This window comes from Sphaerodactylus townsendi, linkage group LG06 (genome assembly GCF_021028975.2).
Source record: "Sphaerodactylus townsendi isolate TG3544 linkage group LG06, MPM_Stown_v2.3, whole genome shotgun sequence".
Classification (NCBI taxonomy): domain Eukaryota; kingdom Metazoa; phylum Chordata; class Lepidosauria; order Squamata; family Sphaerodactylidae; genus Sphaerodactylus; species Sphaerodactylus townsendi.
The window spans coordinates 1143269-1213594 of record NC_059430.1 but is presented as its reverse complement, the minus strand read 5'-3'; the positions used below and the strand labels follow the sequence as shown (position 1 = coordinate 1213594).

At 62.5% G+C, this 70326-nt stretch overlaps 1 protein-coding gene across 1 annotated transcript; it reads right to left on the bottom strand.

The window, feature by feature from the left end:
• Positions 1–48793: 48793 nt before the first annotated feature.
• LOC125435216 (F-box DNA helicase 1-like) lies at positions 48794–54265 on the bottom strand. Its single transcript, XM_048501367.1, has 3 exons — positions 54121–54265; positions 50825–50956; positions 48794–49474 (listed from the first exon to the last, which is right to left on the bottom strand). Exons 1-3 carry the CDS (start codon positions 54157–54159, stop codon positions 49304–49306), a joined length of 342 nt encoding a protein of 113 aa, XP_048357324.1. The 5' UTR covers positions 54160–54265; the 3' UTR covers positions 48794–49303.
• Between the last annotated feature and the right edge of the window lie 16061 nt (positions 54266–70326).

The window sequence follows — 70326 nt, the reverse complement described above, 5'->3', positions numbered from 1 at the left end:
CCCACCCCCCCCCCCCCCCACCCCCCCCCCCCCCCACCCCCCCCCCCCCCCACCCCCCCCCCCCCCCACCCCCCCCCCCCCCCACCCCCCCCCCCCCCCACCCCCCCCCCCCCCCACCCCCCCCCCCCCCCACCCCCCCCCCCCCCCACCCCCCCCCCCCCCCACCCCCCCCCCCCCCCACCCCCCCCCCCCCCCACCCCCCCCCCCCCCCACCCCCCCCCCCCCCCACCCCCCCCCCCCCCCACCCCCCCCCCCCCCCACCCCCCCCCCCCCCCACCCCCCCCCCCCCCCACCCCCCCCCCCCCCCACCCCCCCCCCCCCCCACCCCCCCCCCCCCCCACCCCCCCCCCCCCCCACCCCCCCCCCCCCCCACCCCCCCCCCCCCCCACCCCCCCCCCCCCCCACCCCCCCCCCCCCCCACCCCCCCCCCCCCCCACCCCCCCCCCCCCCCACCCCCCCCCCCCCCCACCCCCCCCCCCCCCCACCCCCCCCCCCCCCCACCCCCCCCCCCCCCCACCCCCCCCCCCCCCCACCCCCCCCCCCCCCCACCCCCCCCCCCCCCCACCCCCCCCCCCCCCCACCCCCCCCCCCCCCCACCCCCCCCCCCCCCCACCCCCCCCCCCCCCCACCCCCCCCCCCCCCCACCCCCCCCCCCCCCCACCCCCCCCCCCCCCCACCCCCCCCCCCCCCCACCCCCCCCCCCCCCCACCCCCCCCCCCCCCCACCCCCCCCCCCCCCCACCCCCCCCCCCCCCCACCCCCCCCCCCCCCCACCCCCCCCCCCCCCCACCCCCCCCCCCCCCCACCCCCCCCCCCCCCCACCCCCCCCCCCCCCCACCCCCCCCCCCCCCCACCCCCCCCCCCCCCCACCCCCCCCCCCCCCCACCCCCCCCCCCCCCCACCCCCCCCCCCCCCCACCCCCCCCCCCCCCCACCCCCCCCCCCCCCCACCCCCCCCCCCCCCCACCCCCCCCCCCCCCCACCCCCCCCCCCCCCCACCCCCCCCCCCCCCCACCCCCCCCCCCCCCCACCCCCCCCCCCCCCCACCCCCCCCCCCCCCCACCCCCCCCCCCCCCCACCCCCCCCCCCCCCCACCCCCCCCCCCCCCCACCCCCCCCCCCCCCCACCCCCCCCCCCCCCCACCCCCCCCCCCCCCCACCCCCCCCCCCCCCCACCCCCCCCCCCCCCCACCCCCCCCCCCCCCCACCCCCCCCCCCCCCCACCCCCCCCCCCCCCCACCCCCCCCCCCCCCCACCCCCCCCCCCCCCCACCCCCCCCCCCCCCCACCCCCCCCCCCCCCCACCCCCCCCCCCCCCCACCCCCCCCCCCCCCCACCCCCCCCCCCCCCCACCCCCCCCCCCCCCCACCCCCCCCCCCCCCCACCCCCCCCCCCCCCCACCCCCCCCCCCCCCCACCCCCCCCCCCCCCCACCCCCCCCCCCCCCCACCCCCCCCCCCCCCCACCCCCCCCCCCCCCCACCCCCCCCCCCCCCCACCCCCCCCCCCCCCCACCCCCCCCCCCCCCCACCCCCCCCCCCCCCCACCCCCCCCCCCCCCCACCCCCCCCCCCCCCCACCCCCCCCCCCCCCCACCCCCCCCCCCCCCCACCCCCCCCCCCCCCCACCCCCCCCCCCCCCCACCCCCCCCCCCCCCCACCCCCCCCCCCCCCCACCCCCCCCCCCCCCCACCCCCCCCCCCCCCCACCCCCCCCCCCCCCCACCCCCCCCCCCCCCCACCCCCCCCCCCCCCCACCCCCCCCCCCCCCCACCCCCCCCCCCCCCCACCCCCCCCCCCCCCCACCCCCCCCCCCCCCCACCCCCCCCCCCCCCCACCCCCCCCCCCCCCCACCCCCCCCCCCCCCCACCCCCCCCCCCCCCCACCCCCCCCCCCCCCCACCCCCCCCCCCCCCCACCCCCCCCCCCCCCCACCCCCCCCCCCCCCCACCCCCCCCCCCCCCCACCCCCCCCCCCCCCCACCCCCCCCCCCCCCCACCCCCCCCCCCCCCCACCCCCCCCCCCCCCCACCCCCCCCCCCCCCCACCCCCCCCCCCCCCCACCCCCCCCCCCCCCCACCCCCCCCCCCCCCCACCCCCCCCCCCCCCCACCCCCCCCCCCCCCCACCCCCCCCCCCCCCCACCCCCCCCCCCCCCCACCCCCCCCCCCCCCCACCCCCCCCCCCCCCCACCCCCCCCCCCCCCCACCCCCCCCCCCCCCCACCCCCCCCCCCCCCCACCCCCCCCCCCCCCCACCCCCCCCCCCCCCCACCCCCCCCCCCCCCCACCCCCCCCCCCCCCCACCCCCCCCCCCCCCCACCCCCCCCCCCCCCCACCCCCCCCCCCCCCCACCCCCCCCCCCCCCCACCCCCCCCCCCCCCCACCCCCCCCCCCCCCCACCCCCCCCCCCCCCCACCCCCCCCCCCCCCCACCCCCCCCCCCCCCCACCCCCCCCCCCCCCCACCCCCCCCCCCCCCCACCCCCCCCCCCCCCCACCCCCCCCCCCCCCCACCCCCCCCCCCCCCCACCCCCCCCCCCCCCCACCCCCCCCCCCCCCCACCCCCCCCCCCCCCCACCCCCCCCCCCCCCCACCCCCCCCCCCCCCCACCCCCCCCCCCCCCCACCCCCCCCCCCCCCCACCCCCCCCCCCCCCCACCCCCCCCCCCCCCCACCCCCCCCCCCCCCCACCCCCCCCCCCCCCCACCCCCCCCCCCCCCCACCCCCCCCCCCCCCCACCCCCCCCCCCCCCCACCCCCCCCCCCCCCCACCCCCCCCCCCCCCCACCCCCCCCCCCCCCCACCCCCCCCCCCCCCCACCCCCCCCCCCCCCCACCCCCCCCCCCCCCCACCCCCCCCCCCCCCCACCCCCCCCCCCCCCCACCCCCCCCCCCCCCCACCCCCCCCCCCCCCCACCCCCCCCCCCCCCCACCCCCCCCCCCCCCCACCCCCCCCCCCCCCCACCCCCCCCCCCCCCCACCCCCCCCCCCCCCCACCCCCCCCCCCCCCCACCCCCCCCCCCCCCCACCCCCCCCCCCCCCCACCCCCCCCCCCCCCCACCCCCCCCCCCCCCCACCCCCCCCCCCCCCCACCCCCCCCCCCCCCCACCCCCCCCCCCCCCCACCCCCCCCCCCCCCCACCCCCCCCCCCCCCCACCCCCCCCCCCCCCCACCCCCCCCCCCCCCCACCCCCCCCCCCCCCCACCCCCCCCCCCCCCCACCCCCCCCCCCCCCCACCCCCCCCCCCCCCCACCCCCCCCCCCCCCCACCCCCCCCCCCCCCCACCCCCCCCCCCCCCCACCCCCCCCCCCCCCCACCCCCCCCCCCCCCCACCCCCCCCCCCCCCCACCCCCCCCCCCCCCCACCCCCCCCCCCCCCCACCCCCCCCCCCCCCCACCCCCCCCCCCCCCCACCCCCCCCCCCCCCCACCCCCCCCCCCCCCCACCCCCCCCCCCCCCCACCCCCCCCCCCCCCCACCCCCCCCCCCCCCCACCCCCCCCCCCCCCCACCCCCCCCCCCCCCCACCCCCCCCCCCCCCCACCCCCCCCCCCCCCCACCCCCCCCCCCCCCCACCCCCCCCCCCCCCCACCCCCCCCCCCCCCCACCCCCCCCCCCCCCCACCCCCCCCCCCCCCCACCCCCCCCCCCCCCCACCCCCCCCCCCCCCCACCCCCCCCCCCCCCCACCCCCCCCCCCCCCCACCCCCCCCCCCCCCCACCCCCCCCCCCCCCCACCCCCCCCCCCCCCCACCCCCCCCCCCCCCCACCCCCCCCCCCCCCCACCCCCCCCCCCCCCCACCCCCCCCCCCCCCCACCCCCCCCCCCCCCCACCCCCCCCCCCCCCCACCCCCCCCCCCCCCCACCCCCCCCCCCCCCCACCCCCCCCCCCCCCCACCCCCCCCCCCCCCCACCCCCCCCCCCCCCCACCCCCCCCCCCCCCCACCCCCCCCCCCCCCCACCCCCCCCCCCCCCCACCCCCCCCCCCCCCCACCCCCCCCCCCCCCCACCCCCCCCCCCCCCCACCCCCCCCCCCCCCCACCCCCCCCCCCCCCCACCCCCCCCCCCCCCCACCCCCCCCCCCCCCCACCCCCCCCCCCCCCCACCCCCCCCCCCCCCCACCCCCCCCCCCCCCCACCCCCCCCCCCCCCCACCCCCCCCCCCCCCCACCCCCCCCCCCCCCCACCCCCCCCCCCCCCCACCCCCCCCCCCCCCCACCCCCCCCCCCCCCCACCCCCCCCCCCCCCCACCCCCCCCCCCCCCCACCCCCCCCCCCCCCCACCCCCCCCCCCCCCCACCCCCCCCCCCCCCCACCCCCCCCCCCCCCCACCCCCCCCCCCCCCCACCCCCCCCCCCCCCCACCCCCCCCCCCCCCCACCCCCCCCCCCCCCCACCCCCCCCCCCCCCCACCCCCCCCCCCCCCCACCCCCCCCCCCCCCCACCCCCCCCCCCCCCCACCCCCCCCCCCCCCCACCCCCCCCCCCCCCCACCCCCCCCCCCCCCCACCCCCCCCCCCCCCCACCCCCCCCCCCCCCCACCCCCCCCCCCCCCCACCCCCCCCCCCCCCCACCCCCCCCCCCCCCCACCCCCCCCCCCCCCCACCCCCCCCCCCCCCCACCCCCCCCCCCCCCCACCCCCCCCCCCCCCCACCCCCCCCCCCCCCCACCCCCCCCCCCCCCCACCCCCCCCCCCCCCCACCCCCCCCCCCCCCCACCCCCCCCCCCCCCCACCCCCCCCCCCCCCCACCCCCCCCCCCCCCCACCCCCCCCCCCCCCCACCCCCCCCCCCCCCCACCCCCCCCCCCCCCCACCCCCCCCCCCCCCCACCCCCCCCCCCCCCCACCCCCCCCCCCCCCCACCCCCCCCCCCCCCCACCCCCCCCCCCCCCCACCCCCCCCCCCCCCCACCCCCCCCCCCCCCCACCCCCCCCCCCCCCCACCCCCCCCCCCCCCCACCCCCCCCCCCCCCCACCCCCCCCCCCCCCCACCCCCCCCCCCCCCCACCCCCCCCCCCCCCCACCCCCCCCCCCCCCCACCCCCCCCCCCCCCCACCCCCCCCCCCCCCCACCCCCCCCCCCCCCCACCCCCCCCCCCCCCCACCCCCCCCCCCCCCCACCCCCCCCCCCCCCCACCCCCCCCCCCCCCCACCCCCCCCCCCCCCCACCCCCCCCCCCCCCCACCCCCCCCCCCCCCCACCCCCCCCCCCCCCCACCCCCCCCCCCCCCCACCCCCCCCCCCCCCCACCCCCCCCCCCCCCCACCCCCCCCCCCCCCCACCCCCCCCCCCCCCCACCCCCCCCCCCCCCCACCCCCCCCCCCCCCCACCCCCCCCCCCCCCCACCCCCCCCCCCCCCCACCCCCCCCCCCCCCCACCCCCCCCCCCCCCCACCCCCCCCCCCCCCCACCCCCCCCCCCCCCCACCCCCCCCCCCCCCCACCCCCCCCCCCCCCCACCCCCCCCCCCCCCCACCCCCCCCCCCCCCCACCCCCCCCCCCCCCCACCCCCCCCCCCCCCCACCCCCCCCCCCCCCCACCCCCCCCCCCCCCCACCCCCCCCCCCCCCCACCCCCCCCCCCCCCCACCCCCCCCCCCCCCCACCCCCCCCCCCCCCCACCCCCCCCCCCCCCCACCCCCCCCCCCCCCCACCCCCCCCCCCCCCCACCCCCCCCCCCCCCCACCCCCCCCCCCCCCCACCCCCCCCCCCCCCCACCCCCCCCCCCCCCCACCCCCCCCCCCCCCCACCCCCCCCCCCCCCCACCCCCCCCCCCCCCCACCCCCCCCCCCCCCCACCCCCCCCCCCCCCCACCCCCCCCCCCCCCCACCCCCCCCCCCCCCCACCCCCCCCCCCCCCCACCCCCCCCCCCCCCCACCCCCCCCCCCCCCCACCCCCCCCCCCCCCCACCCCCCCCCCCCCCCACCCCCCCCCCCCCCCACCCCCCCCCCCCCCCACCCCCCCCCCCCCCCACCCCCCCCCCCCCCCACCCCCCCCCCCCCCCACCCCCCCCCCCCCCCACCCCCCCCCCCCCCCACCCCCCCCCCCCCCCACCCCCCCCCCCCCCCACCCCCCCCCCCCCCCACCCCCCCCCCCCCCCACCCCCCCCCCCCCCCACCCCCCCCCCCCCCCACCCCCCCCCCCCCCCACCCCCCCCCCCCCCCACCCCCCCCCCCCCCCACCCCCCCCCCCCCCCACCCCCCCCCCCCCCCACCCCCCCCCCCCCCCACCCCCCCCCCCCCCCACCCCCCCCCCCCCCCACCCCCCCCCCCCCCCACCCCCCCCCCCCCCCACCCCCCCCCCCCCCCACCCCCCCCCCCCCCCACCCCCCCCCCCCCCCACCCCCCCCCCCCCCCACCCCCCCCCCCCCCCACCCCCCCCCCCCCCCACCCCCCCCCCCCCCCACCCCCCCCCCCCCCCACCCCCCCCCCCCCCCACCCCCCCCCCCCCCCACCCCCCCCCCCCCCCACCCCCCCCCCCCCCCACCCCCCCCCCCCCCCACCCCCCCCCCCCCCCACCCCCCCCCCCCCCCACCCCCCCCCCCCCCCACCCCCCCCCCCCCCCACCCCCCCCCCCCCCCACCCCCCCCCCCCCCCACCCCCCCCCCCCCCCACCCCCCCCCCCCCCCACCCCCCCCCCCCCCCACCCCCCCCCCCCCCCACCCCCCCCCCCCCCCACCCCCCCCCCCCCCCACCCCCCCCCCCCCCCACCCCCCCCCCCCCCCACCCCCCCCCCCCCCCACCCCCCCCCCCCCCCACCCCCCCCCCCCCCCACCCCCCCCCCCCCCCACCCCCCCCCCCCCCCACCCCCCCCCCCCCCCACCCCCCCCCCCCCCCACCCCCCCCCCCCCCCACCCCCCCCCCCCCCCACCCCCCCCCCCCCCCACCCCCCCCCCCCCCCACCCCCCCCCCCCCCCACCCCCCCCCCCCCCCACCCCCCCCCCCCCCCACCCCCCCCCCCCCCCACCCCCCCCCCCCCCCACCCCCCCCCCCCCCCACCCCCCCCCCCCCCCACCCCCCCCCCCCCCCACCCCCCCCCCCCCCCACCCCCCCCCCCCCCCACCCCCCCCCCCCCCCACCCCCCCCCCCCCCCACCCCCCCCCCCCCCCACCCCCCCCCCCCCCCACCCCCCCCCCCCCCCACCCCCCCCCCCCCCCACCCCCCCCCCCCCCCACCCCCCCCCCCCCCCACCCCCCCCCCCCCCCACCCCCCCCCCCCCCCACCCCCCCCCCCCCCCACCCCCCCCCCCCCCCACCCCCCCCCCCCCCCACCCCCCCCCCCCCCCACCCCCCCCCCCCCCCACCCCCCCCCCCCCCCACCCCCCCCCCCCCCCACCCCCCCCCCCCCCCACCCCCCCCCCCCCCCACCCCCCCCCCCCCCCACCCCCCCCCCCCCCCACCCCCCCCCCCCCCCACCCCCCCCCCCCCCCACCCCCCCCCCCCCCCACCCCCCCCCCCCCCCACCAGTAGCAGAGAGCTGGACTAGATGGACTCTGGTCTGATCCAGCAGGCTTGTTCTTATGTTCTTATGACACCTGAGATAGCACACCCACCTGTCATGCTCTGTCGTATACCGGCCCTGACCAAAATTCCCCTACTGGTGAGGGGTGGTTACGGTAGTTTGTGTTTCCCCCTCATGCCTTAAATGCAATCCTAGGAATCCACAGCTTGTTGTTGTCTTCAGACACCTGGGGTTACTTCCTGTGTTGGCTTGGATGGAGTAGAACGGGATAAGGGGAGGCCAGCCACATTCCTTTCCAGCTGAGAAGTTAGAGTCAGGTTTCTCTGGGATAGGAAGGTATGGCTTGGAGTAGGGTGGCAAGTCCTCGTTCCTGTTTGAAAGGGGTTTTTGGTGGGGTTTCCCATTACTGTTAATAAATATCTGATGCCATTTCTTTCCCCTGAACTGTTGTTTCTAAATAAAGACTTTTGCTCACACGGAAAGGCTTTGCTTGAACGGATCACGGTCCTGACACTCAGATACTAGTTCGACATTATTAGGCGCTGCACCAATCTGGCTTATCAAGTTCTCTCAGTTCCCAGCTTCAATTTACTTCAAAAATATAATAACCGAACCAGTATTTTTAACAATATGCATGAATCTAAAATTAATTGTCAATCGAAGATGAGATGGCCAGAAGTCATCAAATGTGTGAAATGGGATGTATTTTGTTCTGTTCTTCTTTGGGGTTTTTTCCTGCTCATGTATGTCCTTGGCTTTATGTGTGAGAAAATTAAAAACTGATAAAAAAGAAAGTGTATACCCAGAGGTGGGATCCAGCAGGTTCTCACAGGTTCCCGAGAGTAGGTTACTAATGATTTGTGTGTGCCGAGAGGGGGTTACTAAGTGGTGATTTTGCCACGTGGTTTTTGCCTTAGTTACGCCCCTCCTCTCAGCAGCAGCGCGCAGAACTTGAAGCAGTCTAGCAGGAGGTGCACCGGCGTGCGTGGCAGCCTGCGCCTGCGTGCATTCGTTTCCCGCCCGAGGACCGGCGCAGCGGCTGCGTCCTTGCCACAGCCCCGCCCAGCAATGGCCCGCCCCCAGAATGCCCGGCCACGCCCCCGTCGTGCCCCGCCCAGCCCCATTGGCGCTACACCACAGTTTGAATCCCACCACCATGGGAACCTGTTACTAAAATTTTTGGATCCCACCACTGTACAGTATACCCCAAAGGTCCTGCCAGTCTCTTAAATTTTTGTATTTTTGCACTGTTTTATACTATTGTGTCTTTATTGTGATTTTATATATAAGCCGCCTTGAGTCCTTTGGGAGATTGGTGGGGTAGAAGTGCAATGAATTAATCAGTCAATCAATAAATATTAGAGGATACGAATGTAGCTGCCCATCTTAAAAAAAGATCCCTCCTGTGATATCAGTTAACAACATTGCCTTTAAAAGTTTTGCAGAGCTGTAGAACCTCATGGGAAAAGTATGATTTGTGTATAACTGTTCTGGCTATAATGATTATTGTTGATCCATTGAGTGCTATTTTAAAGCTATATGACATGCAATTTTCTGCTTCTAAAAAACAAATAATTCAGAGTACTGCTATATCAGACAATTCACCAGTAAAATGACCTTCCCCCTGCTTTTGCTGTGAAGTCGCAGCTGAGTTATGGCGACCTTGTGGGTTTTCAAGGCAAAAGATGAACAGAAAAAGGACATAAAAACATAAGAACAAGCCAGCTGGATCAAACCAGAGTCCATCTAGTCCAGCACTCTGCTACTCGCAGTGGCCCACCAGGTGCCTTTGGGAGCTCCCGTGCAGGAGGTGAAAGCAATGGCCTTCTGCTGCTGCTGCTGCTCCTGAGCACCTGGTCTGCTCAGGCATTTGCAATCTGAGATCAAGGAGGATCAAGATTGGTAGCCATAGATGGACTTCTCCTCCATAAATCTGTCCAAGCCCCTTTTAAAGCTATCCAGGTTAGTGGCCATCACTACCTCCTGTGGCAGCATATTCCAAACACCAATCACACGTTGCGTGAAGAAGTGTTTCCTTTTATTAGTCCTAATTCTCCCCCCCAGCATTTTCAATGAATGCCCCCTGGTTCTAGTATTGTGAGAAAGAGAGAAACATTTCTCTCTGTCCACATTTTCTACCCCATGCATCATTTTATAGACTTCAATCATCTCCCCCCTCAGACGCCTCCTCTCCAAACTAAAGAGCCCCAAACGCTGCAGCCTCTCCTCATAAGGAAGGTGCTCCAGTCCCTCAATCATCCTTGTTGCCCTTCTCTGCACTTTTTCTGTCTCTTCGATATCCTTTTTGAGATGTGGCGACCAGAACTGAACACAGGACTCCAAGTGTAGAAGGAGGAGGAGGAGTTTTACAAACTCCTTTCCCTCCTTTCCTTTCCTCTCCCCACAACAGACACCTTATGAGGTAGGTGGGGCTGAGAGAGTTCCCAGGAACTGTGACTGGCCCAAGGTCACCCAGCAGGAATGCAGGAGAGGGGAAACACACCTGGTTCACCAGATAAGCCTCCGCCACTCAGGTGGAGGAGTGGGGAATCAAACCTGTGTCTCCAGATTAGAATCCACCTGCTCTTAACCGCTACACCAGGCTGGGTTTGCCCTTGTCTGGCTCTGCCTACCGACCTCCGTCTTTTTGGGTGGTCTTTCGTCCAAATACTGCCCCTCAGGGCCAACCCTGCCGGGTTTCTGTGACCTAACAATATCAAGGCTAGTTTGAGCTGTCGAGGTGAGGGCAAGATGATCTGCAGAAATTCATATGCACATAATGTCAGTGAATGGCTGCCAAACTTCCTGAGAAAAATCTCTAGTGAGACAACTTCCAGCTGCATTGGAAAGGCTTGGCTGCAGCTGTTCGGAGCTACATTTTTCCACCTATAACAGGCTGTCTGTTTGTTTGGTTGTTTGTACCCTATTTTTTCCCTGCGGAGACCCAGAATGGCTTCCCATGCCATTCTGTGCTCCTCTGTTTTTCTCCTCTCGCTACAACAGCGCTGCGAGGTAGGCTAAGCGGAGGGTGTGTGACTGGCCGAAGGTCACCCAGCAAGCCTCAAGGCGGAGAGGGGATTCAAACCTCCGTTCTCCAAAGATCCAAACACAGTACTTGAGCCAATGCAAGGCCGTTACGCATCATAGAATTTCTCATGCCATCATTGCTTGCGCGCCTGATGTACCCCTATTTAATCAGTACTGTCCCCTCCGACATTGTGGGATCGGCCAGAATATTATTATTGCTGCTGCTGCTGTGTGTTTTCGCGGTTATAAATTTGTAAGAATTGTTTTAAATTACCTTTGTTTTTATGTGTACAATTGTTGTTGTTTTAGCCTGCTGTGTTTAATGTTATTATGTATTGTTCTTGCAGGCCTGCTGTACACCGCCCAGAGCCCTTCGGGGATGGGCGGTTCAAAATCTAATAAATAGATAGATAGAGACAGAGAGGTAGGTAGGTAGGTAGGTAGGTAGGTAGGTAGGTAGGTAGGTAGGTAGGTAGGTAGGTAGGTAGGTAGGTAGGTAGATTAGATAGGTGGATGGATGGATGGATGGATGGATGGATGGATGGATGGATGGATGGATGGATGGATGGATGGATGGATGGATGGATGGATGGATGGATGGATGGATGGATGGATGGATGGATGGGTGGGTGGGTGGGTGGGTGGGTGGGTGGGTGGGTGGGTGGGTAGGTAGGTAGGTAGGTAGGTAGGTAGGTAGGTAGGTAGGTAGGTAGGTAGGTAGGTAGGTAGGTAGGTAGGTGGAGGTAGGTAGGTAGGTGGGTGAGAGAACATAAGAGCAGGAGCCTGCTGGATCACACCAGAGTCCATCTAGTCCAGCACTCTGCTACTTGCAGTGGCCCACCAGGTGCCTTTGGGAGCTCACGTGCAGGATGTGAAAGCAATGGCCTTCTGCTGCTGCAGAGATGATGGATGGATGGATGGATGATAGAGTTGTACATGGATAGATGGATAGATGGATAGATGGATAGATAGATTGGCTCTGCGATTTGAAGGAAGGCATGTCACAGTGAGATGTGTTTCTTTCCATGGCACAAGAGAACCACATCTTATACACTGACTTTAATGTTAGGAGCAAAAACTACCAGACTATGGCCACAGCATGATCACGGAAAAACCACGCCACAACAAGTTGATTCTGAACACCTTTGACAATACATTGACTTGAAGGCAACGTGAAAACACATACACAATACAATACAAATGAACCTTATTGGCGTAACATGTTGAGGTGTGAATAAACACAGTTACTGTGAATTTGAAGAAAGCTATACTTGCTGTCTATGAGCAGTTATACATGCCAAGCGTCCCCATGATCTATGTCTAGAAAGTGGTCTATAATAATTAATAATACAAGAGGCATTGGGTTTGATATAGAAAGTGCGGTGGATAAACAGGCAACTCCTTAAATCCATTCTGCAATGCTAACAGAGGGTACCAAAAGGTGGAAAATATTCCCACATTTGAAGATATGGTTTTATATTTATTTGAACATCATTTTGCATTCGAATTTGGGGTCCCAAGCGTGCAGCTTGCAAACCGCTGCTTTAAATTTTAAGATTTAAAAATATAGCTTCTACAGTTGTCGATTTATGCGTCTGTAGGGGTTTTTTTCTTACTCTGTTGCCGCGTGCACCTGCATTTCTCCCATTCGGGCCTCCAACACCCAAAGATCCTCTGAGCCTGGAGACGGTAGAGGCCAAAGTTGTTTTCTTTAGCACGCCTTTTGCATCTGAGAGACTTGTTGGCTCCGCTTTTTTTTTTTTGCATTCGTGGGGAAATCAGGGCTCGCGTGCTTTGGGTTTTGCCCTGCTTAGCTGGATTCCCTGCAGGTGTCTTGCTTTCGCCTTTCCAGTCCAGCCTCCTTTCCTTGCCTCCAAAGTGTCTGGATCACTCCCTTGAGAGCTTGAGTCATGCTTTTAAATTCTCCACTGAGAACCCGAAAGTCCTGAAGGAGTTCTTTTGGTCAGAAGATAAGCGTGTGGGATGGGAGGATGACCTCATTGGCCAATTGGCCAGGCTGGCAGGGAGCTGATGGGAATTGTAGTCCACTTAACATCTGGAGTGCCAAAGGTTAGCCACCCACTGGCTCTCTAGAATTGTGAATCGGTCACTCCCTGTGGCGAGGCCTTTTCACATAGGTTGAAGAAGTCAGTGCTGTGTATTGAGTGTGAGTTGACTTGGATGCTGTGTTGTCACACCAGGGAGGTCGCTTGGGAAGCCCATACACACTCCGAGAGCACGCATACATGCCCGGGAGCCAGTGGCAGATCACGAGAATCGCTACTAACTGCGTGAAAAAAATTACAAGAGGAAAAGCCGGCACATCAGTCTGGTCGATTTTGCCACGAAAACAAGACCACAAAAGAAACATTTTCCAATGGGTCAGGAACCACCTGATTTGCATTACATGAGTAGCTCCATCCTGCCCACCTTGTTTGTTTTGTTTGTTTGTTTGTTTTGTTTGTTTATTGAGGCCCTTGGCTGGCCCACTCTCTCATGTGACAACAGGCTCAGAATGGTTAACACCAATTGTATTTAAGTACCTAAAAAGATCAAGAAATTGGTTTAAGAAGTAGAAGAACAGGAGTTTGGATTTATATCCCCCCTTTCTCTCCTGCAGGAGACTCAAAGGGGCTGCACAATCTCCTTGCCCTTCCCCTCACAACAAACATTTCCCCTTTCTGTGAGGTGGACAGGTGGGAGCTGAGGAAAACTCCGAGAAGCTGTGACCCTAGCCCAAAGGTCACCCAGCTGAAGCGTGTGTGGGGAGTGTACAGGCTAATCTGAATTCCCCAGATAAGCCTCCCTCCCACAGCTCCAGAAGCGGCAGAAGCGGGGAATGCAAGCTTCGGCGGTTCCTCCAGATTAGATACCACGAGCTCTTAACCTCCTCACAGCCACTAAACATGCTGCAAATATCAAGAAACACAGATGGATTTAATACAAATTAAAATCCATCTACACTTGTAAAAAGGTCCGTAATAGCCCTACTTTATACATACGAGTATCACAGTTACAATACACAGAAGGGTCCAACGGGACACTTTTTGACCAACTTAAAACAGATGCTTTTAGGTCAACTGAAGGCCTTCCTCAGTGGCCCAAGGTGGCCCGATTTGCCATGGTCCAATTAATAATCACATGATCACATAAAAGAAATATCAAGAACTCAGGAAGAACTCCCCACTGCCTGATGGACAAACAAAGAATTCTCATCCAGTTCTGGCTCATTGGTTGATTCCGCGCTAGCGTTATCGACCTAAGTTCGAGCTTCTCGCGCGTTCAACCTAAGTGCTCCACACAACCACTGGGATCAATGTGGTTTTGCACGCAGCTTAAGCCCGTGTAACAGTCAGAATTTCCAACTCCAGTTGGGAACTACTACTTTTCAGGGAACCACGGCTTAGCTTTCGATTCCAGTAAAGTCGCGGAATCTCTGGTGCCAGGAGTCCCCATCCAGCCAATCACAGCTGGAGTGTGTTTCAGGCATGCGTACAGCTGGCCAATCAAAAGCCGCATTTACCTTCCGTCCCTCCATTCCTGTGGCAGTTTTTTATAACACGTGTAATGGGGATAGGCGGAACATGGCAGTAGAACAGTAGCCATATTGGAATGGAAGCGACTAAGAGGCACAGGATGATTCTGCCCTCCAAGCTGGGATCAAGCTAATTGCGATGAGGAACAACAATGTAAGCTTCGACCTAGGTTGGAAAGTACCCTTCTCAGGGAACTGCCAGGTCGAACCTATTTTACTTTCGTGTCTTGAGATAAGCCCATTCTCCCCTTATCCAGCGTCTTTGCCAAATACCAGCGAAAGTACTACTTTTTTTTTAAAAAAAGCGTCTTCAATCCAGTTTGGAGGGAGGATCGGGGGTCTAATCCTAGTTCAAATTTCCGCCATGGGCGTGACTCAAATCGCCTTACAACCAATCAGTCGCGGCGTGGTGCTGTATTCATGAGAGCATGAAGAGCGATAACCAACCAGAAACTTGAAGGCGGGGGAGGCGTGCTGGCGTAATGACATGCGCACTGGCGATCATAACGCGAAACGCGTTTGCAGAAAGAAAAAAAAGGTCCCTGCCCCAACCGCGTGACATGACAGCAGCCAATCCAGGAGAGACCCGCCAAGCCAATCGAGTGGTAGTGTGGATTGTTACATTTCTTGAATCCGAGGCCCTTTCTGCATGGGCGGTAAAGTGTGTCCCAGGGACGCTAAATACAGCGTCCCTGGGAAGGGGTTTGAATGGCCGCCGCCGCATCGCAGCAGCGCTGGCCTTGCAACCTCTGAGCGGCGTGAAGATGCTTACCTCGTCTCCTGGCTTCCGACAAGCATTAAGCGAGGCCAAGGGACACGCCCCCCTGGCATGACTGCAGAGCGTCGCTCCAGCCACCTGTGGCGTGTCCCCTGGCCTCTGCGACGAGGCAGAAGCTTCAGGAGACGAGGTAAGCGTTCAGGTACGGCGCCAGCCTGTCACGAAACTGCTGCTGCTGCCTGCCCTGCCCTCTGGGGACCGTCTGTGCAAAAAGCGGTCCCCGAAACAGCCTTGTCGGCATTGTTTATGCCGACGCACCCCACATACCGTATAGCGATGCGAGAAAGAGCCCGAGGATAGGCCTAGATATCTTCACCCGGAAAGCGTGCTGCAGTGGCGAGAGTTGAAACCTCGATGAAAAGGTGCGAGTTCATTTTCAAATTTGGTTTGATCTAGAATTGAATTTCCCAATGGGGAGTTCGGCCAGTAACACAGATCTGGTAGCCAAACGCTGCAATGTTTTACTGTATTGCTTACCTGACCACTAAGGGAAGGCCAGTTGGCTGAAAGCGCACCTATTATGGGCCTTTTACAAGTGTAGATGATTTTAACTTGCAACAAATGCATCATTGTTATTGGTATTGATATAGAACTTTAATAGAATAAAATAAATATATAGCAGTTTTATATTTAGTGGACCCTTAAACATTTTCTTGACCTTTTAGGTACTTAATTCTAGTCTTGTAGGGTTAAGTTTGTTCTGTTTTTCTTTGTGCATAATATCAGTGGCATGCCTCACACTAAAATACATCAACACCCAAAATGTAATGATAAAACAAGAGAGCAGTAAAACAATAAAGCCTGGTGCCTTAAAATATAATATCCCCAAAGGGGAACAATTTAAATTACAACGTTCCCTTCATGCTTTACCTGTACAGTAAATATGATCAGTAACAAAGGGGAAAGAGAGGGGAGAAGAAAGGGAGGTCGGTTAAGGCGGAAATGTTGATGTGTTCAGCAACAGCTCTGTCTTAGATTCGATTCGCGCCGTTGCGTTATCGGCCTAAGTTAGAGCTGTGTTCGACCTAAAGTGCTCCGCTTTACAACCACTGGGGATAAGCGTGGTTTTGCACCAGCTTAAAGCCCGTGATATAGCGGTCAAATGTCGACTCTCAATTGGGAACTACCGCTACTTTTTCAGGGAACCCTGCTTTCAGGACTCAGCTCGATTCCAGTAAAGTCGCGGAATCTCTCGGTGCCAGGAGTCCCCATTCAGCCAATCACAGCTGAGTGTTTTAGGGCATCGCGTACAGCTGGCCAGATCAAAAACACCACGCTTCGTCCCTCCATTCCTGTGGCAGTTTTTTTATAGCAGCGTGTTGGGGATAGAAGCGGAACTTTATGGCGTAGAACAGTAGCCAATCGGAGCGGGCCCGAAGAAGCACAGGATGATTCCGCCCTCTCAAGCTAGATTGCAGTGGGGAACTAGGTTGGAAGTACCCTTCTCGAGGGAACTGGATCGAGGACCTATTATTTTTACTGCGTAATGCGGAATGGCCGCTTATAGTCCTTGTAGCCAAATTATGATAGATCCCACAGGGCTCTCATCTTACTCAACAAGAGTATTCCACCTGCAGATGTGACTGTCGTGCTTAGCACTTATGGATTCCTTAGCGGCAAAAGTTACAGAAAATGTGCGTGGTGTATTCATTAACTATGATCCACACCCAGATGATGATAAGGAGGTAGTGAAGTCTCCGTCAAATCGTGGGTATGTCGGCTTCTTGGTAACCTAGCCAACTGCTGCATATCTCTCTCTCTCTCTCTCTCTCTCTCTCTCTCTCTCTCTCATTCCCCCCTCAAGGAGATCCAGCAAAGCCAAGAATCTGAGCACGTGACCGAAGAGGCCAAAAAGATAGGCTTGCTTTTCACAGCTTCGCCAAGAAGGCTTCGATGAAATCTGGTTGATGTATTCATAAAACTAGTGGACTGCTAATTGTGGCCTTCGGCTGATGTTTCTCCAGGTGGTTTTGTTGATGATAGTTAAGGCTGAACTACATGTTACAATTATTAATTTTTTTTAAAAAAATTATTAAATCACGCTTACTCTGCGTGTATCTCTGAAGCACTCCTAAAATATACTTATACATGTTTGGCTTAGAAACAGAGAGGCCCACACCAGCTTCAAGTCAGCCAGCATCTCTCAAAGCTGCTGGCGCGCACCCTGCAGCCAGCGGTCTCCACGGAGAACCACGTACGCAGGCAGAGACCACCCCAAGCACAGCCGCGAGGCGCAACTTAAGGACAACCAAGCCGTTCCGGGAGGGAGGCCAACCCGCGATGCCAACTCCCGAGGAGGAGACTGGTGGGAGGTTTTTCTTGGCACCCATGCTGAAACTGTTACAAGCGTGCAAAGCAACGGGCGCCAAAGACTCCCCAGCCCAAGAGTACCAAGCTGCCGTTCGGTGCTTTCACCGAGCAGAAAATAGAAACTTAGCGTGACAGCCGTCCGTCCAGGAACACCCCTGGGAGGACCACACGGGGGGGCTCCCAAAGAGGACATCCGACAGGGACAAGTTGACAGGTTTGTCAGCAGGAATTCCAGGTGCATAAACACCAGCTAACCACTAACTCGGCTATTCACGGCCGTCTTAGGGTGTGAACTCACCGCGTTTGTTTGTTTTCTGTTTGTGCTGGCGTTGATTAAGCTACCGTGTTTCCCCGAAAATAAAGACAGTATGTATATTAATTTTTGCTCCCAAAGATGAAATTATGTCTTATTTTCAGGGGATGTCTTATTTTGCCTGTGTTCTTGTTCGTCGGGCATGCTTCCAAACAAAAAAAGCTGCTACGTCTTACTTTCCGGGGGGCGCCTTGCTCTTTGCACTTCAGCGAAGCCTCTGCTTGCTCTGCCTTATTTTTCACCGAGGATGTCTTATATTGGGGGAGACAGGGTATGCAATTCTGCGTCTGTGTGTGTTTTCTTCTCCCAGGTTGAAGCATGCTAAGAGAGACACTAATCACTTACAATTAAAGAAGTATTTCTTTTTTGCCCATCCTGAATCTACTGCATAAACCAATTGCTGGAACCTTGCCCTTGAATTCTAGCATATTCAAATCACACGCAGGAGTGCTGGCAAAGAAACAGCTGGGAGGCGATCTTGAAAAGGGACCGTTTTAGCCTGCTGCGACTTAAGAAGCAGGAGTCTTGTTCATATCTTAAAAACAAACATGTTTTTTTCCCCTAGCCTAAGGTTTGCTGGATTCCAGCCAATCTTCCCTGTAAGCTGTATATACACACTGAGGTGGACCGATTGCTCTCATGGTGCAGGGAAAATAACCTGGTTCTTAATACTAACAAGACAAAGGAGCTTATAGTGGACTATAGAAGGAATAGCTCAGAAATTCAGCCCTTGACTATAAGTGGAGATCAAGTAGAGCGGGTGGCTAGTTTTAAATTTCTGGGCGTTATGATTAAAGAGGACTTGACCTGGGGCGTACAGACTGCTGCGGTGGTTAAGAAGGCCCAGCAAAGACTGTACTTTCTGAGACTTTTAAGAAAACAACAACTGAATGGAAAACTCCTGGTGTCCTTTTACCGCTGTGCTATAGAGAGTGTCTTAACCGACTGCATCTGTGTATGGTTCTCCAGTTGCACAGTGGCAGATAGGAAGGCGCTCCAAAGGGTGATCCCTACTGCACAGAGGATTATCGGCTGCCCTCTCCCCTCCTGGGAAGAACTCTATAATTCCCGAAGCCTAAAGAAAGCCCAAAATATTCTGAGAGACCTGTCTCATCCAGCACACTCTCCTTTTGAACTTCTGGCATGCCGCCGACGGAGCTGAGTCCTATCAAAACTAGGACAAAGAGGCTCAGAGACAGCTTCTACTCTAGAGCTGTGGCGATGCTGAACTCCGCGGCTTCGTGTTGATGTGTTTGGGGCTGTGCAGGGATGGGTGGAGGAAGGGGAAAGTGAGGATGGGGTATGAGTCTGGAATTGTGTGCATCGAGGAATGCTGCTGTAAATTTCATTGTGCTTACACAGCCATACAGCCATTGTATTCGTACTGCACAGATAAGGGGCTGCTCGGCGGGGGGGGGGGGGGGGGGGGGGGCGGCTCTCCCGAGAGGCTCTGTATCACACAGCGTTTTCGGACTGCCGCACAGCACTGGCGAATGCTTAGTAGGAGGGTTGATTATGACCCGTGTTGTTGAGCGCGTGGCGCAGGTCAACATCGGGTATGGTCCAGAAAAGCTTATAAAATCCCTGGATCTTTCAGGCTCCACGAGATCCCTATCAAATCCCTAAAAGGTCCCGAGTCCGTGCCCTACGAGGAGAGACTTAGGGAGCTGGGGACGTTTAGTTTGGCGAAGAGAAGGTGAAGAGGTGACATGATAGCCCTGTTAAGATGGCCCGGAAGGGGTGTCATGTCGGTGAGGAAACAAGCTTAATTTTCTGCTGCCTCGTTGAGGAGCTCAGGACCAGGAGTAACGGGTTCAAGGGGAAGGAAAAGAGATTCCACCTAAACCAGACCTGGGCATTATACGGCCCGCAGTTTACCGTCGTGACCCTCTGTGGATGACCCTGACTGTACTGCCTTCGCTGGGGCGAGAATCTTTGAAAACACGCCTTGCTGGGGAGGCGAGAAGTCTTTGAAAAACCCGCATGAAGCCAGCAACCAAGGCAGCAGAAGCTACTGCGGGGCTTTCAAAAGCACCAGTGGATGATAAAGAAATGCGTCAAAGGGACTTAAGTCTCCCCACTTTAGCTTGGTGTCACAGTGGACAGCGATGCAGGTAGGTTAGGCCCGTGATTCTTTGTGCCAAATGGTGTTGTATATGCCAGAACTGTTGCCACTGATTCCAAAGTTGATCTGTGCACCTGTCTGTGCTTATCAGCCCCTATTATGCAGTTGACCTTTTTTGGCCGGCCCTCCACAATATGTTCTGTTTCTTATGTCATTTATGGAAAAAAATAATTGCCCACCCCTGACCTAAACATTAGGAAAAACTCCCTGACAGTCAGGGCTGTTCAGCAGTGGAATTCACTATCTCGGAGTGTGGTGGAGCCAACCCTGCAAACTGTAGATTGGAAGAAGTGCCAATCCATACCTCTTCCAATCTGCACCTTGGCAAATATGTTTACAGAAGCTGTTAGGCTCCTTCCGCACATGCGGAATAATGCACTTCCAATCCACTTTTAATGCACTTTGCCGCTTGATTTTACTGTGCAGAATAGTTGTGAAAGTGGATTGAAGGTGGATTATCTGCATGTGCGGAAGGGGTCTTAGCTGGGGATTATCATTAGCTGCACATCCTTCATTTGGTTATTTATGATCTGGGATGCTGGAAGGGCAGGAGGGCGAAGGGCCGGAGCCCGGAGGGGCAACATGCAGAATATCATTTGAGGAAGAACTCGGGTACTGAGTGCAAACCCCGATGAGTCAGAGGAACCTTGTGCAGAAAATACTAGTAGCAAGCTCCAGGAGAGGCCGATAAAGCTGCGGCTTTTAGATAAGAACATAAGAACATTAAAGAACTAGCCTGCTGGATCAGACCAGAGTCCATCTAGTCCAGCACTCTGCTACTCGCAGTGGCCCACCAGGTGCCTTTGGGAGCTCACGTGCAGGAGGTGAAAGCAAGGGCCTTCTGCTGCTGCTGCTGCTGCTCCCGAGCACCTGGTCTGCTAAGGCATTTGCAATCTCAGATCAAGGAGGAGCCAGATTGGGAGCCAGAGATCGACTTCTCCTCCATCAATCTGTCCAAGCCCCTTTGAAAGCTCTCCAGGTGAGTGGCCATCACCACCTCCTGTGGCAGCATATTCCAAACACCAATCACACGTTGCGTGAAGAAGTGTTTCCTTTTATTCGTCCTAATTCTTCCCCCCAGCATTTTCAATAAATGCCCCCTGGTTCTAGTATTGTGAGAAAGAGAGAAAAATTTCTCTCTGTCAACATTTTCTACCCCATGCATAATTTTATAGACTTCAATCATATCCCCTCAGACGTCTCCTCTCCAAACTAAAGAGAGTCCCCAGCGCTGCTTGGCCTCTCCTCATAAGGAAGGTGCTCCAGTCCCTCAATCATCCTCGTTGCCCTTCTCTGCACTTTTCTATCTCTTGATATCCTTTTTGAGAGGAGGCGACCAGAACTGGACACAGTACTCCAAGTGCGGTCGCACCACTGCTTTATATAAGGGCATGACAATCTTTGCAGTTTTATTCTCAATTCCTTTCCTAATTATCCCCAGCATAGAGTTTCCTTTTTCATAACGTCAGGGCTAGATAACGTCAGGGCTACCTAGATAACATCAGGGCTACCTTGGCAGACAAGCAACGTTTAGGAGTGAGACAAGACCGATCACCTAGTTTCTGCTGGAGGCCTTCTGCATTTTATTATTGGCACTTTTATCGCACTCTCCCCCTGTTGAGCCCAGAATGACACGATTCTCCTTCCACATTTTATTCTCATGACCACATTCTGCGGTCGGTCAGGCCGAGAAGCTGTGACTGGCGTATTATTTGTCTAGCTCATAGTGCCACCAGTGAACTCTTTTCCTTTCACTCAGAGGCGTACTGCCCATTGGGCAAAGTGGGCAGTTCACTAAGGCGCAGAATTTTTTAGTCACGTGGGGGCGCCTGATTTCTAAGCCCCGCCCACTCTGGCTAAGTCCCACCCACTCTGGACGGTGGACCGCAAGCCGCCAGAGGTCCAGAGCAGGAGGACGGGGGATCTTCGAGCCTTGTAGTTGCACCGATGGAAGGCGAAAGGAACGAGAGTGAGCCCAACATGGTGGCCGCCCATGGAGGGGGAGGGATCAAACTCAGGGTTTGCCTGGGGCTCCAGTTTGCCTAAGGTATGCTGCTTTTGCAACCTCAGCTTGTGGGTTCTGCGGGCAGTACTTGGAAGAGGTTGCCAAAAGAACCAAAAATTTAAAGAAACCAAAACAGTTTGCTTCTCTTTACCAAAATAGCATTAAAACATCAACATTTTAACATTCCAATTCCAGGTCCTGTTCGAGTTGCATTTCAAATTAGCTTCTAGTTACAGTCTACTGATACTGCCAAGTCCAATTCTTCTTTGCAAGTGGGTTGGCTCCTGAAGACTCCAAGGGCTTGGTGAACAGGATGCAACATGATGAAGGTTTCCAGGAGAACTCTCACCCATTACAAACACAAAAAGAAACCCTGAAACAATAAACTCCAACATTTACAACATAGCAAAAACAAACAACTACCTTCCCAGTAGTTCCCAATAATATTGCAGTTTACCTGTAGAGGTGTTGGAAACTTATAGAAATCAAGGTCCGAGTCTGGTGATAATGCTCCAAAGAGCTCTGCGAAGCCCCTTTCTGCTGCTCCTGAGGAGTCTCCACCCCCCTTACTGGGTTCCAGCCCATTCACAGGCGCCCAGGGGTTACACACTTTTCCGCTGAGGAGTGCTGATGGCATCAGTTTGTCACTGGCCTTCTTCCAAATGGATCCCTGCCGGGACCGCGGAAGGCCGAAAGACCATCTAATGATGCGGTAAAGGAGCCTCTACAGTCACTCATAAGTCCAGTTAGAGTTTCCGTTCTAACTTGATTTGCGTGCTTCCCTCCTGCTTCCAGAATCACCAGATACCCAAAACTCCCTCTTTCTTAGCTTGTCTTTGAGAACAACTGTATTCTTTTGGGCAGCCCTTCAAATATTTTTACAACTTTTACAGCCCTCGCGCCGACAGATCCTTGTCAGCTAAACTTCGACCTTTCAAATGTCATCCTGCGCTTTCGGAGAGGATTATTTATTCCGATTAAATCCATCCTTTCCCCAAACAGGAAAACAACGCTTGACATGCATCATTGGCGCCTGTTCAGAAAAAAAATATGTCTTCCGAGAGCCAAGCTAGACCGGGTGGTGTCTACGCAGCCACTACAGGAACGCTGATCCCATTTAACAGTGATTATAAAATGCAAGCGAGGCCCAATCCTGAGGAGATCATGGCCCCTAGCACCAAAATGGCTGCACCCTCCTCCCCATTCACTTGAAAGGAAACCGAACAAGAGCTGTGTCCAGGATTGGGGCCTCACAGCCTTTTAAAATTGCTTTAAAACGGCAGCAGCTGCTACAAAGACGCTGACCCTTTCCGCTCAACACAAACGTCTTGCAGATGTTTTGGAAAGAGAAAGAGAAAGAAGAAAGAAGAAGAGGAGTTTGGGTTATATCCCCCCTTTCTCTCCTGCAGGAGGCTCAAAGGGGCTGACAATCTCCTTGCCCTTCCCCCCTCACAACAAACACCCTGTGAGGTAGGTGGGGCTGTGAGAGCTCCGAGAAGCTGTGACTAGCCCAAGGGCACCCAGCTGGCGTGTGTGGGAGTGCACAGGCTAATCTGAATTCCCCAGATAAGCCTCCACAGCTCAGGCGGCAGAGCTGGGAATCAAACCCGGTTCCTCCAGATTAGATGCACGAGCCACAATTGTGGCTCTTTTTTTATCCATGTAGTGCGGACAAATAAAACGTTTCAGCCCCAAACGGTTCTTTTCCCCCCATTCCCCGCACTGTTAGAGCTCTCAATTTGGTTTTGTGAGCAGCTAACGCCCGCCATTTTCTGCCGCGTTGGTATTCTCCGTGCCGCCCGCCATTTGCAGTGGGTCCCCGTGGAGGTTTTGTCCTACGGGCATCTCATTCGCCCACGGTTCTGATAAGGACAGAGCAAGGCACTGCCTGCCACGGTTTAAAATAAACCGGTTCCAAATGATTTCTTCAGTGCTCAAATGATTTATTCTTTGTTCAAAACTGCAGTTTCGGGAACTCTCACAAGCTTGAGAGCAAGGAGGAGGAGCTTCAAAGGGGGTTGGGTGTCTATGTTACCGCGCTGCCTGGGTAACTTTTATTCTCCCAGATCCGCCAGCTCCCAGCAGCGCCATGAAGGAACAGAAACAGGACCCAACACAGAGAGAATATTAAGAAATAAAGATGAGTTTATTGAGATGCTGACCTACGTGTCAGCACCTCCACACCACGGCAACTGCAGCTGCCTAGCAGCTTTGCAGCAACTTATATACACAATCTCCTTCCCAGGAATCCGGGAGGGTACAGGACAACCTACAATCATTCATTCACAAATACATAGGAACCAATTAGAGTCCAGAGGGCAGTCCCTTCTTGAATTTCGCGGCAGAAGCAGGGCGAGGCGATGGGCGTAGGCACGAGGCGGGAAAAAACACAAAAGAGTCACTTTGGGTTGGCTTGGGGCCCAGGAAAGCGAAACCACTAACGACGGCCCGGCACCCCCTTATCACTGCCTGCTGGTGCAGGATTAAGGCCCAGAATGGTTGTGCTTCTTCCGGAGTCCCTTTTGTCAACGTCCATTCAGGGTTTTTACAAATGAAAGGGACATGCCCAGGTGGAGCAGGGGTGGATTCCTGCCTTGAGCAAAGGAGGTTCCATGCAGACACAAATACAAAATACAACTGTAATTCCTACATTCTACCTAATGCAACTAGTTCCTATCTAACTTATAAAGAAATAAAACATAACTTTCACCTTTATTAAACAGCAAGATCAGAAATGGAATAATTTATACCTCCACAAAACATCCCACCCAGTTCCCTGTCTGTTGGTTGGGTTAAGAAGAGCGTACAGACTTGGTCACTACATTACCATTTGATTTTTACTCCACCCTGAATCTACCTTGCTCTCTATATTTGGACCTATTATTTATGTCATCTTGCCCCGTTCAGAGATTTTGGTTGCTATGTCAACCAAGTTTTACTTCGCCCTTATCTGTGTTTTTCTGGATGCTTTTGTCTCCTTTACCTCTTATTGCCCATCCCAAATCCCACAATGTGTTGATCAGATTTTTTCTGAAAAGTGCAGAAATCCCTCCCCCCCCCCCAAGCAAGGCCTCTTTCAGCTTTTTAACTAACAGTATCTTATACAAGGTGCTTGATCCTTTGTGAATTACTTCTAAACTAATCCCCAATGGCTTAAAACATTATAATATTCATATCAATTCCATCTGAAAAGTGCACGAATCAAGCTAGTTTTCACTGCTGATTCGGCTAGGCTGACCAGACGTCCCGCTTTTGGAATCCCCTTCCCTCCCCTCCCTTGCATGCCTCCCCTCCCTCCGCTAGGGTGGGTGGGCCAGGTCCAGATGCCGGGTCCCCTTCCCCCCCTCCCTTGCATGCCACCCCTCCCTCCCCTCCCCCTGCTAAGGTGGGTGGGCCAGGTCCAGATGCCGGGTCCCCTTCCCTCCCCTCCTTTGCATGCCACCCCTCACTCCCTCCCCTCCCTTGCATGCCTTTAAACAATTTGTCCCACATCCCGCGGGTTCTTCAAATTGTCCCGATTTTGGGGAGGCTGCCGCACTGCCTTCTGGGGCGCAAGGCAGTGCGGCAGCCTCCCGCGCGCCCATGCTTAGGGAGCACACACTGCCTTCTGGGGCTTGCCGTTTGCCCGGCTCTGTGACAGAGCGGGAAAGCGGCAAGCTAGGCTAGTACGCTCTTGACTTTCTTATCGATCTTTTCTGCATGCCCAACGCCTCCCCCGTCCGGATCACAAAGGTGACCATCTAGGGTCCACCTTACGATTCGGTGAACACACCGCGATGCTGTTTTCATTTTTTGTTGTTTTTTTGCATTTAAAGGGAGGTCGTCTTGCCCGAAGCTATGAAGCGCCTTAATGCCGAATCGGCAGCATATGATTTGAGTCTTAAGTAAGCGAGGACAGCTTCTCATAGTATATTGTCATTAAAATTATTCACCATTAAACAAAAAAAATGTTGAAAACTGGGCATGTGTCTACAATACACACAGGAATTATCGTTACCTAATGCTGCAGATGGTTACATAAAAATGTTCCTACCATAGTTTTTGAGTGGAGCCTTTATTTTACTCATTCTTAAAAGGGATGGGGGGGAAATCGTAGGAGGATTTCTTGGTGTTTCCCAATACTCCTCAGGTTTTTCCTGGCTGTTATTGTGGAATGAGGGAAATGCTTTTGTCCAAAAAGAAAATAGATAGTTTAATACGACTGAAGACCCATAAAAGACAAAACATGGCATTAACCAACCAAATTAACAATTATTACGGCTAACCATTTTACATGAATGTTTGACTTTCGAAGCTCATCCTGATTAAGTAGGCCCTTGCGTTTTTTATACGCCAATGCACAGAACTTTGCTACCTGCTGGGAGATGGTTGCATCCTTGTCTTCCAACAGCATTTTCCTAATCTCTTGGTCAGGATCCTTTGCAATTATCGGCTGTGTTGCACAAGCAGAGGTAGAATAAAGAAGCTCTATATATGCAGCATGCAGTGTAACAAGATATGTATCATAGATCAGCGTCCCCAGAGTTACAAACACATTTCCTCAAATGCCAAGGGTTTCCCCAAATCTGCCTATAAGCATAGATGATGGAAATCACGTCAAACGTGCTCTAGAAAAGGCCCATCGGTATTTGCCTATGTTAATATGTTGAATGTAGGGGGGGCCATTACTGTACCACCTGAATTTCAATAGTCTATATAGAGCAGGAAATGAGGCATTATCATTTTGGTAGTCAATGTCGTCCAATCGTTTGATATACCATCTTAAGAGCTAGGGCAAGTCCCATTCAAGCATCAGCATAGGGTCTAGCCCAATCTGTTTGCTTCAGGATAATCTTCTCCGACCAGATTGGGTATGGTGATGTTGACAGAAATGCTGGTAATAGGCCCTGGGGGTGTAGGTGGACTTTAATCCAATATTTGATGGCTCTCTTCCAGACTATAGTTTCCATGGCTATTCCTGCTTCATGTCTCAATACAGTGTTGGGCGTGCATTTTGGTGTATTGAATAGAGATCCTAAGGAATGTTGTTGTAACTTCCAGAGGTGTAAGAGTTGGATATGTTGGATTGGGCTCCATATGTTAATTGTGGAATGGATTTTGCTGTAAACAATTTAACAGCAGCTGGAATGTATCCTCCCTGAGTGGTAGAATCTCCAGTATTGTGAAGACTCTTTTGAGCAGATTGGACAAGGGATTGGATATGAGCTGTAAAAAAAAAAAAGAAATAGATAGTTTAATACGGCCCAAGTGGCAAAGACCCAAAACAAAACAACACATGGCATTCACCAGCAGCAAATTACAACAATTATTACAGCTAACCATTTTACATGAATGTTTGGCTTTCGAAGCTCATCCCTGATTAAGTAGGCCCTTATAGCGTTTTTTATCACAGCCAATGCACAGAACTTTGCTACCTGCTGGGAGATAGTTTGCATCCTTGAAATCTTACCAACAGCATTTTTTTCCTAATCTCTTGGTCAGGATCCTTTGCCATTTATCAAGCTGTGTTGCACAAGCAGAGGTAAAAGGCAAGAAGCTCTCTTTCTGCCTTATGCAGCATGCAGTGTAACAAGATATGCATCACTTAGAATCAGCATCCCCAGAGTTACAAACACATTTCCTCAAATGCCAAGGGTTTCCCCAAATCTGCCTATCAGCATAGATGATGGAAATCACGTCAAACCGTTAGCTCTAGAAAAGGCCCATCGGTATTTGCCTATGTTAATGTATAGGCCAGATATGAGGGGCCATTGCAACACCACTACCAGAATTTCAATGGTCTATATAGGAGGCAGGAAATGAGGCATTGCTCATTTTAGTGGCGTCAATGTCGTCCAATGGATTGATATACCATCTTAAGAGCTAAGGTAAGTCCCATTCAAGCATCAGCATAGGGTCCTGGCCCAATCTGTTACGCTTCAGGATAATCTTCTCCGATAGATTTAAGATTATGTAATTGATGTTGATAGAAATGCTGGTAGTAATAGGCCCTGGGGGTGTAGGTGGACTTTAATCCAATATTTGATGGCTCTCTTCCAGACTATAGTTTCCACTTTAGCTATTCCTGCTTCATGTCTCAATACAGTGTTGGACGTGCATTTTGGTGTATTGAATAGAGATCTAAGGAATGTTGTTGTAACTTTTTCCAGAGGTGTAAAGAAGTTGGATATGTTGCTGGATTATGGGCTCCATATATGTTAATTGTGGAATGGATTTTGCTGTAAACAATTTAACAGCAGCTGGAATGTATCCTCCCCCCTGGGTACGGTAGAATCTCAGTATTGCTTGGGCGCTCTTTTGAGCAGATTGGACAAGGGATTGGATATGAGCTGTAAAAAAAAAAAAAAAAGAAAATATTCCATGGGATTTTTAAGCATTTCTTTGGTCTGGCCCAGACAATATGACTCTATCGGTCCTGAGAAACTAAACAGGGTGGGCCCTGGTTAGTGATTGCGAGGGAAACCACCATTCCAAAATATCCCTTTTCTCCTGGGGAGCTGGTCTCTGTCGTTCAGAGGTCAGCTGTAATTCCAGACGATCACCAGATCCCATCTGCAGGATGGAATCCCTAAAGTTCTTAGGAGGCAGTTGAAGGCAATTTTATTTAGGACTTCATTGGGTGAACGGATCAGCAGTCCTGAGTCATGCTTTGAAATCTCAGTTTTTTAGGTTTTTAAAAATGTATTTAATGTATTTTATCTATGCTGTAAGCCGCCTTGATCTCCATAAATGCTTACTTTACGGAGCCAATCTATCTCCTGTTGAGCCTTCCTCTTTTCTTGCTTCCTTCAACATTTCCTAGCGTTACTGTCTTGTCCTCTCAAGAGGTCAAAGTGCGACTGCCTCAGTTTAGTCATTTGAGCTTCTAGGAAGAATTCGGGCCTGGTTTGATCTAGAATTTATTTGTGAGTTCGGCAACCCATGGTATCTGTACCGCTCTTCTCCAACACCCTGGCCCGTTCCGCACATGCAAAATAATGCGTTTTCAAACCACTTTCACAACTGTTTGCAAGTGGATTTTGCCATTCCGCACAGCTTCAAAGAGCACTGAAAGCAGTTTGAAAGTGCATTATTCTGCATGTTTCCAATGCCTCCACTTCCTTCCTGAACACGTTCTTCGTTGTCCAACTTTTCAGATCCATCCATAGGGAGGGGGAATGCCATCCTCTTGATCTTGGTCTCCAGGGAAGGAGTTTATAAACAGCTTTGAGACTGTATTGTCGAAGGCTTTCACGGCCGGAATCGCTGGGGTGTTGTGTGGTTTCTGGGCTGTATGGCCGTGTTCTAGTAGCATTCTCTCCTGATGTTTCGCCTGCATCTGTGGCTGGCATCTTCAGAGGATAATCCTCTGAAGATGCCAGCCTGCAACCATATCAGGAGAAAATTACTAGAACAACCACACAACCAAACACCCTAGCTTAATAGACTTTCTTACGGTTCTGTGAAAAAGCAAGGGTATAAATTCAAATTCTTCTTCTTCAGTGGCACTTTAGGATTGTTACCTGTGGGCTGGGAAACACCTGGAGATGTAAAGACAGAGCGTGGGTTTTGGAAAGGGAGGGACTTCAATGTGCTATAATGCCATAGAGCTTACTGTAGGCACAGAAGGCATAAGAGGGATATACTCTGTTAAAAGCAAAGGTTTTCTTCTTGCCCCCCCATCACTTTCTTTCTGTAATGGGGAGTTGGCAACCATAATGCAGCTGAACAAAGTAAAGATGCAGGCCTGAAAGTCTATTCTCTTCCTGTTACTAGGCAAGCTTGATAGCCCAGCAGAATGCCCCTTGTTCAGAGTTATACAGAATGTGCAAACTCAACTGTTTTTAAGGTCTTACTGTTCGCAAACAGATACCTTGAATTTGCCCTTCTTATAGAGACAGAAGAAAGAAACATGAAAATGTTTAGGCTCTTTGTCTAGGAAGAAGGGCAACAAAAGACAATACAGATAAGAAAGAAACAGGCCCTAGTTCATCTTGCGTCAAAGAATCAGGTGCTGCCATCTTCCAATAAAGGGTCTTAGACGAACCCCAAAATGTTTTTGCAGGAAAGGGAAAAAATCTCCACCTTTCTGTATGACTGATTGATGATGTGGGCATTTTGGGGTGTATTCTTTTCTGCCATTTTTGATGTAACCTGCTATAATGCTATAAAAGTAAGAACACACTGCCATTTTGAGTAGGCTCCTCTGATACTCTATTGCCCATGGTTGGCTGAATAAAAATCAATTCGATTTTATTCTGTATCAGCTTGAGCTTTCTTGAGCTTCTTTTAGTTTATTGGTTAACCCGCGTTAACATTTTTGGTGCCAAAACCCGACAGGTATGCATCACCTGAAGGTCAGCTGTAATTCCAGATCTCTACCTCCTGCAGCAGACGTTTTGTGGCTGCATCTACCATGTCAAGCCCACAGCTCAAAACACCTGGAAACCCCCTGTTTTACACCTGTAGGTTGGCAGCCCTGTCACACTGAAGGATCTTGTCTGAATCTTTCGTGTCTGCTCTTGCAAGTCGCAATATCTGTATCCCGATTTTGTTGGCTGGAGTCTTACAGCATGCTTAAATTTGCGGCAGTTGGGAGAAGCGATGCGATAAAAACACTGCAGCCAGGGCAAAATGTAAACATGCAACTTTACCAGTTAAAAAAGAGAAAGAGTCTGCTATTAGCTGGAATATAACACTAATTAATGGTTTTTTTACAGGTGTTTCCCACCTTCCGGCCATTCTGACGCCTGTAGGTAAGGCATTATTCTGGCTTTATCAGCATCCGCCTGGACATAAAAGGGCACGATCAAAATGATTTGTTTCTTTTAATGCAGCATTTTTAGCCTAAGATTTAGTTGGTTAGTCATAAGAACATAAGAAGAACTAGCCTGCTGGATCAGACCAGAGTCCATCTAGTCCAGCACTCTGCTTGCTCCTCGCATGATGGCCCACCAGGTGCCTTGGGGAGCTCACGTGCAGGAGGTGAAAGCAATGGCCTGCTGCTGCTGCTGCTGCTGCTCCTGAGCACCTGGTCTGCTGAGGCATTTGCAATCCAAACTAATTTGCAAGTCCAAACTAATACACATGAAAGAAATGAGCTTCTTCTACATGGATTTACAGCTTTGGTCCTCCAAACGCAGTCTCATTCTGTTCCCTAGGCCCTCCACAAGAATTGCCATCCCCCCATCTTCTGTTTCCCCCCTATTTTCTTCAGCCCTCTGCTCCTATACCCCTTAAGTCTCACCTTTTAAGCCCCACCTGTTCTTTCCAGGCTACTTTTGCCTCCTTAACTCTTACAGCTTATTTTAGGCTTCATGGTAGGTTTTTCTCAGAGGTGGGTTCACACTTCCTTCACAGATGCGGTATTCCCAAAGGGTCTTTTGTTCCTTTTTTGCTGACCATTTCTCCTGCCACAAGATTAAAATGTTCGTGAGTGTTCCATGGTGTGGCATTAACCGATACCTGGTCGACAGTACTGCATTCTGCACAACATATGTATAATGGGTTGCAATCAGAGGTGGGATCCAGCAGGTTCTCACCAGTTCCCGAGAGTGGGTTACTAATTATTTGTGTGTGCCGAGAGGGGTTACTAACTGGGTCCGCTTTTCCGTTAGAAATTCCATTAGGTCCAAAAATCATAAAAGTCCTGTTGTTTCCTATGTGGCTGGTTAGCGAAGGTGAAAGCGGGATCATTCTCTCCTGTTGGGCTGTTTTAAAAACATGTTTTAGAAATATGGTAAAGTTCCTTGTTTCCAGGAAAGTCTCCTTCTTTTTTTGATTTCTACCGAAACAAATTAAGTATTTGAAAGTATTAAGTGTTTGACAGGCGGTAGTCAATTGGAGGAGAAGTCGTTGTTTCTGTTGTTGGCAGCAGTGAAGACGATAGGACTTTCGCTATAATGAGTTTAAATGATGGACCAGAAAAATACCAGCTGGAAATTCAGGAACTGTTTTTTTTACAGTAAGAGTTTTATTACAGTAAGCCCAGCGGAAATTATTAATGCCCCGCCCTCGGAATGCCCATTACGCCCGGAATGCCCGCCCAGCCCCATTAGAAGCCATGCGCCACTGTTTGGAATCCACCACCATGGGCACCTGTTGCTAAAATGTTTGGATCCCACCTGCCACTGGTTGCAGGTATTGTTATAAAGGAAACCGTTTTCCTTTTTCCCGTTCACATTCGTGCCCTTCACCCGTTCAGACAGCGGGTTACTTTTGCTCCTTTGCAAGGAGAGACTTCTCTTTTTAAAAAAAATTCCTGCAACACACACATAGCTGCACAGGCGTACAGAAATCAACCATGCCAATTGTCCCACAATACAATCGGCTCTACCTGTTTAACGGGGCATGAGCAACACGCAAAATAAATGGGGACCTCCCTGCAACGACTTGGCAATAATGAACGTGTTGCTGCAGATCGGTCATTTTCGCTGCCGTGGGGAGAAAATGGGCTGAGGGGGACTTTGTGTACTGTCAGGCACTCAGAGAATCTGTCCACAGCACCCTGGGCGACCGGCACAAAATGGTGGGTGGGCGGATTCTCCCTGACATAGTGAATGGCACAGAGCCTAAAGTGAACAGCAGAAGGCCCTTGCTTTCACCTCCTGCACGTGAGCTCCCAAAGGCACCTGGTGGGCCACTGCGAGTAGCAGAGTGCTGGACTAGATGGACTCTGGTCTGATCCAGCAGGCTCTTTCTTATGTTCTTAAGGCCATTGCTTTCACCTCCTGCACGTGAGCTCCCAAAGGCATCTGGTGGGCCACTGCGAGTAGCAGAGTGCTGGACTAGATGGACTCTGGTCTGATCTAGCAGGCTCTTTCTTATGTTCTTAAGGCCATTGCCTTTCACCTCCTGCCTGTGAGCTCCCAAGGCACCTGGTGGGCCACTGCGAGTAGCATAGTGCTGGACTAGATGGACTCTGGTCTGATCCAGCAGGCTCTTTCTTGTGTGCTTAAGGCCCTTGGTATAAAACACCTCCTGCCCATGTTGGGCTCCCAAAGGCACCTGGTGGGCCACTGCGAGTAGCCAAGTGCTTTGTTCGGTAGGTGGACTTTTTTCACCAGGGTCCTGCATCCTGGCAGGCTCTTTCTTATTATGTTCTTAAAAGGCCCTTGCTTTCACCTCCTGCCCGTGAGCTCCCAAAGGCACCTGGTGGGCCACTGCGAGTAGCAGAGTGCTGGACTAGATGGACTCTGGTCTGATCCAGCAGGCTAGTTCTTATGTTCTTAAGGCCATTGCTTTCTGCCTCCTGCCGCGTGGGCTCCCAAAGGCACCTGGTGGGCCACTGCAGTAGCAGAGTGCTGGACTAAGATGGACTCTGGTCTGATCCAGCAGGCTAGTTCTTATGTTCTTAAGGCCATTGCTTTCACCTCCTGCATGTGAGCTCCCAAAGGCACCTGGTGGGCCACTGCGAGTAGCAGAGTGCTGGACTAAGATGGACTCTGGTCTGATCCCCAGCAGGCTCTTTCTTATGTTCTTAAGGCCCTTGCTTTCACCCCCTGCACGTGAGCTCCCAAAGGCACCTGGTGGGCCACTCGCGAGTAGTAGGGCAGTGCTAGGACTAGATGGACTCTGGTCTGATCCAGCAGGCTCTTTTCTTATGTTCAACCCAAGGCCACTTGCTTTCACCTCTCCTGCGTGAGCTCCCAAAGGCACCTGGTGGAGCTCACTGGAAGTAGCAGAAGTGCTGGACTAGATGGACTCTGGTCTGACCAATCAGCAGGCTCTTTCTTATGTTCTTAAAGGCCCTTGCTTTCCACCTCCCTGCCGCATTGAGCTCCCAAAAGGCACCTGGTGGGCCACTGCGAGTAGCAGAGAGCTGGACTAGATGGACTCTGGTCCGATCCAGCAGGCTCGTTCTTATGTTCTTAAGGACATTGCTTTCCTGCCTCCTGCTGCATTGAGCTCCCAAAGGCACCTGGTGGGCCACTGCGAGTAGCAGGAAGTGCTGGACTAAGATGGACTTTCTGGTCACTGTTGATCAGCAGGCTCTTTCTTATGTTCTTATTTGCCCTTGCTTTCACCTCCATACCCGCGTGGCTCCCAAAGGCACCTGGTGGGCCACTGCGAGTAGCAGAGTGCTGGACTAGATGGACTCTGGTCTGATCCAGCAGGCTCGTTCTTATGTTCTTAAGGCCCTTGCTTTCACCTCCTGCACGTGAGCTCCCAAAGGCACCTGGTGGGCCACTGCGAGTAGCAGAGTGCTGGACTAGATGGACTCTGGTCTGATCTAGCAGGCTCTTTCTTATGTTCTTAAGGCCCTTGCTTTCACCTCCTGCACGTGAGCTCCCAAAGGCACCTGGTGGGCCACTGCGAGTAGCAGAGTGCTGGACTGGATGGACTCTGGTCTGATCCAGCAGGCTCTTTCTTATGTTCTTAAGGCCCTTGCTTTCACCTCCTGCACGTGAGCTCCCAAAGGCACCTGGTGGGCCACTGCGAGTAGCAGAGTGCTGGACTGGATGGACTCTGGTCTGATCCAGCAGGCTCTTTCTTATGTTCTTAAGGCCCTTGCTTTCACCTCCTGCACGTGAGCTCCCAAAGGCACCTGGTGGGCCACTGCGAGTAGCAGAGTGCTGGACTAGATGGACTCTGGTCTGATCCAGCAGGCTCGTTCTTATGTTCTTATGTTCTTAACAGGTAGAAGGGAGGGAAATAAAATGTCTCTTGCCTGTTGTGTTTGAGCCGGAGCACCTCCAACCCAGGAATGTGCCAAAGGATCGCTGATTTAGCGATCTTTGAAAATCCCAGGTTGATGGGAATAAAATGGGCCAAAGTCGTTTTGGGAATGGGACTTGGGCGAAACCCCCCCCACACACACACAGTTTATATAACATCCTACACCAGTGATGGCGAACCTTTTCGAGACCGAGTGCCCAAACGGCAACCCAAAGCCCACTTATTTATCGCAAAGTGCCAACACGGCAATGTAACCCGAATACTGAGGTTTTAGTTTAGAAAAAATGGTTGGCTCCGAGGCGTGCGTTACTCAGGAGTAAGCTTGGTGGTCGTTGTTGGCTTTGCTTTGAAGCAACCGTGCAACTCTTCAAACGGGTGAATCACGACCCTAGGAGGGTTTACTCAGAAGCAAGCCCCATTGCCAGCAACCAAGCTTACTCCCAGGTAAAGGATCATGCTTTAGTTCTTCGCATGAAAATCAGTGGGGTTTAACAGCGCTTAACAGGGTTACCTACACTGCTTCCCCAAAACTAGGTTTAATGCTAATAATTGAGCCCAGTGGCCCAGGCCAGCCTAGATGTGTGTGTGTGTGGCGGGGGCGATTTCCCCCCACACACACACACACAATGAACTCTGTTTGTGCGTGCCCACGGAGAGGGCTCTGAGTGCCACCTGTGGCACCCGTGCCATAGGTTCGCCATCACTGTCCTGCACCCATTATTTTCGGCCTGTGCGGAACCCACCAGAGTCCTGTATATGCTGGTTTAATTCTCCTCTTTCTTTATCAACAACAGCGCTGATCCTCTTGGCTGTAATTCTTGGGCTGTGGTGGTTTCGCAGAAAACGCGGGTAAGTTCTCTTTCGCTGGCTGTTCCGAAATTTAGGGTCAACTTCGAATCGGGCGGGGATCTGAAAAGCCACGGCTCCGTGTTGTCCGGTTATATCCACCCTGTGGCTCGGGAGCTCCCTGTGGCTTTTTGAGAGCCCTCGGTGGCTCTTCTGAGAACCAACCCCCGGTATGGCACGAACCATACATTTCAGGAAAGGCCTGTAGCTGGCAGATGGTCCCTGCCTTGAAACAGTGTAGCTGGAGGGACTGAAGAACAGGTAACCTGTGAGACCTGCATGGGGATGGAAAGGAAGGGAGCCGGCCTGCAGGCGGAAGGCAGGGTGGCCGAGGGCTCAGTGGCGTGCACTCGGGGGACCTGGGGGACCCCATGTCCCTATAGGCCATACGCCTCTGGTTGACCTTCTCCATTAACCCCAGTTCTTCTCTGCAATCTCTTAACGCTTTTGCCCTGCATCTGGGCCACTGCCAGGGGTGTAGCAAGCTGGCCTTTGAGAAGAAAGAGTGAAAGAGCAAGCCCATGAGGAATTAAACCCAGGAATTAAGATAACAGGGGTCGATTCCCCACTGGCAGGTTTGACCTAGGTTCAACCTAGGTTTGACTTTGGTATTCCCCACCAGCTGCGCTGGAGTTCGACCATACGGTTCCGTCCCAGCTTCACCCCCCTCAAGCACTGTCAAATTCTGGCTCCATCAGGGAGGTACAACTTTTCAAAGCAAACCTAGAGTCAGAACCTCAGGTGAAGCGGTAAAAGTTAGGGAATCATTGAGGAACTGTTCCCTCCGGTCAGCCAATCACAGTTCAGTGTTTTGGACATGCTCAGAACGAAAGACTCGCGGCGGGGAAAAGCGCGCCCTTTTTAAAAAAATCCTTCTTGTATATGAAGTGATGGCCATATATATAAACAGCACATGTTTATACGCTGCTTTTAGCTACATAGAGCACTGATTTGTGGCTATGTTGCCGTTATGTTAAAAAAAAACGGACGCATGTACACGTTCCCATGTAACACAACAGCCAATCAGGAACAAAGAGCAGAAGAGGCGCTGAAGTGATCCCGCCCTCTGAGCTCAGCTCTGGTGGGGCGAACTCAGCTGCTGTGGGGAGTAACAATTGAGTCAACGTAGGTCAGTTCCTTTTCAGGGAACCGGGTCGAATCTAGTCAACTCTGCAGTGGGGAATCAACCAGGAAGTGGCTTTCCTGATTGTACCACTGCCCACTGGTCCCTTTCCCGTTGGGAGTAATATTTCTGACTTCTGTTTTTGTCTTAAAAGATCTGTAAATGCTGCAGTCGAAATTTCCTTCTGTGCCAAACTCACACTCTTCGCCCCAACTCTTGTTGATTTTTTTTCCAGCCGTTTACGAAGACAGGGCGACGTCACCTTAGCAGAGATCCCAGGGGCGGAGAGATCAGGGGAAAGAGGGCAGATGATCTCAGCGGGCACGGACACAGAGGGCGCGGGACCTGCCGACGAAGGGGTGCCCATGCGGCCGTCAGACTGTGCCACCTCGACCGGCTGAACGATGCGTCCTGGTGAAAAAAACCCAAGGTCCTCAAAACTTGAAGCTGAAGAGCAGAGCAGCCCCATGTTGGATTCTCAACTCCAGCGGGCAAATGGAACCGATTTCCCGTCTTTCCTAAGGAGACCTGGGAGTTCCTTTCCGAACTTTACACCATTGCAGCTCTCACAAGCGCCTTTCGTGGCCTAGGTCAAGGGCAAAATGGAGATCGATAGGAGAGCTCGTTCAGGACTTCTTCTTCGAAGCGGGTGGCTTTCTCCCCACCCGCCTAACCGAGGTGGAAAGAAGTAACTATAGAAGGTAGAAGAATGTGGAAAATAGAGTTTTAGTAGTGGAGGAAAAATGTCCCTTCCGGCGGGCCCAGCGATCGGGAGAAAAGCGATGCCACGTGGCTTCTATGGATAGAAAAAAGTCAACTTGGCAGAAAAGCAGACATTGAGTGTGGGAATCCGGGATCTGCTTTGGGTTCGGAGAAAGCAAAGTAAGTTGCAAAAACTTCTCTTCCCTCACCTGTGTTTCATTTTGGTCTGGTATTTGGGGTCCCCAAAACCAGAGCTGTAGAGGACCTCTGTCAGGAAACATGGTTAGGAGAAAATGTATTTTACTTATTGATTTCATTTACATCATTTACAGTCCACCTTATCCACTGGAGCTCAAAGTGGATGACACAGAATATGTTTAATACAATCAACAAGTGGGATATCCCAACGGAGAATTTTATTATTTTTTACTTATTTCTATCCCTCTTCTCCTCGATTGGGATACCAAGTGCATTAGAACATTGTGTCCCCCCTCCTGTTTCCTCACAACAACAACCCTGTGATGTAGGCCAGGCTGAGAGTTTGTGACAGGGGGGATATGATTGAAGTCTATAAAATTATGCACGGGGTAGAAAATGTGGACAGAGAGACATTTTTCTCTCTTTCTCACAATACTAGAACCAGGGGGCATCCATTGAAAATGCTGGGGGGAAGAATTAGGACTAATCAAAGGAAACACTTCTTCACGCAACGTGTGATTGGTGTTTGGAATATGCTGCCACAGGAGGTGGTGATGGCCACTCACCTGGATAGCTTTAAAAGGGGCTTGGACAGATTTATGGAGGAGAAGTCGATATATGGCTCCCAATCTTGATCCTCCTTGATCTGAGGTTGCAAATGCCTTAGCAGACCAGGTGCTCAGGAGCAGCAGCAGCAGAAGGCCATTGCTTTCACCTCCTGCACGTGAGCTCCCAAAGGCACCTGGTGGGCCACTGCGAGTAGCAGAGTGCTGGATTAGATGGACTCTGGTCTGATCCAGCAGGCTAGTTCTTATGTTCTTATGACAGGCCCCAAATTACTCAATCAGCATCTATAGTAGAAGTGGGAATTGGAAGACAGGTTGCCTGGTGTCCTAATTTGCCCCTTCATAAACAACACGGTAGGATTTCACCTGTAGAAATCTGGGCCCAACCAGAGATGTATGTTTTACATATTAGCATAAGTTAAAGGATGCAAGAAATACACAGTAGGAACTACATGCAGTAATAGATAGTGCAAACTATGCCCAACGGTATGGTCTACGGACCTTAACGTCTCCCCCAGCCATCTTTCTGATCAATATCATTCAACGCAACCCTATTTTCTGTGAAAAAAACTATATTGAATTATTTAGTTTTGCAGTTGGAAAGTCATAGGCTGAGTCCGGCATTCAACTCTGCCTGCTGTCTGCGGGAAAGGAAGGGGAAGGAGTTCATAAGCCACCTTGAGTCTTCTTACAGGAGAGAAAGGTGGGGTATAAATCCAAACTCCTCCTCCTCCCCCCATTACAAGGATCCCACAGTTTATTTATTAAACTTATTAAACAGTTGCTGAACTGTTTGCATATAACCACTAGGGGCAGCAGTGAGCCTCCATTTTTGCATAGGGCAGGGATGGCCAACCTATGGCTACTCCAAAGGTTCATGGTCTACAATTCCCATCAATCCCTGGCAGGGACTGATGGGAATTGTAGTCCATGAACATCTGGAGCACCATAGTGTTGGAGGAGACCACAAGGGCCATCAGGACAGTGGGAGTCTTCCTGACCTCCGTGAATTAGGGGCCACGACAGAGAACTCACATGTTGCATGAGCAGTGGTTCATTTTGCTCAATACATTAGAAACCTGAGCCCGTAGCTTGGCCCTAGAGGAATTGGCAGCAGGGATAAGAAAGGCTGGTAATTTGCTTCCCTGATGTTATGCGTATCTTCGCTGCCATCTAGCGAACACCAAACCAGCTCTATACAGGACATGGAATTTAAAAAGCCTCCATCCATTCTCCTGGCCCAGAAGCAAATCTGCACACAGGGATAATAAAACCTCCCGTCTCCTGTTATTTATTCATGTACTATTCGTTTATTAAATTTAATATCCCACACCTCCCCTTTTGCGCTTGGGGCTGCAGACAACAATCATAAAAATAATATTTTAAAAAAATATTTTTAAATTGACCATTCCAAAAAAACTTATCAGAACAAAAGAGATCCTTCTTCACATTATGCATTTCTACATGTTTTCTGTGTTTAAGATTTTATACAAAATTAAATTACTTCCAGCTAGAAATTACTTCCAGCTAGAAAGGATATTGAAGAGATAGAAAAAGTGCAGAGAAGGGCAACGAGGATGATTGAGGGATTGGAGCACCTTCCTTATGAGGAGAGGCTGCAGCGTTTGGGACTCTTTAGTTTGGCGAGGAGACGTCTGAGGGGAGATATGATTGAAGTCTATAAAATTATGCATGGGATAGAAAATGTTGACAGAGAGAATTTTTTCTCTCTTTCTCACAATACTAAAACCAGGGGGCATACATTGAAAATGCTGGGGGGAAGAATTAGGACTAATCAAAGGAAACACTTCTTCACACAACGTGTGATTGGTGTTTGGAATGTGCTGCCACAGGTGGTGGTGATGGCCACTCACCTGGAGAGCTTTAAAAAGGGCTTGGACAGATTTATGGAGGAGAAGTCGATCTCTGGCTACCAATGTTGATCCTCATTGATCTCAGATTGCAAATGCCTCAGCAGACCAGGTGCTCAGGAGCAGCAGCAGCAGAAGGCCATTGCTTTCACATCCTGCATGTGAGCTCCCAAAGGCACCTGGTGGGCCACTGTGAGAAGCAGAGAGCTGGACTAGATGGACTCTGGTCTGATCCAGCTGGCTTGTTCTTATGTTCTTATGTTCTTATGATCCTTATTTCTTAACAGATACAGTTAAAACAAAGAAATTAACTACTTCCCTCCACCAAGAAAAAATAGATGTCACGTTAACCATTTATAATAATATGTTATTAATGTATATTAATATTTAACAAATCATTAATATATTAAGAACATGCTAACAACATTAAAACATTTAAACATCTAATGGAACAACATTTCCCAAATGGCGATTAGTACCATTTTAGAGGCCATGCAAAGCAAAATTCGGCCTGAAGCTGATTCTGGGACGGAATTTGAGAAAGATGGTTTTGAAAGCCAGCCTGGCATAACACAGGGGCCGCCAAATGTTTGGGTACGAGGGCCACATCATACATTTTACAAGTATTCACGGGCCGGAAAAATGGGTTTAAATGAATGAACACATTAATGAATGAATTACGTTTTACTGGGATCTTTTCCGTCATCCGCATATGAGTCAGAACAATTACAAACAATGCCATGCTTAAACTGAAGGGGGGGGGGATATATAACAGCGATGGCGAACCTTTTCGAGACCGAGTGCCCAAACTGCAACCCAAAACCCACTTATTTATCGCAAAGTGCCAACACGGCAATTTAACCAGAATGCTGAGGTTTTAGTTTAGAAAAAAACGGTTGGCTCCAAGGCGCGTGTTACTCGGGAGTAAGCTTGGTGGTAGTCGGTGGCTTTGCTTTGAAGCAACTGTGCAACGCTTCGAACAGGTGAATCACGACCCTAGGAGGGTTTACTCAGAAGCAAACCCCACTTCCAGCAACCGAGCTTACTCCCAGGTAAAGGATCGTGCTTTCGTTCTTCCCATGAAAATCAGTAGGGTTTAACCATGCTTAACAGGGTTACCTACTTCTTCCCCAAAACTACACTGCTTCCCTGAGCCTTCTGGGGAGGGCGGTCTAAAAATGTAATAAATAAATAAAATAAATAAACTAGGTCTAGGTTTAATGCTAATAATCTCCCTGAAATAATTACACTATTATCACATGATGAACTCTGTGCACGCGTGCCCACAGAGAGGGCTCTGAGTGCCACCTCTGGCACCCGTGCCATAGATTTGCCACCATTGATATATAATGAGGGGAAATGCCATGTTTAAAAAGGGGAACTCCTTTCCCGCATCACTCACCTGCCAGCTCAGGTACAACTCCACACACCGCCTCTGGACTCTGCGTGGAGTTTGGAGGCGGCGCATGGTGTTGAACGCTGCACCCAGCCAGGCTGAGTCCGGCATTCAACTCTGCCTGCTGCCTGCGTGAGAGGAAGGGGAAGGAGTTCGTAAGCCACCTTGAGTCTCCTTACAGGAGAGAAAGGTGAGGTATAAATCCAAACTTCTCCTCCTCCCACTACAAGGATCCCACAGTTGCTGAACTGTTTGCATGTAACCACTAGGGGCAGCAGTGAGCCTCCATTTTTGCATAGGGCAGGGATGGCCAACCTATGGCGCTCCAGGGGTTTGTGCAGAGGTGGGATCCAGCAGATTCTCACAGGTTACTAATTATTTGTGTGTGCCAAGAGGGGGTTACTAATTGGTGATTTTGCCATGTGATTTTTGCCTTAGTTACGCCCCTCCTCTCAGCAGTAGCACGCAGAACTTGAAGCAGTCTAGCAGGAGGTGCACCGGCGTGCGTGGCAGCCTGCGCCTGCGTGCATTCGTTTCCCGCCCAAGGACCAGCGCAGTGGCTGCATCCTTGCCACAGCCCTGCCCAGGAATGCCCCACCCTGGAATGCCCGGCCACGCCCCCGGAATTCCCCGCCCACCCATATTTGCGCTACGCCACAGTTTGAATCCCACCACCATGGGAACCTGTTACTAAAATTTTTGGATCCCACCACTGGGTTCGTGGACTACAATTCCCATCAGTCCCTGCAGGGGCTGATGGGAATTGTGGTCCATGAACCTCTGGAGCACCATAGGTTGGCCACCCCTGGCACAGGGGAACATGAGAGTCAGCCGGACTTAGCACAGGTACGGCTTGAGCACGAACAAAGAGGTTGAAAAAAAATGCCTTCTGGATCAGACCAAAACGTTTCGTTAACCTGCATCCTGTTTCCCCCCAGAGCTCAACCAGATGTCCCCAGAAGTCCTGCAGGCAAGGACAGAGACCAGCGGCTCACCACTCCGCCTCCCTCAAACAACTGGAATTCCTGTGCCTGCCGTCAGAAGAAAGAAGTGGAAAGTCTAGCTAAGTGTAAACAAGCTGAAAACTGGATCCTGACAAGATGGATTGGGAAACCAGAAGACCCATGGACACGGTGGTCCTCATTTTTAATGAGATCTAGTTGACTCACAGTACCTGGGAGACGATATTTGATTGACTCGGCGGCAATAAAAGTGTTCTACCAACTTCTTAGCTCAAAAGGTGGCCTCCCTACCTTGAGTTGGCTGACGTGGCCACATGGAACCTTACCTCGGTTGCCTTGGGACTAGACTACTGTCACACAATGTACATGGGTCTGGCCTCGAAGACAACTCGGAAAGTCCAGTTAGTACAGAATGCCAAAGGCAGGGTACTATCAGGGGCCAAGCACAGTATCTCTTTCATGGTTTTTCTCAGAGGTGGGATCCAGCAGGTTCTCACAGGTTCCCGAGAGTAGGTGACTAATCATTTGTGTGTGCCGAGAGCGGGTTACTAATTGGTGATTTTGCCACGTGATTTTTGCCTTAGTTACGCCCCTCCTCTCAGCAGTAGCATGCAGAACTTGAAGCAGTCTAGCAGGAGGTGCACCGGCGTGCGTGGCAGCCTGCGCCTGCGTGCATTCGCTTCCCACCCAAGGACTGGCGCAGCAGCTGTGTCCTTGCCACAGCCCCACCCAGGAATGCCCTGCCCCGGAATGCCCGGCCATGCCCCCGTCGTGCCCCGCCCAGCCCCAAAGGCGCTATGCCACAGTTTGAATCCCACCACCATAGGAACCTGTTACTAAAATTTTTGGATCCCACCACTGGTTTTTCTGCAGTTACTCCATGGGCTACTGATTAGTTTAACAGGTTCAATTCAAGACACTGGTTATCAGCTACAAACTCTTAGTGGCCTGGGACCCACCCACCCACCTGCAGCTTAGAGTCTCCTCCACTCCAGCGTTCTATAGTGGTTAAGAGAAGGTGCACTCTGATCTGGGGAACAGGGTTTGATTCCCTGCTCTGCCACTTGAGCTGTAGAGGCTTATCCGGTGAACTAGATTAGCCTGTGCACTCCAACACACGCCAGCTGGGTGACCTTGGACTAGTCACAGTTCTTCGGAGCTCTCTCAACCCCACCCATCTCACAGGGTGTTTGTTGTGGGGGGGCGGGAAGGGAAAGGAGTTTGTAAGCCCCTTTGAGTCTCCTTACGGTAGAGAAAGGGGGATATAAATCCAAACTCCTCTTCTCCCTATTATGTCATTTTGCCAAGGAGTGAGGGTTGCCATTCTCCAGGTGGCAACTGGAGACCTGGGCTTACAACTGACCTGTGACAGAGCTCAGTTTACCTGGAAAACATGGCTGCTTGAGCAGGTGGACTCTGCGGAATTGTATCTTTCTGAGATCTCACACTGAACCTCACCCTTGTCAGGCTCTGCCCTCTACATTCCCAGGTATTTCCCAACCTGGAGCTACCCTGTTTCCCCGAATACAAGACATCCCCTGAAAATAAGATGCAGTCGAGGTTTTGCTGACGTGCGAAATGTAAGGTATCCCCCGAAAGTAAGACGTAGCAAAGTTTTTGTTTGGAAGCATGCCCGACGAACAGAACACAGGAAAAATAAGACATCCCCTCAAAATAAGACATAGCGCATCTTTGGGAGCAAAAATTAATATAAGACACTGCCTTGTTTTCGGGGAAACACGGTAACCCTAGAATTTGTTCCACTCGCAGAAGGGGAAATAGTGGTTCTCTCAGTCAGGAGAAAAGCATGGCGGAAGGGAGGGGGAGCAGTCTAGGTTTCCTTGGGCCGTGGTCGCAGTCGGGGTTTGGCCGTTGCGTGTCTGTGTGCCCTGGGACTACTGGACCACATTTGTTTGTCCCACCCTCCATCCCCATAAATGTGTCCAGGAAAGGGTAGTAAGTTCCTGTATGCTGAGCTAGGACTAGAAAAGAGAAGCGGAATGTATTGTCGAAGGCTTTCACGGCCGGAATCACTGGGGTGCTGTGTGGTTTCCGGGCTGTACGGCCGTGTTCTAGCAGCATTCTCTCCTGACGTTTCGCCTGCATCTGTGGCTGGCATCCTCTGAAGATGCCAGATCCTCTGAACAGCCACGAATGCAGTAGCGTCAGGAAAATGCTACTAGAACGACCATCCCCAGCTAGAAACCAGCACTAATTAGCACGGCTATCTGCCCTAGGGACAAGGCCGGTAGCGCTCTTCTGGTCGCGTGGAAGTGCAAAATCATTTGCGGTGACTCTGGAAGTCCTGTCACCGTCGTTTTCATGCCTTGACCCCATCTGAGGCCGCCAAAAAAAGCGACAAGACAGCAGGACTTCCTGCTACCTAAGCGCCCTCAACCCACCTGGGCTCCCCTCTTCCTTCCCCACTGCGGCTGGGTTCCCCGGCGCGCGATGCTCTTCTGATCTCCCTCGGGCGGGCCGGACCGCTGCAGTCCCGACCTCGAGGAGACCTTCTTTTATAAGCGCGAGGCCCAGGGGTGGGGCTTCAGGGAGCAGGAAGTCCCACCTTCCCCTAACTCGAATAGCAGGTCTCGGCTGCCAGACTGTAGTCTCTTCTGGCCTGGAATCAGAAGAACTGCAGGCGCTACCGGCTAAGGCAACCAGCAGGAGTCTGAGGGGAGGTGGGGAGTCTGGGGGGGGAGGTGGGCACTAGACCTTGCCCGTCCATGAGCATGGGCGAGTGGAACAGTGGGGGTGGAGCCTGGGGCATCAGGGAACTGGGGTGGTGGTGAGGCAGAGCCTGGGGGGTGTCCACGGAACCAATTTGTTGTCTCCGAAGCCATTTGCTTGATGCGGCTTCTGCTCAGCACCCCAGAAGTGGAATGGCTGGGAAACACACACACCAGTCTCGGTCAAGGAACTGCTGGATGGAAACATGCTAGACAAACGGAGGAAAAAGATAAGAACTTTAATCTCAAACTGGCCAGACCGAGGTATCCTTAAAACATTTTAATGTCAATAAAGTATATAAAATGAAGTACCCCAGTCTTGCATATACAGTCTTCGATTACTGGGCGTTTGAAAAAAGAATCTTATGAGCGCTCTTAGACACTACGTGCCTACGGATTATGAGGGCACCCTGCAGAAAGGTGGGAGGAAAAGGATGGAAATGCTGCCCAGTTGCTGGGGGAAGAATCTCTGCCACCAGAAAAGAAACAGGCAAGGCATTTGGCAGAGTTGGCACCGTATACAGCTGCAGCGTTTGCCCGGCGTAAGGGTCATCGTGTGGTCTTGACGATGACCCTTTTTGAATACCAGTTAAAGGCTTTTCCGCATTCTCCTTTTCCTCATTTGTGTGTTTGTTGCTTCAGGGTATTTTTTTCCCTGTTGCTCACATTTTTTGCTTCCTGTAGTGGTTGATTCACTATTACCGTGTTTCCCCGAATATAAGACAGTGTCTTATATTAATTTTTGCTCCCAAAGATGCGCTATGTCTTATTTTCAGGGGATGTCTTGTTTTTCTGTGTTCTGTTCGTCAGGCATGCTTCCAAACAAAAACTTCGCGATGTCTTACTTTCGGGGGATGCCTTATATATCGCACTTCAGCAAAACCTCTACTATGTCTTATTTTTAGGGGATGTCTTATATTCGGGAAAACAGGGTACATCACTTAATGTCCAACCTTCAGATTTAAGCGGCAGGTTTTTATGCTTGACGTGAAGCGATGTAATAACGAATCAACCACTGGGGGAGCAAAACGTGTGGAACAGAACCCTCCCCCTAAGAAACAGGAACACATAACTGAGGAAAATGAGCATGTGGGAAAACCCAATTATTAACTGATTCACAAGTGAGACCCGCAGGTAACCTCATAAGCAAAACTTTTCACAAGTTGCACACTTTAGAAAATAGCTCTAGAATAAAGCTGCCGGGGTTGGGGTTTTCTTTAACACTACAGATGTCATTCTGTCATTTTAACACTGAAAATCATTTGTGTCTCTGGCTCAAATTTCTTTTGGCTTAAATATTGTTTAAGTGGAGGTAGGGTCCCCATTCTCACAGCTGAAAAAAGGATACTGGCATTGCTGGAAGGGGTACACCTTCAACAACTCCAGTGGGTAGGTGGGAAGCACCTTCAAACATTCAGACTGAAACTGTGCAGGCACAAGAGGGTGGATCCGACCAGTTCTCACCACTTCTCTAGAAGTGGTTACTGATTTTTTCTGAGTGCCGAGAAGGGGGTTACTAAAGCAACCTCCCTGCCCAATAGGGACTGGAGGTGCGTGTGTGCGGCGGCGCCACTGTTTGAATCCCACCACCATCGGAACCTGTTATTAAAATTTTTGGATCCCACCACTGACCTGTTCCCAATGCTAAAGACACACCCGCAAGCTCACCATACTGTCTCCATCTTCCTTGGACGGCCTGTGCAGTAGTTCAGAAATCAGTGCCATGTAAGTAGAGCCTGCTAAACATTTAGCCACCCAATAATCTTTTTCCTGTGCTACCTCCCCCTCCTCTGGGGTCTGAGCTGTCAGAGGGGGTTTCCCTGCCCGGTGCCGCTGCCTCCATCCCCCCTCTGCCCCACAGGGCAGGCAGCTGCCTGCTCTACCAGGCAGAGGGGGTTTCCTTGCCTGGCGCCGCTGCCTCGAGATACAACGGCACCGGGCAGGCCACGAGATACAACGGCACCGGGCAGGCCGCAACCACTATTCCCGCTCTGCCCCACGGAGCAGGTGGCTGCCTGCTCCGTCAGGCAGAGGGGGTTTCCCTGCCCGGTGCCTCCGCCTCCCAGGGTTGGAAGGAAAGGTGCGTGGAGGGGTTGAACCAGTAGCGGAGCCGCCTCTCCGGCTCGGTAGATCTTCGGGGCTGTGGAAAACAGGTCCAAATGGCTCTTTAGGTGGTAAAGGTTGGTAAAGGTTGCCGACCCCTGAACTAGGTGGATTAGCTCTACATTCCTGTCGGAAGCCACCTATTTTAAGGAAGAGGCCCTGAATAAGTGGCAGAGGATTATCTAGTGAACCACACATGTTTCCGCACTTCTACATTCCTGCTGGGTGACCTTGGGTTAGTCACAGTTCTTCGGAACTCTCTCAGCCCCACCTGCCTCACAAGGTGTCTGTTGTGGGGAGAGGAAGGGAAAGGAGCTTGTAAGCTCCTCGAGTCTCCTCACAGGAGGGAAAGGTGGGGTAGAAATCCAAAACCCTTCTTCTTCCTAAGGTGCAAAAATATGTAATGTAAAACGTCTTGTCGAAGGCTTTCACAACCGGAACCACTGGGGTGTTGTGTGGTTTCCGGGCTGTATGGCCATTTTCTAGTCGCATTTTCTCCTAACATTTTGCCTGCATCTCTGGCTGGCATCTTCAGAGGATACTCTGAAGATGCCAGCCACAGATGCAGGCAAAACGTCAGGAGAAAATGCTGCTAGAACACGGCCATACAGCCCGGAAACCACACAACACCCCACTGTAATCTAAAACGTTTGCGAACTTAAGAACATAAGAAGAACATAAGAACAAGCCAGCTGGATCAGACCAGAGTCCATCTAGTCCAGCTCTCTGCTACTCGCAGTGGCCCACCAGGTGCCTTTAGGAGCTCACATGCAGGATGTGAAAGCAAGGGCCTTGACATTCTATCCCAAAGATGCACCTGGCAAATAAATGCTGTTCGGCGCTGTGTTCACTGAGGTGGCCTTTTAAATTCCTGCAAATGAATCAACTATCTTTATCGTCCTTTTCTAACTCTTCCCATGGGGTTCTTGGCAGCCTGCTGGTACACAGCAAAACCTATCGCACTGCAGCTAACCCTAAAGTCTTTACATGCACCACCATGTATCTCAGAGGTGTCCAACTCTGGCGCTTCGGATGTTCATGGACTACAATTCCCATCAGCCCCTGCTGGCATGCTGATGGGAATTGGAGTCCATGAACATCTGAAGCACCAGAGTTGGACACCCCGATGTACTTTGAGGAAAACAGATATGTAGGGAAGATTTTGTTTAAAATGTGTTGTCAAAGGTTTTCACGGCCGGATTCAACTGGTTCTGGTGGGTTTTCCGGGCTGTGTGGCCATGGTCTGGTGGATCTTTATTATTTATTTATTTATTTATTTTATTTAATATACCGCCCCATCCCCGAAGGGCTCTGGGCGGTGTACAGCATAAAACCACATAAAATCATCATAAACATCCATAAGTACAGTAAAAACAGCAGTTATTATCCCAAGACGGCTGATTAGGTCCCACCTGAACCTAATCCTCCTAGGAGGAGGAGGGAGGGGTAGTGGGTCTTGATGGTATTAGGGACCCATAAATTCCAATAATGGGTCCCACTGATGTTAAGGACCCTAACCTGGGGGGGGAGGGGGGGAACACTCAGCGGCTGGTTTCTCCAAAAGCCCGGTGGAACAACTCAGTCTTACAGGCCCTGTGGAAATCACCAAGGTCAAGCAGGGCCCGGACAGCTGGTGGTAGAGTGTTCCACCAGGCAGGGGCCAGAGCCATAAAGGCCCTGGCCCGAGTGGAGGCCAGCCGCGTCATTGAGGGGCCAGGGATCTCCAGTAAATTGGCCTCTGCCGAGCGCAGAGGCCGAGCTGGGACATATTGGGTAATGCGGTCCCGAAGGTACAAGGGTCCCAGGCTGCGTAAGGCCGCGTAAGTCTGTTACACACTGTTACACACACAGATTTCCCTCTGTGAGACACCTCCGAAGATGCCAGCCACAGATGCAGGCGAAACGTTAGGAACAAGATCCACCAGACCACGGCCACACAGCCCGGAAAACCCACCAGAACCAGTTTTGTTTAAAAGATCCTGTTTCTCCCACCCACCAAAAAAAGTAGGAGGTTGTATGTGTGCCCTCCCCTCAGTCTGATTAAAAAGCATCTTTCCCACCTCCAGAGAAATATCTAGAAAAAGCAACCAGTATCAAAAGTTACCAGAGGAGACCTTCTGTGAACTGGCAATCCTTTTTTTTTCTGTGAATGACACATAAACACACACAAGAACGCACAGATCAAAGCCTTATCAATCTCATCCAAACAGCATGACTGACAGCTGTCATTTGTGCTAATCTTTACTCACTCCACCCCCACCCCCACCCCCCATCATATTACAAAAGGCAGAACTTTATAATATAGGTTTAGGCACAAATGGAAGGAAACAGGATTTCCAGCGACAGCTTCTTGGTGTTGGGAGAGGCCGAAAGAAACCTTCCAATCCCTCAAATGCTGCGAACTGGGGTGCCCCCTGCCGCCATGTTCAAAACTTTGCCCTCCCTGGGACACTCTCTCATTGAGGTTCGCTCTCCGTGGATGGCGCTCACACAGTGCTCTCATGACGAGCGTTCCATCCCACGTACTGCTACGGCAGAGTCATCCCGACGGAAGCCTTTCCTTCCTCTTAGAATCATAGAGTTGGAAGAGTCGTCGCCAGCAAGAGGGAGCCCGGAGAAGCATTTCCCATTCAAGCCAGCGCCAACATGATATTATAGTCCTGCGGAAGGACAACGATCTCTTCCGTAAACTCCAGCGTCCCCATCACTTCCGGAGAAATCATCAGCCCCGTAAGAGGACCGAGACGCCGCTCCACGCACCTGTGGCAGAGGTAGCCCTCGGGATCTTTGGCTCCACCGCTCTGTTGGGAGGAAGAAGTTCAGAGAAACAATCACCCTTGTGGTGATTTCCCCATGTGTCCGTGTATGTGGCGTAGGAGGTTAAGAGCTCGTGTATCTAATCTGGAGGAACCGGGTTTGATTCCCAGCTCTGCCGCCTGAGCTGTGGAGGCTTATCTGGGGAATTCAGATTAGCCTGTGCCCTCCCACACATGCCAGCTGGGTGACCTTGGGCTAGTCACAGCTTCTCGGAGCTCTCTCAGCCCCACCCACCTCACAGGGTGTTTGTTGTGAGGGGGGAAGGGCGAGGAGATTGTAAACCCCTTTGAGTCCCCTGCAGGAGAGAAAGGGGGGATATAAATCCAAACTCTTCTTCTTCTTCTATGTAGGACCCCCCCCCCCACACACACACACACACAATGGTAATAAGCAAGATAGTTTCAGAGGGCAGCCGTTTGGATCTGCAGTAGAAAAGCTAGATTTCAGCCCAGCCGCATCTTAGAGACCAACATGAGTTTGGGGGTATAAGCTTTCAACAAAGGAAACTCTGACTCTCAAAAGCTCACGCCCCCAGAATTTTGTTGGTGTCTTAGGTGTTACTGCACTCGAGTCTTGCAACTTAACGACCACCAATCTCATACTTCTGCCTGGCGTAGTGGTTAAGAGCAGGTGGATTCTAATCTGGAGAACTGGGTTTGATTCCCCACTCCTCCACCTGAGGGGCAGAGGCTTCTCTGGTGAACCAGATGTGTTTCCCCGCTCCTACACGTGAAGCCTGCTGGGTGACCTTGGGCTAGTCACAGCTCTCTCAGGACTCTGTCAGCCCCACCTGCCTCACAAGGTGTCTGTTGTGGGGAGAGGAAGGGAAAGGAGCTTGTAAACCACCTTGAGTCTCCTTACAGGAGGGGAAGTTGGGGTATTTATTTTATGTATTTATTTATTAAATTTATAGGCCCCCTCATCCCCGAAGGGCTCGAGGCGGCTCACAACATGGCTGTTTTCCAAGACAGCAAATTAATACAACATAAAACTTAACCCATTAAAACTCAAGCAACAATTAATAACAATAAATATAGATTAAAACAACAAGGTTGTGTAAAAACACACACACAGGTGCCTGGTCTTAAGGCCAAAAGGTATAAATCCAAACTCTTTTTTTCTTCTTAACAGTAATTCATGTTATTAATTTTATTAATACTAATAATTCTCATATTTGGTGAGGACTGTATTCTAATGTGGAAGGATACAACTTCCTGTATTCTACAACCAAACTATTATCTTTCTGTGGAACAGAGTATAGCCAACAGGGGGAGAAAGGGAGTTTCATCAGCAAAACTCTCCCAAGCATTCAGCTGAGGAAACAAAATACATACGTAAGCAAACGGCCTCTTCTTCATGGTCACAAAAGAGTCGCCAGAAATTAAATTGGAACACCCCCGGACAGAGCACTGGATCGGCTCCCAACTGCACACCTCGCTGGTCAGTTCTGGCCTTAAATAATACTCCTGGAAAGAAGACAAGAAGTTCACTGCATAAGCATAAGCATTTTATTGTCATTGTGCACGCACAACAAAAATTTACAGCAGCATTCCTTGATGCACCCAATTTCAGAATCATACCCCACCCTCACTTTCCCCTTCCTCCACCCATCCCAACACAGCCCCAAACACATCAACAGGAAGCCGCGGAGTTCAGCATCGCCACAGCTCTAGAGTAGAAGCTGTCTCTAAGCCTCTTTGTCCTAGTTTTGATAGACCTGTATAGTCTGCCGGATGGTAACAGTTCAAAAAGAGAGTGTGCTGGATGAGACGGGTCTCTCCGAATATTTTGGGCTTTCTTTAGGCTTCGGGAATTATAGAGTTCTTCCCAGGAGGGGAGAGGGCAGCCGATAATCCTCTGTGCAGGAGTGATCACCCTTTGGAGCGCCTTCCTATCTGCCACTGTGCAACTGGAGAACCATACACAGATGCAGTAGGTTAAGACACTCTCTCTAGCACAGCGGTAAAAGGACACCAGGAGTTTTCCATCCAGTTGTTGTTTCCTTAACAGTCTCAGATAGTACAGTCTTTGCTGGGCCTTCTTAACCACCGCGGCAGTCTGTACGCCCCAGGTCAAGTCCTCTTTAATCATAACGCCCAGAAATTTAAAACTCGCCACCCGCTCTACTTGATCTCCATTAATAGTCAAAGGCTGAATTTCTGAGCTATTCCTTCTATAGTCCACTATGAGTTCCTTTGTCTTGTTAGTATTAAGAACCAGGTTATTTTCCCTGCACCATGAGAGCAGTCGGTCCACCTCACTCCGATAGGCAGACTCATCCCCTCCAGAGATGAGCCCCACCACTGTTGTGTCATCGGCAAATTTGATAATGGTGTTACTATGATAGACAGGAGTACAATCGTATGTATAAAGGGTGAACAATAAAGGACTCAACACACAGCCCTGTGGCGTTCCCATATTTAGAGTAAGAACTGAGGAAACCCGATTTCCCAGTCTAACCCTCTGGGAACGTCCAGACACTGAGACTGTACAGGTTTCTGAACAGCAGCCTGTTTCGGGATAGGGGCCACTGTGAAAAAAGCCCTCACGGATCCAACCCGCGGTCCATTCTAGTCCGATCTCACACAGTTACTCTGGAGGGCCAACAACAGGGCACAAGGGGCAAGGACTTTCCCCCACAGCTGTCTCCTGGCACTGTGTTTCAAAGTTGTCGCCTGGCAACTTTTAGGGTTACTGCCCCTAAACATGGAGGTTCCCTTCAGTCGTCACAGCTGGGAGCTTTTGAAGATCTATGACCCATTCTCTGGGAACGATGGAAATTCCAACTCTTTCGTATTCCAGCCCGTGGCTACTTAGGGATTGGGGGTGGGGGGGGGCCAGGTTAATGATACAACGGCACACTTCAAAAGTCACTTTGTGCCTGTCTCATGCCTCGGCTGTGCTAGCAAACGTTTCTGCCCTCAAGAATGGTGTGTTCTTACTGTTTTAACGCTACTGAAACTGTAGAACGTATTTTATGTGCTTGCCCTAAACGTGCTCATTATAGACCTGATCTCTCCAATGTATTACCCTCTCATAGAGCAGCAGTGGCGTAGGAGCAGCAGGAGCAGCAGTGGCGTAGGAGGTTAACAGCTCGTGCATCTAATCTGGAGGAACCGGGTTCAATTCCCTGCTCTGCCGCCTGAGCTGTGGAGGCTTATCTGGGGAATTCAGATTAGCCTGTGCACTCGAACACACGCCAGCTGGGTGACCTTGGGCTAGTCACAGCTTCTCGGAGCTCTCTCAGCCCCACCCACCTCACAGGGTGTTTGTTGCGAGGTGGGAAGGGCAAGGAGATTGTAAACCCCTTTGAGTCTCCTGCAGGAGAGAAAGGGGGGATATAAATCCAAACTCCTCTCTTCTTCTCTTCTTCATGTTAGGGATCGCCGTACAATATTTGGGGTATGTTTTCTTTTGGATAATCGATCAGCTGAGATAATAGAGCTGGTAGCTGAATTTTGAACTAATGTATTAATGAACTGATAAGAGTTCAAATGTTTTGGTTTGTTATTTAGCTTCTGCTATTGATGCCTAATAAAGGTCTGATTGATTGATCGATCGATTGAAAGAAACATTTCTGGCTTGCTTATTTAACAAAAACAACAACTCACAAATCTCTGTCTTCGAAGAGCAAGATTTAGCACCAAAATATCCCAAACATCGTTTTTGTGTTCCTTCCCTTCACTCAAGACCAACGTTCTCTGTAAACTGCGTACGTGCGTGGCCACGCGGCCACCATATTGGTGCCACGCAGATAAGGGACGGCCTGGCAGGGGGAGTTCTCCTGGTTGGCTCAGTTCCACATGGCGTTTTCCGGCTGCAACGCAGCACCAGGGCATGCTGAGAGGGACCGTTGCTCAAGGCTTTTCATCCTTGCGCAAAGCTTCATTCCCTTTGGGGCAGTGGTGGGATCCAAAAATTTTAGTAACAGGTTCCCATGGTGGTGGGATTCAAACAGTGGCGTAGCGCCAATGGGGCTGGGCGGGGCACAACGGGGGCGTGGCCGGGCATTCCGGAGGCGGGGCATTAATAATTTCTCTGTTACTGTAAAAAACTCGTACTGTTAAAAAAAAAGTTCCTAATTTCCAGCTGCTATCTTTCTGGCCATAATTTAAACTCATTCTAGCAAGTCCTATCGTCTGCTGCCAACAGAAACAACTACTTCTCCTCTAATTGACTGCCTGTCAAAAACTTAATACTTTCAAATACTTTTGTTTCTAGAAATCAAAAGAAGGAGACTTTCCTTAAACAAGGAACTTCACCATATTACTAAAACATGTTTTTAAAACAGCCCAACAAGGAGAATTATCCCATTTTTCTACCTTCACTAACCAGCCACATAGGAAACAACAGGACTTTATGATTTTTGGACCTAATGGGATTTCTAACGGAAAAGCGGACCCGATTAGTAACCCCCTCTCGGCACTCACAAATAGTTAGTAACCCACTCTCAGGAACTGGTGAGAACCTGCTGGATCCCACCTCTGCTTTGGGGTAATGCAATGGCCCAATGGCTCTGCACACCCTTTATCGGCCACTCCTAGTGTCTCACAACTTTGTCTGCAAAAGATCCTTCTGAATTTGGCATGGAGGGGGGGCGTGAGTGGGGAGGGAGATACTTTTCACTCACTCCGGCCAGCGTCAAGAGATGGCACAGAAACTGCGGCATGATGAGTTGTCTCTTGGCACGGGTTACTGCGACGTAAAGCAAATTCCATTCGTCAGCAGGGACTTTGCCTGTGGAGAGATTCAGGACAGATCGGCTGAAGACAGTTCAGATAATGAAACAGCGAAATAAAAAACCTGTATGTCTTAGAAGAAGAAGAAGAAGAAGAAGAAGAAGAAGAAGAAGAAGAGGAAGAGGAAGAGGAAGAGGAAGAGGAAGAGGAAGAAGAGGAAGAAGAACAAGAAGAAGAAAAAGAAAAAGAAGAAGCAGAAGAAGAAGAAGAAGAAGAACAAGAACAAGAAGAACAAGAACAAGAACAAGAACAAGAAGAACAAGAACAAGAACAAGAACAAGAAGAACAAGAAGAAGAGGAAGAGGAAGAGGAAGAGGAAGAGGAGGAGTTTGGATTTATATCCCCCCTTTCTCTCCTGCAGGAGACTCAAAGGGGCTGACAATCTCCTTGCCCTTCCCCCCTCACAACAAACACCCTGTGAGGTGGGTGGGGCTGAGAGAGCTCCGAGAAGCTGTGACTAGCCCAAGGTCACCCAGCTGGCGTGCATGGGAGTGCCCAGGCTAATCTGAATTCCCCAGATAAGCCTCCACAGCTCAGGCGGCAGAGCTGGGAATCAAACCCGGTTCCTCCAGATTAGAGTGCACCTGCTCTTAGCCACTGCTCTTAGCCACTATGCCACTGCTGCTCTTAGAAAAAAATGCTACTTGATCCACAGATTTTTTCTTGAAAATATGGGGGAAGGCATGGGATATCTGCAGTACAATGCACTCAACCACACCTTTGCGCAGCAAGTTCCACGCAAAATGCTTACTGATTGGTTCTCCACCCCGGGACTTGCACAATATATACTCCACTAAACATTCCCTTCTCACTGGACACAGTGTGTGAACACACTTCTCTCTGTGACACACCTTTGAAGAGGCCGGCCACAGATGCAGGCGAAATGTTAGGAACAAGATCCACCAGACCGCGGCCACGCAGCCCGGAAAGCCCACCACAACCAGCTGAATCAGGCCGTGAGCCCTTCGACAATACAAAGACTCCACTTTGCTCGCCAAAGTTCTGGGGTTCAATTTTTGGCAGTTTCTAGGGCAGGGGTCTGCAACCTGCGGCTCTCCAGATGTTCGTGGACTACAGTTCCCATCAGCCCCTGTAAGCATGGCCAATTGTTGTGGTTGCCAATTGGCCATGCCGACAGGGGCTGATGGGAATTGTAGTTCATGAACATCTGGGGAGCCGCAGGTTGCAGACCCCACCCCCCCCCCCCCCCACCCCCCCCCCCCCCCACCCCCCCCCCCCCCCACCCCCCCCCCCCCCCACCCCCCCCCCCCCCCACCCCCCCCCCCCCCCACCCCCCCCCCCCCCCACCCCCCCCCCCCCCCACCCCCCCCCCCCCCCACCCCCCCCCCCCCCCACCCCCCCCCCCCCCCACCCCCCCCCCCCCCCACCCCCCCCCCCCCCCACCCCCCCCCCCCCCCACCCCCCCCCCCCCCCACCCCCCCCCCCCCCCACCCCCCCCCCCCCCCACCCCCCCCCCCCCCCACCCCCCCCCCCCCCCACCCCCCCCCCCCCCCACCCCCCCCCCCCCCCACCCCCCCCCCCCCCCACCCCCCCCCCCCCCCACCCCCCCCCCCCCCCACCCCCCCCCCCCCCCACCCCCCCCCCCCCCCACCCCCCCCCCCCCCCACCCCCCCCCCCCCCCACCCCCCCCCCCCCCCACCCCCCCCCCCCCCCACCCCCCCCCCCCCCCACCCCCCCCCCCCCCCACCCCCCCCCCCCCCCACCCCCCCCCCCCCCCACCCCCCCCCCCCCCCACCCCCCCCCCCCCCCACCCCCCCCCCCCCCCACCCCCCCCCCCCCCCACCCCCCCCCCCCCCCACCCCCCCCCCCCCCCACCCCCCCCCCCCCCCACCCCCCCCCCCCCCCACCCCCCCCCCCCCCCACCCCCCCCCCCCCCCACCCCCCCCCCCCCCCACCCCCCCCCCCCCCCACCCCCCCCCCCCCCCACCCCCCCCCCCCCCCACCCCCCCCCCCCCCCACCCCCCCCCCCCCCCACCCCCCCCCCCCCCCACCCCCCCCCCCCCCCACCCCCCCCCCCCCCCACCCCCCCCCCCCCCCACCCCCCCCCCCCCCCACCCCCCCCCCCCCCCACCCCCCCCCCCCCCCACCCCCCCCCCCCCCCACCCCCCCCCCCCCCCACCCCCCCCCCCCCCCACCCCCCCCCCCCCCCACCCCCCCCCCCCCCCACCCCCCCCCCCCCCCACCCCCCCCCCCCCCCACCCCCCCCCCCCCCCACCCCCCCCCCCCCCCACCCCCCCCCCCCCCCACCCCCCCCCCCCCCCACCCCCCCCCCCCCCCACCCCCCCCCCCCCCCACCCCCCCCCCCCCCCACCCCCCCCCCCCCCCACCCCCCCCCCCCCCCACCCCCCCCCCCCCCCACCCCCCCCCCCCCCCACCCCCCCCCCCCCCCACCCCCCCCCCCCCCCACCCCCCCCCCCCCCCACCCCCCCCCCCCCCCACCCCCCCCCCCCCCCACCCCCCCCCCCCCCCACCCCCCCCCCCCCCCACCCCCCCCCCCCCCCACCCCCCCCCCCCCCCACCCCCCCCCCCCCCCACCCCCCCCCCCCCCCACCCCCCCCCCCCCCCACCCCCCCCCCCCCCCACCCCCCCCCCCCCCCACCCCCCCCCCCCCCCACCCCCCCCCCCCCCCACCCCCCCCCCCCCCCACCCCCCCCCCCCCCCACCCCCCCCCCCCCCCACCCCCCCCCCCCCCCACCCCCCCCCCCCCCCACCCCCCCCCCCCCCCACCCCCCCCCCCCCCCACCCCCCCCCCCCCCCACCCCCCCCCCCCCCCACCCCCCCCCCCCCCCACCCCCCCCCCCCCCCACCCCCCCCCCCCCCCACCCCCCCCCCCCCCCACCCCCCCCCCCCCCCACCCCCCCCCCCCCCCACCCCCCCCCCCCCCCACCCCCCCCCCCCCCCACCCCCCCCCCCCCCCACCCCCCCCCCCCCCCACCCCCCCCCCCCCCCACCCCCCCCCCCCCCCACCCCCCCCCCCCCCCACCCCCCCCCCCCCCCACCCCCCCCCCCCCCCACCCCCCCCCCCCCCCACCCCCCCCCCCCCCCACCCCCCCCCCCCCCCACCCCCCCCCCCCCCCACCCCCCCCCCCCCCCACCCCCCCCCCCCCCCACCCCCCCCCCCCCCCACCCCCCCCCCCCCCCACCCCCCCCCCCCCCCACCCCCCCCCCCCCCCACCCCCCCCCCCCCCCACCCCCCCCCCCCCCCACCCCCCCCCCCCCCCACCCCCCCCCCCCCCCACCCCCCCCCCCCCCCACCCCCCCCCCCCCCCACCCCCCCCCCCCCCCACCCCCCCCCCCCCCCACCCCCCCCCCCCCCCACCCCCCCCCCCCCCCACCCCCCCCCCCCCCCACCCCCCCCCCCCCCCACCCCCCCCCCCCCCCACCCCCCCCCCCCCCCACCCCCCCCCCCCCCCACCCCCCCCCCCCCCCACCCCCCCCCCCCCCCACCCCCCCCCCCCCCCACCCCCCCCCCCCCCCACCCCCCCCCCCCCCCACCCCCCCCCCCCCCCACCCCCCCCCCCCCCCACCCCCCCCCCCCCCCACCCCCCCCCCCCCCCACCCCCCCCCCCCCCCACCCCCCCCCCCCCCCACCCCCCCCCCCCCCCACCCCCCCCCCCCCCCACCCCCCCCCCCCCCCACCCCCCCCCCCCCCCACCCCCCCCCCCCCCCACCCCCCCCCCCCCCCACCCCCCCCCCCCCCCACCCCCCCCCCCCCCCACCCCCCCCCCCCCCCACCCCCCCCCCCCCCCACCCCCCCCCCCCCCCACCCCCCCCCCCCCCCACCCCCCCCCCCCCCCACCCCCCCCCCCCCCCACCCCCCCCCCCCCCCACCCCCCCCCCCCCCCACCCCCCCCCCCCCCCACCCCCCCCCCCCCCCACCCCCCCCCCCCCCCACCCCCCCCCCCCCCCACCCCCCCCCCCCCCCACCCCCCCCCCCCCCCACCCCCCCCCCCCCCCACCCCCCCCCCCCCCCACCCCCCCCCCCCCCCACCCCCCCCCCCCCCCACCCCCCCCCCCCCCCACCCCCCCCCCCCCCCACCCCCCCCCCCCCCCACCCCCCCCCCCCCCCACCCCCCCCCCCCCCCACCCCCCCCCCCCCCCACCCCCCCCCCCCCCCACCCCCCCCCCCCCCCACCCCCCCCCCCCCCCACCCCCCCCCCCCCCCACCCCCCCCCCCCCCCACCCCCCCCCCCCCCCACCCCCCCCCCCCCCCACCCCCCCCCCCCCCCACCCCCCCCCCCCCCCACCCCCCCCCCCCCCCACCCCCCCCCCCCCCCACCCCCCCCCCCCCCCACCCCCCCCCCCCCCCACCCCCCCCCCCCCCCACCCCCCCCCCCCCCCACCCCCCCCCCCCCCCACCCCCCCCCCCCCCCACCCCCCCCCCCCCCCACCCCCCCCCCCCCCCACCCCCCCCCCCCCCCACCCCCCCCCCCCCCCACCCCCCCCCCCCCCCACCCCCCCCCCCCCCCACCCCCCCCCCCCCCCACCCCCCCCCCCCCCCACCCCCCCCCCCCCCCACCCCCCCCCCCCCCCACCCCCCCCCCCCCCCACCCCCCCCCCCCCCCACCCCCCCCCCCCCCCACCCCCCCCCCCCCCCACCCCCCCCCCCCCCCACCCCCCCCCCCCCCCACCCCCCCCCCCCCCCACCCCCCCCCCCCCCCACCCCCCCCCCCCCCCACCCCCCCCCCCCCCCACCCCCCCCCCCCCCCACCCCCCCCCCCCCCCACCCCCCCCCCCCCCCACCCCCCCCCCCCCCCACCCCCCCCCCCCCCCACCCCCCCCCCCCCCCACCCCCCCCCCCCCCCACCCCCCCCCCCCCCCACCCCCCCCCCCCCCCACCCCCCCCCCCCCCCACCCCCCCCCCCCCCCACCCCCCCCCCCCCCCACCCCCCCCCCCCCCCACCCCCCCCCCCCCCCACCCCCCCCCCCCCCCACCCCCCCCCCCCCCCACCCCCCCCCCCCCCCACCCCCCCCCCCCCCCACCCCCCCCCCCCCCCACCCCCCCCCCCCCCCACCCCCCCCCCCCCCCACCCCCCCCCCCCCCCACCCCCCCCCCCCCCCACCCCCCCCCCCCCCCACCCCCCCCCCCCCCCACCCCCCCCCCCCCCCACCCCCCCCCCCCCCCACCCCCCCCCCCCCCCACCCCCCCCCCCCCCCACCCCCCCCCCCCCCCACCCCCCCCCCCCCCCACCCCCCCCCCCCCCCACCCCCCCCCCCCCCCACCCCCCCCCCCCCCCACCCCCCCCCCCCCCCACCCCCCCCCCCCCCCACCCCCCCCCCCCCCCACCCCCCCCCCCCCCCACCCCCCCCCCCCCCCACCCCCCCCCCCCCCCACCCCCCCCCCCCCCCACCCCCCCCCCCCCCCACCCCCCCCCCCCCCCACCCCCCCCCCCCCCCACCCCCCCCCCCCCCCACCCCCCCCCCCCCCCACCCCCCCCCCCCCCCACCCCCCCCCCCCCCCACCCCCCCCCCCCCCCACCCCCCCCCCCCCCCACCCCCCCCCCCCCCCACCCCCCCCCCCCCCCACCCCCCCCCCCCCCCACCCCCCCCCCCCCCCACCCCCCCCCCCCCCCACCCCCCCCCCCCCCCACCCCCCCCCCCCCCCACCCCCCCCCCCCCCCACCCCCCCCCCCCCCCACCCCCCCCCCCCCCCACCCCCCCCCCCCCCCACCCCCCCCCCCCCCCACCCCCCCCCCCCCCCACCCCCCCCCCCCCCCACCCCCCCCCCCCCCCACCCCCCCCCCCCCCCACCCCCCCCCCCCCCCACCCCCCCCCCCCCCCACCCCCCCCCCCCCCCACCCCCCCCCCCCCCCACCCCCCCCCCCCCCCACCCCCCCCCCCCCCCACCCCCCCCCCCCCCCACCCCCCCCCCCCCCCACCCCCCCCCCCCCCCACCCCCCCCCCCCCCCACCCCCCCCCCCCCCCACCCCCCCCCCCCCCCACCCCCCCCCCCCCCCACCCCCCCCCCCCCCCACCCCCCCCCCCCCCCACCCCCCCCCCCCCCCACCCCCCCCCCCCCCCACCCCCCCCCCCCCCCACCCCCCCCCCCCCCCACCCCCCCCCCCCCCCACCCCCCCCCCCCCCCACCCCCCCCCCCCCCCACCCCCCCCCCCCCCCACCCCCCCCCCCCCCCACCCCCCCCCCCCCCCACCCCCCCCCCCCCCCACCCCCCCCCCCCCCCACCCCCCCCCCCCCCCACCCCCCCCCCCCCCCACCCCCCCCCCCCCCCACCCCCCCCCCCCCCCACCCCCCCCCCCCCCCACCCCCCCCCCCCCCCACCCCCCCCCCCCCCCACCCCCCCCCCCCCCCACCCCCCCCCCCCCCCACCCCCCCCCCCCCCCACCCCCCCCCCCCCCCACCCCCCCCCCCCCCCACCCCCCCCCCCCCCCACCCCCCCCCCCCCCCACCCCCCCCCCCCCCCACCCCCCCCCCCCCCCACCCCCCCCCCCCCCCACCCCCCCCCCCCCCCACCCCCCCCCCCCCCCACCCCCCCCCCCCCCCACCCCCCCCCCCCCCCACCCCCCCCCCCCCCCACCCCCCCCCCCCCCCACCCCCCCCCCCCCCCACCCCCCCCCCCCCCCACCCCCCCCCCCCCCCACCCCCCCCCCCCCCCACCCCCCCCCCCCCCCACCCCCCCCCCCCCCCACCCCCCCCCCCCCCCACCCCCCCCCCCCCCCACCCCCCCCCCCCCCCACCCCCCCCCCCCCCCACCCCCCCCCCCCCCCACCCCCCCCCCCCCCCACCCCCCCCCCCCCCCACCCCCCCCCCCCCCCACCCCCCCCCCCCCCCACCCCCCCCCCCCCCCACCCCCCCCCCCCCCCACCCCCCCCCCCCCCCACCCCCCCCCCCCCCCACCCCCCCCCCCCCCCACCCCCCCCCCCCCCCACCCCCCCCCCCCCCCACCCCCCCCCCCCCCCACCCCCCCCCCCCCCCACCCCCCCCCCCCCCCACCCCCCCCCCCCCCCACCCCCCCCCCCCCCCACCCCCCCCCCCCCCCACCCCCCCCCCCCCCCACCCCCCCCCCCCCCCACCCCCCCCCCCCCCCACCCCCCCCCCCCCCCACCCCCCCCCCCCCCCACCCCCCCCCCCCCCCACCCCCCCCCCCCCCCACCCCCCCCCCCCCCCACCCCCCCCCCCCCCCACCCCCCCCCCCCCCCACCCCCCCCCCCCCCCACCCCCCCCCCCCCCCACCCCCCCCCCCCCCCACCCCCCCCCCCCCCCACCCCCCCCCCCCCCCACCCCCCCCCCCCCCCACCCCCCCCCCCCCCCACCCCCCCCCCCCCCCACCCCCCCCCCCCCCCACCCCCCCCCCCCCCCACCCCCCCCCCCCCCCACCCCCCCCCCCCCCCACCCCCCCCCCCCCCCACCCCCCCCCCCCCCCACCCCCCCCCCCCCCCACCCCCCCCCCCCCCCACCCCCCCCCCCCCCCACCCCCCCCCCCCCCCACCCCCCCCCCCCCCCACCCCCCCCCCCCCCCACCCCCCCCCCCCCCCACCCCCCCCCCCCCCCACCCCCCCCCCCCCCCACCCCCCCCCCCCCCCACCCCCCCCCCCCCCCACCCCCCCCCCCCCCCACCCCCCCCCCCCCCCACCCCCCCCCCCCCCCACCCCCCCCCCCCCCCACCCCCCCCCCCCCCCACCCCCCCCCCCCCCCACCCCCCCCCCCCCCCACCCCCCCCCCCCCCCACCCCCCCCCCCCCCCACCCCCCCCCCCCCCCACCCCCCCCCCCCCCCACCCCCCCCCCCCCCCACCCCCCCCCCCCCCCACCCCCCCCCCCCCCCACCCCCCCCCCCCCCCACCCCCCCCCCCCCCCACCCCCCCCCCCCCCCACCCCCCCCCCCCCCCACCCCCCCCCCCCCCCACCCCCCCCCCCCCCCACCCCCCCCCCCCCCCACCCCCCCCCCCCCCCACCCCCCCCCCCCCCCACCCCCCCCCCCCCCCACCCCCCCCCCCCCCCACCCCCCCCCCCCCCCACCCCCCCCCCCCCCCACCCCCCCCCCCCCCCACCCCCCCCCCCCCCCACCCCCCCCCCCCCCCACCCCCCCCCCCCCCCACCCCCCCCCCCCCCCACCCCCCCCCCCCCCCACCCCCCCCCCCCCCCACCCCCCCCCCCCCCCACCCCCCCCCCCCCCCACCCCCCCCCCCCCCCACCCCCCCCCCCCCCCACCCCCCCCCCCCCCCACCCCCCCCCCCCCCCACCCCCCCCCCCCCCCACCCCCCCCCCCCCCCACCCCCCCCCCCCCCCACCCCCCCCCCCCCCCACCCCCCCCCCCCCCCACCCCCCCCCCCCCCCACCCCCCCCCCCCCCCACCCCCCCCCCCCCCCACCCCCCCCCCCCCCCACCCCCCCCCCCCCCCACCCCCCCCCCCCCCCACCCCCCCCCCCCCCCACCCCCCCCCCCCCCCACCCCCCCCCCCCCCCACCCCCCCCCCCCCCCACCCCCCCCCCCCCCCACCCCCCCCCCCCCCCACCCCCCCCCCCCCCCACCCCCCCCCCCCCCCACCCCCCCCCCCCCCCACCCCCCCCCCCCCCCACCCCCCCCCCCCCCCACCCCCCCCCCCCCCCACCCCCCCCCCCCCCCACCCCCCCCCCCCCCCACCCCCCCCCCCCCCCACCCCCCCCCCCCCCCACCCCCCCCCCCCCCCACCCCCCCCCCCCCCCACCCCCCCCCCCCCCCACCCCCCCCCCCCCCCACCCCCCCCCCCCCCCACCCCCCCCCCCCCCCACCCCCCCCCCCCCCCACCCCCCCCCCCCCCCACCCCCCCCCCCCCCCACCCCCCCCCCCCCCCACCCCCCCCCCCCCCCACCCCCCCCCCCCCCCACCCCCCCCCCCCCCCACCCCCCCCCCCCCCCACCCCCCCCCCCCCCCACCCCCCCCCCCCCCCACCCCCCCCCCCCCCCACCCCCCCCCCCCCCCACCCCCCCCCCCCCCCACCCCCCCCCCCCCCCACCCCCCCCCCCCCCCACCCCCCCCCCCCCCCACCCCCCCCCCCCCCCACCCCCCCCCCCCCCCACCCCCCCCCCCCCCCACCCCCCCCCCCCCCCACCCCCCCCCCCCCCCACCCCCCCCCCCCCCCACCCCCCCCCCCCCCCACCCCCCCCCCCCCCCACCCCCCCCCCCCCCCACCCCCCCCCCCCCCCACCCCCCCCCCCCCCCACCCCCCCCCCCCCCCACCCCCCCCCCCCCCCACCCCCCCCCCCCCCCACCCCCCCCCCCCCCCACCCCCCCCCCCCCCCACCCCCCCCCCCCCCCACCCCCCCCCCCCCCCACCCCCCCCCCCCCCCACCCCCCCCCCCCCCCACCCCCCCCCCCCCCCACCCCCCCCCCCCCCCACCCCCCCCCCCCCCCACCCCCCCCCCCCCCCACCCCCCCCCCCCCCCACCCCCCCCCCCCCCCACCCCCCCCCCCCCCCACCCCCCCCCCCCCCCACCCCCCCCCCCCCCCACCCCCCCCCCCCCCCACCCCCCCCCCCCCCCACCCCCCCCCCCCCCCACCCCCCCCCCCCCCCACCCCCCCCCCCCCCCACCCCCCCCCCCCCCCACCCCCCCCCCCCCCCACCCCCCCCCCCCCCCACCCCCCCCCCCCCCCACCCCCCCCCCCCCCCACCCCCCCCCCCCCCCACCCCCCCCCCCCCCCACCCCCCCCCCCCCCCACCCCCCCCCCCCCCCACCCCCCCCCCCCCCCACCCCCCCCCCCCCCCACCCCCCCCCCCCCCCACCCCCCCCCCCCCCCACCCCCCCCCCCCCCCACCCCCCCCCCCCCCCACCCCCCCCCCCCCCCACCCCCCCCCCCCCCCACCCCCCCCCCCCCCCACCCCCCCCCCCCCCCACCCCCCCCCCCCCCCACCCCCCCCCCCCCCCACCCCCCCCCCCCCCCACCCCCCCCCCCCCCCACCCCCCCCCCCCCCCACCCCCCCCCCCCCCCACCCCCCCCCCCCCCCACCCCCCCCCCCCCCCACCCCCCCCCCCCCCCACCCCCCCCCCCCCCCACCCCCCCCCCCCCCCACCCCCCCCCCCCCCCACCCCCCCCCCCCCCCACCCCCCCCCCCCCCCACCCCCCCCCCCCCCCACCCCCCCCCCCCCCCACCCCCCCCCCCCCCCACCCCCCCCCCCCCCCACCCCCCCCCCCCCCCACCCCCCCCCCCCCCCACCCCCCCCCCCCCCCACCCCCCCCCCCCCCCACCCCCCCCCCCCCCCACCCCCCCCCCCCCCCACCCCCCCCCCCCCCCACCCCCCCCCCCCCCCACCCCCCCCCCCCCCCACCCCCCCCCCCCCCCACCCCCCCCCCCCCCCACCCCCCCCCCCCCCCACCCCCCCCCCCCCCCACCCCCCCCCCCCCCCACCCCCCCCCCCCCCCACCCCCCCCCCCCCCCACCCCCCCCCCCCCCCACCCCCCCCCCCCCCCACCCCCCCCCCCCCCCACCCCCCCCCCCCCCCACCCCCCCCCCCCCCCACCCCCCCCCCCCCCCACCCCCCCCCCCCCCCACCCCCCCCCCCCCCCACCCCCCCCCCCCCCCACCCCCCCCCCCCCCCACCCCCCCCCCCCCCCACCCCCCCCCCCCCCCACCCCCCCCCCCCCCCACCCCCCCCCCCCCCCACCCCCCCCCCCCCCCACCCCCCCCCCCCCCCACCCCCCCCCCCCCCCACCCCCCCCCCCCCCCACCCCCCCCCCCCCCCACCCCCCCCCCCCCCCACCCCCCCCCCCCCCCACCCCCCCCCCCCCCCACCCCCCCCCCCCCCCACCCCCCCCCCCCCCCACCCCCCCCCCCCCCCACCCCCCCCCCCCCCCACCCCCCCCCCCCCCCACCCCCCCCCCCCCCCACCCCCCCCCCCCCCCACCCCCCCCCCCCCCCACCCCCCCCCCCCCCCACCCCCCCCCCCCCCCACCCCCCCCCCCCCCCACCCCCCCCCCCCCCCACCCCCCCCCCCCCCCACCCCCCCCCCCCCCCACCCCCCCCCCCCCCCACCCCCCCCCCCCCCCACCCCCCCCCCCCCCCACCCCCCCCCCCCCCCACCCCCCCCCCCCCCCACCCCCCCCCCCCCCCACCCCCCCCCCCCCCCACCCCCCCCCCCCCCCACCCCCCCCCCCCCCCACCCCCCCCCCCCCCCACCCCCCCCCCCCCCCACCCCCCCCCCCCCCCACCCCCCCCCCCCCCCACCCCCCCCCCCCCCCACCCCCCCCCCCCCCCACCCCCCCCCCCCCCCACCCCCCCCCCCCCCCACCCCCCCCCCCCCCCACCCCCCCCCCCCCCCACCCCCCCCCCCCCCCACCCCCCCCCCCCCCCACCCCCCCCCCCCCCCACCCCCCCCCCCCCCCACCCCCCCCCCCCCCCACCCCCCCCCCCCCCCACCCCCCCCCCCCCCCACCCCCCCCCCCCCCCACCCCCCCCCCCCCCCACCCCCCCCCCCCCCCACCCCCCCCCCCCCCCACCCCCCCCCCCCCCCACCCCCCCCCCCCCCCACCCCCCCCCCCCCCCACCCCCCCCCCCCCCCACCCCCCCCCCCCCCCACCCCCCCCCCCCCCCACCCCCCCCCCCCCCCACCCCCCCCCCCCCCCACCCCCCCCCCCCCCCACCCCCCCCCCCCCCCACCCCCCCCCCCCCCCACCCCCCCCCCCCCCCACCCCCCCCCCCCCCCACCCCCCCCCCCCCCCACCCCCCCCCCCCCCCACCCCCCCCCCCCCCCACCCCCCCCCCCCCCCACCCCCCCCCCCCCCCACCCCCCCCCCCCCCCACCCCCCCCCCCCCCCACCCCCCCCCCCCCCCACCCCCCCCCCCCCCCACCCCCCCCCCCCCCCACCCCCCCCCCCCCCCACCCCCCCCCCCCCCCACCCCCCCCCCCCCCCACCCCCCCCCCCCCCCACCCCCCCCCCCCCCCACCCCCCCCCCCCCCCACCCCCCCCCCCCCCCACCCCCCCCCCCCCCCACCCCCCCCCCCCCCCACCCCCCCCCCCCCCCACCCCCCCCCCCCCCCACCCCCCCCCCCCCCCACCCCCCCCCCCCCCCACCCCCCCCCCCCCCCACCCCCCCCCCCCCCCACCCCCCCCCCCCCCCACCCCCCCCCCCCCCCACCCCCCCCCCCCCCCACCCCCCCCCCCCCCCACCCCCCCCCCCCCCCACCCCCCCCCCCCCCCACCCCCCCCCCCCCCCACCCCCCCCCCCCCCCACCCCCCCCCCCCCCCACCCCCCCCCCCCCCCACCCCCCCCCCCCCCCACCCCCCCCCCCCCCCACCCCCCCCCCCCCCCACCCCCCCCCCCCCCCACCCCCCCCCCCCCCCACCCCCCCCCCCCCCCACCCCCCCCCCCCCCCACCCCCCCCCCCCCCCACCCCCCCCCCCCCCCACCCCCCCCCCCCCCCACCCCCCCCCCCCCCCACCCCCCCCCCCCCCCACCCCCCCCCCCCCCCACCCCCCCCCCCCCCCACCCCCCCCCCCCCCCACCCCCCCCCCCCCCCACCCCCCCCCCCCCCCACCCCCCCCCCCCCCCACCCCCCCCCCCCCCCACCCCCCCCCCCCCCCACCCCCCCCCCCCCCCACCCCCCCCCCCCCCCACCCCCCCCCCCCCCCACCCCCCCCCCCCCCCACCCCCCCCCCCCCCCACCCCCCCCCCCCCCCACCCCCCCCCCCCCCCACCCCCCCCCCCCCCCACCCCCCCCCCCCCCCACCCCCCCCCCCCCCCACCCCCCCCCCCCCCCACCCCCCCCCCCCCCCACCCCCCCCCCCCCCCACCCCCCCCCCCCCCCACCCCCCCCCCCCCCCACCCCCCCCCCCCCCCACCCCCCCCCCCCCCCACCCCCCCCCCCCCCCACCCCCCCCCCCCCCCACCCCCCCCCCCCCCCACCCCCCCCCCCCCCCACCCCCCCCCCCCCCCACCCCCCCCCCCCCCCACCCCCCCCCCCCCCCACCCCCCCCCCCCCCCACCCCCCCCCCCCCCCACCCCCCCCCCCCCCCACCCCCCCCCCCCCCCACCCCCCCCCCCCCCCACCCCCCCCCCCCCCCACCCCCCCCCCCCCCCACCCCCCCCCCCCCCCACCCCCCCCCCCCCCCACCCCCCCCCCCCCCCACCCCCCCCCCCCCCCACCCCCCCCCCCCCCCACCCCCCCCCCCCCCCACCCCCCCCCCCCCCCACCCCCCCCCCCCCCCACCCCCCCCCCCCCCCACCCCCCCCCCCCCCCACCCCCCCCCCCCCCCACCCCCCCCCCCCCCCACCCCCCCCCCCCCCCACCCCCCCCCCCCCCCACCCCCCCCCCCCCCCACCCCCCCCCCCCCCCACCCCCCCCCCCCCCCACCCCCCCCCCCCCCCACCCCCCCCCCCCCCCACCCCCCCCCCCCCCCACCCCCCCCCCCCCCCACCCCCCCCCCCCCCCACCCCCCCCCCCCCCCACCCCCCCCCCCCCCCACCCCCCCCCCCCCCCACCCCCCCCCCCCCCCACCCCCCCCCCCCCCCACCCCCCCCCCCCCCCACCCCCCCCCCCCCCCACCCCCCCCCCCCCCCACCCCCCCCCCCCCCCACCCCCCCCCCCCCCCACCCCCCCCCCCCCCCACCCCCCCCCCCCCCCACCCCCCCCCCCCCCCACCCCCCCCCCCCCCCACCCCCCCCCCCCCCCACCCCCCCCCCCCCCCACCCCCCCCCCCCCCCACCCCCCCCCCCCCCCACCCCCCCCCCCCCCCACCCCCCCCCCCCCCCACCCCCCCCCCCCCCCACCCCCCCCCCCCCCCACCCCCCCCCCCCCCCACCCCCCCCCCCCCCCACCCCCCCCCCCCCCCACCCCCCCCCCCCCCCACCCCCCCCCCCCCCCACCCCCCCCCCCCCCCACCCCCCCCCCCCCCCACCCCCCCCCCCCCCCACCCCCCCCCCCCCCCACCCCCCCCCCCCCCCACCCCCCCCCCCCCCCACCCCCCCCCCCCCCCACCCCCCCCCCCCCCCACCCCCCCCCCCCCCCACCCCCCCCCCCCCCCACCCCCCCCCCCCCCCACCCCCCCCCCCCCCCACCCCCCCCCCCCCCCACCCCCCCCCCCCCCCACCCCCCCCCCCCCCCACCCCCCCCCCCCCCCACCCCCCCCCCCCCCCACCCCCCCCCCCCCCCACCCCCCCCCCCCCCCACCCCCCCCCCCCCCCACCCCCCCCCCCCCCCACCCCCCCCCCCCCCCACCCCCCCCCCCCCCCACCCCCCCCCCCCCCCACCCCCCCCCCCCCCCACCCCCCCCCCCCCCCACCCCCCCCCCCCCCCACCCCCCCCCCCCCCCACCCCCCCCCCCCCCCACCCCCCCCCCCCCCCACCCCCCCCCCCCCCCACCCCCCCCCCCCCCCACCCCCCCCCCCCCCCACCCCCCCCCCCCCCCACCCCCCCCCCCCCCCACCCCCCCCCCCCCCCACCCCCCCCCCCCCCCACCCCCCCCCCCCCCCACCCCCCCCCCCCCCCACCCCCCCCCCCCCCCACCCCCCCCCCCCCCCACCCCCCCCCCCCCCCACCCCCCCCCCCCCCCACCCCCCCCCCCCCCCACCCCCCCCCCCCCCCACCCCCCCCCCCCCCCACCCCCCCCCCCCCCCACCCCCCCCCCCCCCCACCCCCCCCCCCCCCCACCCCCCCCCCCCCCCACCCCCCCCCCCCCCCACCCCCCCCCCCCCCCACCCCCCCCCCCCCCCACCCCCCCCCCCCCCCACCCCCCCCCCCCCCCACCCCCCCCCCCCCCCACCCCCCCCCCCCCCCACCCCCCCCCCCCCCCACCCCCCCCCCCCCCCACCCCCCCCCCCCCCCACCCCCCCCCCCCCCCACCCCCCCCCCCCCCCACCCCCCCCCCCCCCCACCCCCCCCCCCCCCCACCCCCCCCCCCCCCCACCCCCCCCCCCCCCCACCCCCCCCCCCCCCCACCCCCCCCCCCCCCCACCCCCCCCCCCCCCCACCCCCCCCCCCCCCCACCCCCCCCCCCCCCCACCCCCCCCCCCCCCCACCCCCCCCCCCCCCCACCCCCCCCCCCCCCCACCCCCCCCCCCCCCCACCCCCCCCCCCCCCCACCCCCCCCCCCCCCCACCCCCCCCCCCCCCCACCCCCCCCCCCCCCCACCCCCCCCCCCCCCCACCCCCCCCCCCCCCCACCCCCCCCCCCCCCCACCCCCCCCCCCCCCCACCCCCCCCCCCCCCCACCCCCCCCCCCCCCCACCCCCCCCCCCCCCCACCCCCCCCCCCCCCCACCCCCCCCCCCCCCCACCCCCCCCCCCCCCCACCCCCCCCCCCCCCCACCCCCCCCCCCCCCCACCCCCCCCCCCCCCCACCCCCCCCCCCCCCCACCCCCCCCCCCCCCCACCCCCCCCCCCCCCCACCCCCCCCCCCCCCCACCCCCCCCCCCCCCCACCCCCCCCCCCCCCCACCCCCCCCCCCCCCCACCCCCCCCCCCCCCCACCCCCCCCCCCCCCCACCCCCCCCCCCCCCCACCCCCCCCCCCCCCCACCCCCCCCCCCCCCCACCCCCCCCCCCCCCCACCCCCCCCCCCCCCCACCCCCCCCCCCCCCCACCCCCCCCCCCCCCCACCCCCCCCCCCCCCCACCCCCCCCCCCCCCCACCCCCCCCCCCCCCCACCCCCCCCCCCCCCCACCCCCCCCCCCCCCCACCCCCCCCCCCCCCCACCCCCCCCCCCCCCCACCCCCCCCCCCCCCCACCCCCCCCCCCCCCCACCCCCCCCCCCCCCCACCCCCCCCCCCCCCCACCCCCCCCCCCCCCCACCCCCCCCCCCCCCCACCCCCCCCCCCCCCCACCCCCCCCCCCCCCCACCCCCCCCCCCCCCCACCCCCCCCCCCCCCCACCCCCCCCCCCCCCCACCCCCCCCCCCCCCCACCCCCCCCCCCCCCCACCCCCCCCCCCCCCCACCCCCCCCCCCCCCCACCCCCCCCCCCCCCCACCCCCCCCCCCCCCCACCCCCCCCCCCCCCCACCCCCCCCCCCCCCCACCCCCCCCCCCCCCCACCCCCCCCCCCCCCCACCCCCCCCCCCCCCCACCCCCCCCCCCCCCCACCCCCCCCCCCCCCCACCCCCCCCCCCCCCCACCCCCCCCCCCCCCCACCCCCCCCCCCCCCCACCCCCC

Excerpts from the sequence above, each read along its gene's own strand:
- LOC125435216 (XM_048501367.1), bottom strand. The coding sequence starts at position 54,159 with ATGCCGCAGTTTCTGTGCCATCTCTTGACGCTGGCCGGA. Across the intron at positions 50,957-54,120 it reads ATCTCTTGACGCTGGCCGGA|GAGTATTATTTAAGGCCAGA; the intron begins GTGAGTGAAAAG and ends TCTTCTTTCCAG. Across the intron at positions 49,475-50,824 it reads AGAAGAGGCCGTTTGCTTAC|AGCGGTGGAGCCAAAGATCC; the intron begins GTATGTATTTTG and ends TCCTCCCAACAG.